Consider the following 72,089-nt stretch of genomic DNA (forward strand, 5'->3'; position numbering starts at 1 on the left):
CACAGCGCCGACTCCATACAATGGGTGATCCTTGAGGCAAGTCCTAATTGCCCAAAAAACGCTCTGTTCCGTAAAGAACAAAGGTGGGTACACCGCCTTTCGACAGACAGGCAAGGTCTGAACGAGGACATCTCCTGGCATTCACTGTGAACATGCGATGCCTTATCAAGGGATTTAACCCACATCTGTTTAAACACTGAGTACACCACTCCATCATGGCCGGTATTACCTTGGTTACCACGTGACCTACACATAGGGCGTTACCTGACGCCTACTCATGACGAGTCCACCTATAAATAACCCACACCCCGCTAGTCCATTACCTATTCGAGCTCGGCGGTGATGGGTAGGTGACTCAGCACGGACACGGATAACCTGAGGTAAGATCTGACAATCCCCGAGTTGCCAAGTAGGGTAGAATTTGATTCCCTGAACTTCCTTAACCTTAGTTCTCCTTCTCTAGCCTGATCTTGAGGCAATTTCTGTTGTTCCGACCCGCCGAGTACTCAGGTGGCTATTAATCCAAGACCTTTAGGTGAGTCTGATATATACCACGTCAGTAATTGCCTTCCATGACTAGAGTTCTCCTAGAGATAGCAGTTGTGTTTTTAACCACTAGTTTTAACCACTGTGTGATACACCACGGACATAGGCATGAGAGTGTTCACTACACTACACACTCTCTGTACACCACAGGCATGTTCGTATGTGTAAATTCACACACACCACTTCCACTTCACTGCACTGAGATGCTTAAATTGGCTGTTACCATTTATAATTGCTGACATTTGTAACGATACCTGCATTAATGTTTCTTTTATATTTCCATACTTCAGGCACAGGATTCCCCTGAGGTAACACACTAGGTTCATGACACTAGCATGCCCTTGTTCTAAACCCCCACTCACACTTTCACTAGGTCCTGAAGAATCGCGGGAAGAACCCAAGCGAGAAACATGTTGACCGACCATCACATTAGTCTAGTTTGAAACACGGCACGTAACTCTCCGTGACCTTGCAAACTAAACTTCACCTTTTTAACAATAGTAGGAGGACCTCCAGAATAAAGTTTTTTCCGGGACCCTCTACTATATTTTAAACCTTACCTTTTTTAGGATACTATTGCCCAAACCCACATACCCACACTTCATCAACAGGCAAGTGGACAAAAAGATCTCCGCTAAAGAGCCCCTCCTTGAGGTGAGCCCGCCGGGGATTGCACCGCCTCCCCGACGAGCAGCAACCGCCGATGATGAAGCATGACATCCTTCGGGGTGTGTGAGGCAAACATGTCCAACCTAATGGATGCCCAAGGGTGATATTATACCCCTAAGGTACAGCCCATTCTCTATTCCTCTTTCCTATTAGGAACAGTTCAGCAACCCCGCTTGTTGTTTGAGTATTCAACACAGGAATGTCACGCGATCTATTTAACCATAGATCACGTTCCAAATCATTGCAAAGGACAATATTGCTCAAATTCCATTTACGCCCATCATCTAATAGTACACAGTTGCCCATCACTTCCAACACTTTCTTGGGATGAGACCATTTGGAAGAACCGTCTTTTGATAACCCAAAACGTGAAGATCTTACCCAATCATCAACCTGAACATTATTCACACATTTCTTAATCTTATCATTGTGTCTATCAACATATTTTTGTTGGTATGAATTCATCCTACTGCTAAGATTTTCTTTGTAGTTGTGACTAGCAGAAATCTTAAGCATCCATGCAGGAGTTACTTTATTACCAGCTGAACGCCCCTTTAAAAGATGGAATGGAGACACCAAGGTAGCTGAATGTGGAGTATTTCTATAGCTCCAAACCATATTTTTGACAGCGACCTTGCAATCATCACCATCAATCACAGCTAATTTAATACATTCTTTCAAAACACGATTGAATCTCTCTACCATACCGTTCTCCCTAGGGCAATAAACAGCAGTGGTAATGTGTTTTATTCCACACAAACGCAAGTAACTTTGAAATTCTGAAGCAATAAACTGTGGGCCATTATCAGTAGTAATGCTTTCAGCGAAACCTTCTCTATGGAAAACCTCTTCACAAAAACTTATGACATTAGAAGCCTTAACCTCTTTGACAAACGCAACTTCTGGCCATTTACTGTAATAATCCATTAGGACAACGGCAAACTTACCAGCAATACCGCCAATGCTAAATGGACCACAGATATCCATAGCCAATTTCTGCCACGGTTTGTCTGGGAACGGAACAGGACTAATAGTAGTTTCTTGAGAAACATGAGATTTGTCACTACATGTGCATGCAGCACAATTCCTCACACACCTTTCAACATCCTTGTCCATGCCTGGCCACCAGAAATCACACCTACATCTTCTTTTCATGCCGGACATGCCTGAATGTCCCTCATGCATAAGGTCCAGTAATTTATTGCGCAAAGAAGACGGTACTACAAGTTTATCGGCTCTTCTAACTACACCAACAACAAGATCGTAAGAGAGTTCAGCCCAAACTGTTTTATACTCAGACAAATCAGAATCACTCCAAGAAAAATTGTTGCACGGTGATGTTAAACGTGCAATTACTTCCTTCAACACAACATCATCCTGAACAGCTTGTTTCCACACTTCTAAACTAAGAGCACCCTTACAAGCTTTGTCAACAGTAGCAATTGACCAGTCTTCATCATGATCCACCACATTGTCCTCATTGCCAATTGGAAGACGAGATAGACAATCTGCATTAACATTTTTGATACCAGGTACATATTCCATTGAAAAATCGTATTCTTGTAACTTATAAATCCATTTAGCAATTCTAGGAGTAGCCTTCCCTGCACCCTTAGTAGAAAAAATATCAACAAGAGATTTATGGTCGGTTCTCAACTCAAAATTGGTGCCCCAGACGTAATTCCTGAAATAATTCACACCCCAAAAACAAGCTAGAGCTTCTTTTTCTATTACAGAGTACGAAGGTTCTGCACCCATCAATGTACGCGAAGCAAATGCTACAACCCATTCGAACTTGCCTTTGACTTGCATTAAAACCGCACCTAACCCATATGCACTAGCATCTACTACAATGATCGACTTTTTGTTGGGATCAAAAGGTTTAAGTGCAACTGCATTTGCAATTTTTTTTTTTACATCATCAAAAACTGATTGACATTCAGTACTCCACAAGAATTTTGTACCCTTTTTCATCAACAATCTTAAACAAAAAACCTTCGATGCAAAGTTTGGCACAAATTTGTAATAGTACTCAGTGAGTCCTAAGAATGAACGAAGCTGATCTTTATCACATGGTGACGGGGCATTCTTGATAGCATCTAATAGATTTTTTTTTGGTTTTACACCTTCGGCAGATAAGGTATGTCCAAGATATTCAATTTCATTAGTAGCAAATTTACATTTCTCAGCAGCAACAGTTAACCCAGCCTTTTGAAGTTTGCATAACACATTATGCAAAATCATGTCATGTTCAATTTTATCCCCACCCCAAACAAGTACATCATCTTGAAACACTAACATGTTGGGTATACCCTCAAGAACTTTGCACATGACTCGCTGAAAAACAGCTGAAGCAGAAGGTAAACCAAAGGGCATTCTTAAAAACTGAAATGCCCCCTCAGGAGTGATAAAGGATGTCAGATGCCGAGACTCAGGATGTAATTTTATCTGATGGTAGGCATTAGACAAATCAATTGACGAGAAGTATTTGGCATCTTTAACAGAAGCAACCATTTCATTGATTTTGGGTAAAGGGTAGCGATCTATCCAAATATTTTTGTTCAAATCTCTCAAATCGACACACGTGCGCAATTTTCCATTAGGTTTTCGTGCCAAAACTACTGGACTAAGCCAATCAGATGCTTCAATTGGTTCAATAATATTTTGCTGACAAAGGCGATCAAGTTCTACCTTGAGTTGAGATCTTAACACCAAAGGAACGTTGCGTACCTTATGGACAATGGGTACACATTCGGGTTTAAGGATTATCCGATGTTCAAATTTTTTGAGACATCCTAATTTAGAATTAAATAGGTCTGGAAATTTTTTATGCCATTCTAGCGCTGCTTCATCATCTTGGGTTACTAAGACTTCATCAGAGTGTTTTTTATGCCAATTGGGAGATAATAAAACTTGATCTGGATGATTAGGATCAAGAGTCATCCCTAAATTCCATAGTTCTTTCCATCCTAGCAAGGCTCTGCCTTTTTCTACAACGTAGATAGTTCCAAGAGTGTTCCTATCTTTAAAGATAATTTCAGAAGTGAAACATCCGATTACAGGTAACTTAAAGCCTAAATAACCCAAAGGAGTTCTTTGTGAACAAACCAGAACTGGTTTACCACAAGTTTCCCACATGATCTTATCAATGATAGTATATAATGAACAAGAATCAGCCCAGAGAAATAACTTGTGGTTATTGATAGTGACTTCACATTTAGGAGGATGAATTTCCTCAGAAATATGGTTACATTCGTCATTCCAAATTGCCATAACTTCAATATCACTGTCACTATTGGAACAATTAGGTTCATCAATAAAATTGACAGAACTTTTCCAAGCATTAGGATTGCCCGATCTACACATTTTTGCAAAATGACCAGACTTATTGCATTTGAAGCAAGTAACATTTGAAGCAGGACACCATGAATTTTCAGTAGTATGCTTAGTATTACCACATCTAAAACAAAATTGTTTGTTAGAAGTAAATGTTTTGCTAGAAGATGGTTTGTTATATGACAAGGTGCTTTTGTTATTACTGGACGAAAAACGAGGTTTAAGCTTAATATCACGTTTGACATAATATTTACTATCAAAAGTTCTTGGCTTATTAGATACAGTACATAAATCACTGGAGTCTTTACTATCAAAAGATTTGCGATCAGAATTATGTATGCTGTTTATTTCCTTAACATAACGAGAATTATTCTCAACTCTCCTAGCAACTGAAATAGTTTTATGTAAAGATGGGTCTTTTAAATCTAATAACTTCTCTTGAATTTTTACATTGTTAGTTCTGTTAATGAATTGATCTCTTATGATTTCTTCGTGTAAGTCTTTAAATTTACAGGTAACCGCTAATCTTCTTAAAGCAGTAACATACTGTTCTACCGTCTCACCAGCCAATTGTGTTCTTGAAAAGAACTTATGTCTTTCCACTACAATACTGGTTTTCTTACCAAAATTCTCCTCCAAAGCATTCAGTGCATCAAAATATTCATCAGATGAACACAAATCAAGCTTTGAACAATCAAATACAACCTCTTCTTCACTGAGATCTTCATCTCCACCCACACATGCTTTGGAAGTAACACTAGGTACACTCGGAAGTGTTTATAATACTTTTCTACCTTCAACGCCAAGACTATGTTTAAGTAACGCTAACTTTCGTGAAGCAAGAAACACTTCTCCACCAATGGCTTCAAGGTAAGTTTCAAAAGACTCGCGCCAATCCTCCCAATTCATAGGAGGCACACCAGGATCTTGTAAGAATTTTGGTGGAGCTAAAATATTATTGGTTTCCATGCTTAATAGTTTATAATGACTAATGTATGAGAAACACACAGAAAAAAAATAATTAATGCAGTAATATAATGTGAAATAACCTAAAAAAAATAAACTAACAAATAAAAGGTAGTCACCGTTTTCTGCGTTGAATACAAGAAGAATACAGTTGTAAAAACTCAGTACTGTTTGTCTGTTGTGAGGAACTTAATAAAGCTCTTCTTTTTTTTTTAGAAACACACCCCAGAATGCTTTGCAAATTACCCAGAATGCATTGCGCGAATGGGGATAGAAAATAAACCAGGAATAAAGACTGGTGAGTCCGCTGTGTTAATTATGCGGATACATGAGTGCTGGGTTGATAAAATGCCAATCCGTTTTAATATGTGTTCATATGTCAAACCGTTTTAGCATGAGTTCATTTTAAAGTATAGTTTGTTGTTCCAGTGAACGCATTTTGTTCGATATCGTTTCCTTTTGTAACGTTTACTCAATGCGCAATATACCGCGTTGTTGGGCTGGTTGCTAAGTAACACGAAAAATAAATATAAATGGCCGCCACGTTGCGTAGCGTCGCTACATCATTTCCACTTGACGATGCTCTTCGTGTGTGACGTTGAAATTTCGATCGAAGACATGAAGAGTTCTAAAGGTAAGCTCGTGTTATTTCTCTCGTGCAAAATTCAAAAGGCGCTTGTTTCAAAAGATGCAGAGAAATGCTCGATGTTTTGTTTATATTTCTCTCTTTTGACTCAGATTGCGACACGATCATCAACAAGTGTAGACAAAATTAGCAATGTAACAAGAGGTCCGCTGATGGTCCGCTGAAGCATTTAAAAACAAGGGAAGAGTTCCCAAAGTATCGTTGTTTCCTCTATTTTTTAAGCAAAACGGTTAGAACTAAAATGTCAGAGTTTCTTGAATAATGCTGCTTTCTCTACTTTTAAGCAAAACGAAAGGAATTAAAATGTCAGTAATCAGTAATAAGGATCTCTTGAACTCACCGTGGTTTGAAAAAAAAAAATGTTGTTGGTTGTTGGTTGATGAATTCAGTTCTTTCTTTGTTGTATTATTCTTGCTTGAAATATCTTGCTTGAAGATTGAATTTGTTGCTTGAAATATCTTGCTTGAAGATTGAATTTGTTGTGATGAACGCAAAATCTTCTTTTATGGTTTCCTTTTTTTTAAAATTTACGTGAAGATATTCAAGGGTCGAGATGGGTTGTTTCCTCCCTCGTCTCCACTTTTGTAAAGAAGAAACTCAGGAAATTTGAGTAAATTTCTAGTTTATTTGTAGAGTAACAGACGCGGAATGGTTCTGGTATGACTCTGTGAGCCTGGTCGTTTCCAGTGGGGTTGAAAAGGGGTCTTTGAAATTAGGTACCTTAGAGGGTATCTCAAGAGCCTGAGCTTGTTGGACAAGTATCTGAAAACTGGGTTACTGGATTCCTTTGCATGCTAAGTCTTTGTGCACCATTGACTTGTTTTACAGAGCTAACCTGTCTGAATCTCATTATTTCTATTGGGATTGCAGAAGATTACTGCGAATGCAAAGATGTGATTGCCATTTGCTTGGACCATCTCTGTGACACTTGTATAGTTGTTTATGGTGAGTTTGCCATGTGTCCAAGAACTACCTGAGGCTTCTGAGAAGTCCATACTTCACCAATAAATGTTCATACGCAGAAATATGGCATCATGTTTTTTGATGCTTTTGGACATTACTTAACTATTTGTGTTGATGCCAAAATCTAAACTTAAATGTTTGTGTATGAAGAGGAAGTTAGAGTACCCTCTTTTGTTTAACAATGCCCTATATTGATAATCATAAATGTTTCTGGTCCAGGTGGGGGTTATGGATTGTTGTTCAGTTTTCTGTATTTTCTCTTTTTCCTGCAACAGTGAACTTTGCACTCAATGATTTAAATCTGCAACTGGATTAACACCAATAATTATTTTCAGGTGCACCTTTTTTCATTCTTACTTCCACATCCTTGTAGAAAAATGATAATAGAGGCTTAGACAAACCATCGTACACCTGAGTGACTCGAACCCAGTTGATGGTACTGTCTTTTGTCATTGTTCATGGAGAATTGATCAAAACCACCTTTAGCCTCTCGGTACTGGCTGTGGGTGTGACCTCTGCAGCCTGGCAAAAGTACCTCAAAGTACCCCCCAATGGTGATGAGGGGGAGTGTCACTGATAGTCTTGGACCTGGGCACTTCAATTTTAAGCCCTTAGGTACCCATAGGCAAGTGTCAATCAGTGACACTTCGTCATTGAGTTGGGTGAGGTCAGTAGCCTCACTGACCCCATCCCACTGTGTGGCAAGTGAGGGAATGTTGTCTTCTCTCATTGGCAGTCCTAAAGTCAGCCAAGGAGAGATGGCAGCAGTCTCAATCCTCCTATGACCTCTGAAGCTTCTCTCCTAGAGAACTGCAGTGAGGGTATTTTTTATGTTCTTTGATGAGTGAGTGTTGCAAATGGGTGTGTAGCATGTGTGTGAATGCTTTCATGTGTGAGTGCATTTGTGCCACCCAACTCCCTCTCTGCTACAATTACAGGCCACCAGTGATTAAAAAGTGTTGAATTCCTGCTGTTCTCAGGAATATGTGTATGACTCTGATAAGGGAATGGACAAACACCTGTGGTGTGGTAGATCATATCTTGCTGTTGTTTTGCATTCACTTGGATGCTTTACTAAACAAATTGTCCTTTGCTGCAAAGAGTATAGTATTTAGTTGTGTCAGGGACAGATTCATTTCCAACAGACCTCAAACCACCCTCCCGAAAAAGATATGGGAATGCTGATGAATTGTGCGATGCTGCAAAATTTGTGTCTGTGATGGTTTTGTTTGGACTGTTGGTTATTGTCAGCCGACCACAGATGTTGTATGATTAGCTTGCTGCTTCTGGTGGGTTGACTAATTAATGAAAAATGATGCCTGTGGTGTATTTGTCAGTATTTTCTGCAGGACAGATACTATTAATTATCTTTCCTTAAAGCAATTAATCTCAGAAGAACTAAATCAATCTTGTGTTATATTTTACACTCATTCGTCTAAGTGCAATCCAACAAATTCAATAAATCAAAGAAAACAGTCAAAGGTTGGTTTGCATATTTAGTTTAGTAAACCATATCTTTTTCAAAAAAACTAATTCTCTTTTCTTTTTCTCTTTTTTTAACACATATATACACACATTCAACATATATATCTACACATATCTACAATATACATACAAATTCACAAAGTACAAACAAATGAAAAAATAATAAATGAAAAAAATAATGAATGAAAGAAATCTTTTGAACCTTTTTTATGGTTCTTTTGCCCATGATTATTTCAAAAAGGATGTTAGTAATTAATTACAAAACTACATTCCTTATGACCAGGTCACCAAGAACAAATACGAAGGAGCAACAGAAGGTATAGTCCTTTACCCTTCCCTTATGTCAAGCTCCTCTCCATTAATTTCATACATTCAACATCAATTCTTATATGATGGGCCCTTTTGAAAAACAGTTGACACGTTTCAGCCTTTCATCAATTCAGGCATCTTCAGGACTTTGGGCAAACAAAGCTCTACATCCATCTAAAGTATGGAATGCCTTATCCTTCTCTGTCCGACAACAAGCCAAAGCCACAATCAGTAATGCGAGAGTCCTCACTCTTCACAATGTGGCCAAACCAACATTTCTTCGCATTAAACTCGGACTCACATATCCTCTATTGCATACTGGGCTGGTGGCCAAGGAGGATATGTGACTCCGAGTTTAATTCAAAGAACTGTTGGTTTGGCCACATTGTGAAGAGTGAGGACTCCTGCGTTACTGATTGTGGCTTTGGCTTGTTGTCCATACTTCAGACTGTTTTCTTTGATCTATTGAATTTGCTGGATTGCACTTAGACAAATGAGTGTAAAATATAACTCAAGATTGATTTAGTTCTTATGAGATTAATTGCTTTAAGGAAAAATAATTAATAGTATCTGTCCTGAAAAAATACTGACAAATACACCACAGGCATCATTTTTCATTATTTAGTGTTTTATACCCAGATGCCTCTAGGTTAAATGGGTCCCCCCTGTTATATTGATGCTTCTGGTGGGTTGAGTATCTTTGCAACTATTACTTTAATAAACAATATATTCTATGTATCTGCATAAGCTACTTTGTCATGAAACTCCATCATCCCTCCTCAACAAGCACAGCAAAGGAGGGCCAGGAGGACAAGGGCACCAGTTTTCAATGTGCATTGTTTGTTTATCATTCTTCTGATGTAGGTAAGAGCTTTATTCACCTCCTTATTTCTTAGTGTGTATATGAGAGGGTTGAGCATTGGAATCACAGCAGCAAAAAACAAGGAGAATATCTTCTCTTCCCCGTTGTTATAAAATGATTTTGGTGTAAGATAGTTACAGTAAGCAGTTCCATAATAGAGGAGCACAGCGGTGATGTGAGCTGAGCAGGTTGAGAAGGCCTGACGCCTCCCTGTACTTGAGCGGATTCTCAAGATAGTGACGATGATAAAAACATAAGAAGTGACAGTCATCAGAGAGGCAGGAATCCCTAAAAATGCCCCAATGGAAAGGCTGAGGATGATGATGCCACTGGCATCACTGCAGGTGAGCTTAGTAAGAACTGTGACATCACAGCAGAAGTGGTTCAGATTCTGGTGCCCACAGAAGGACATCTTGGATATCAGCAGTGGATAAGGTATGGCATCCATCATTCCAATGGTCCAGGAGGCAGTGGCCAGCTGAGCACACATCCTTTTACTCATGATGGTGGCATACCGTAGAGGATTGCAAATTGCTGAGTATCGGTCATATGCCATGGCGGTGAGGAAGAATAGCTCAGTTCCCACAAATAACAGAATAAAATAAAGCTGGGTAAGGCAAGCTGCAAAAGAAATTTTCTTTTTGTCACTCAAGTGGATGGCTATGGCTTTAGGAAGGGTGACAGAGGTTAATGAGATATCTATGACGGACATGTGGAGCAGGAAGAAGTACATTGGTTTGTGTAGATGAGGATCAGAACAAATTGCACAGAAAACCATGGAATTCGCCAACACAGAGATAAGATAAATGAGTAGAAGCAGAGCAGCCATGGGCTCCTGGAGTTTTGGATACTCAGAAAATCCAAGGATGATAAACTCAGTGAGTGCTGTGTAATTTCCCACTTCCATTTGTTTTCTACCCTGTGTGAAAACATACAGACTCTAATAAGAAATGGGAACTGACAGGATTAAGGGGCACATTCACACTTCAAGATACCTGCTTCAAAGGTAATGTCTACTCTCACGAAGATATCATTTTTGTAAACTTTTTCATACACGAATGGATTTTAAATATTTAACTTCACACACTTTCTCAATATTTTTGTTCTTGGTTGGGCTTGCTTACCCTGTTCACATGAATGCTCTCTATTACTGACATATTCTATGTCATCTTTATGATTATGTTGGACCATCTACATGTAAAACAAAAATCTCAAGAGCAATTTCACATATATGAAATAATTGCAATAATTCATGTTTTCTATAGAGACAAGATAAATCTACATAAGAGTTTATAAGGACAATCAGTTTATCTAGTTACTGTGGGTTTGACTAAAATGTAAGCAATTAATTGGTTTTGCTTTCTCCATTTCTCAAAACTGTTTGAAGTACATGAAAAATAAATCATCCATTTGTAGTCATAGCAGTTGTTGTCGCTTGACAATGTCACTCATGGCAATTGTGTGGTTTTACATTATACCTTAATCTTTTCTGAAGCAAAAGAAACCTTATCTAAAATAAAAGAAGCAAGAGCAACATCAACTGCGAAGAGAATATTGCATTTCAAGAGAATAATGGAGAATATTGCAACATAATTAATCCAATTTAGCTTTAAATCAAAGTGCAAGGGTTTTTTCCAAAAATGGAGGTCCCATATTATCTTTGTGAAAAACGTGTATGTGATCCTTGAGAAAAAAAAACACACTTAAGGACACTTTCTTGGAGAAACCCTCTCCATAAACCTGTTTTCCTGAATCTTCAAATGACTTGGATGTCCAGGATGGGATATCCTTCTCAACAAATGGCCTTCATGTTGAAAAGTATTTTTTTCTAAATTTGCCAGCATCCTTTAAAGGGGGGCGTCAATCTTTCTTCTCTCTAACTCATCCCTCTTTCTTTTAATCCCCTCTTTTCTCTCTTTAATATTAGCTATTGGTTAAATATTTTATCAGATATTCATACCTATTGCAATGTCAACCACTAGCTGAGCCAGGGTCTGTGAAGCAGCTTTTGTGGAATGCATCATTTTACCAGACCGCAATCAACCAGCTTGCAACTAATGAACTTATTCAAGTTTCTTTCTCAGTGAAAAAGTTGAAACAGACCAGGTTGCTGTCAGATCAGGATGACCTGCAAGTTATTCGCACAAAAGCGCGTACACATCTAATCATAGATTTCTATCAACCAGTAACATTGCCAGCACATTTATCACATCCATATTCTCACTGTCAGAATGCAATTACTTCAACTATGACTCGGTCTGCTTTCACTAAAAGCGTACAAGTATAGACATTTGACTGGTGAACAAGATCATTTATGCAGGGGCTGCCAAACCACAAAGGAGTCTCTTTCTCACATCATTTGCCTGTGTCCTTATCTTTCTTGTCTCTGGTGTTATTGGCATCCACCTATTTTTAGACAACTGAACATTAGATTTTGTGAAGCTGCTGTTGATGAATATCTGTAGAGGGAGTCATGCCAGTTACCAGCTAGATCTTTTTAAATGTATTAAGTTTGCATCCAGCATGATGAGTGCTGTGGCTTAGACTGTTATCGATCTGTCCATCTCTTTTTTTAAATCATTGTTTTAGCAGCACAATAATGGCTCAGTCCTGGTTAAGATGCCTTTTTTGTATCAGCTGCACATTTTTGTAGAAATGGACATGAATAGCACTTACTTTTTGTCCTAGCAGTGGGTTGTTTGCACCTTCTTTTATACATGCACAATTTTCTAATTGCCAACTTCTGTTATCATGGTGAGCTGCCATGTTTGCACAAATTATAACACAAAAACTACTCGGGTCTATACTAGCACGAAGGCAGTCTAAGAAATAAAGGACTGGTGTCTCACAAAATCTCCAAAGGGGAAAGATCCATTTTAGGACAAATACCCTCACCCACCATAGGTGGCATGCTTTATCATATGGGTTTCTCCTCCCAGTGGGAAAACCTAGTCACACTGAAGTCTACAACTACCTCACTGTGAGGCAGGCGCTCTGGGATGTGTTTTTGGATAATAATACACTGTTAAGGATGCTAAAATCCCATATGCAAGTTTCTGGTGTAGTGAGGACACAGCGGAAGTAGATAGAGAAGTGAATTAAAATAGTGAGATTAAAACTACCTAGTGGGGGCAAAAACAAAACTCTTTATTCACTTACTTGTACTTGTAGGATTAAAAAGCAGTGCAATAAGCAGTATGGTTTTGAAATGTTAGGTATCAAAAACGGTTGACATGTTTCAGCCTGAGCGATCTAAGCAAGTATCTAGGCTTCTTCAGGACCAGAAAGAAAATAAAGCTGCTGCTAGTGCAAAGTGAAAGAAAAGATGATACAAAACCAGTAATCCTATGTTTTGTTGTTGAGCATTACTGAAACTATCGATAAAAGTGAGACAAAAAAACAAGTGCAACAAGTTAAACAAACATCAATCGTCATTTACAATAAGATATGTGCTACTTTAAAAGGATTAATAATATATCCTTTCAAGCCCAACCGGGTGCTCAAAAGTAATTAAGTAAATACACATACCCAAGAATATTGGATAAGTAACCACACCTCAACCTGGCAACAGCTCAGATATTGTAGAATGTGGTTAATGTTATTCGAGCAATACCATGTGTGGTGCATGTACTTAACATTGCAGTGACAAACTAGATCAAAAAGCTCTTGTTTATGTCAGTATGTCATAGCTGACTCTTGCTGGCATGCTAGTAATGATCATGTAGTGCATGTCACAGCGGTGCAAGTGCCATCACGAGTGCTGCATGTGTGCATATAAAGTGCTAGCCAAGAGATCTCATCTTTACGTCCAGTGGTATCCCTTTTAGTTCTGTATACCCAGCTTTGTTCACGTCTGAACAGAAATTTGGATATATCAGTGATGCGTGCTGAAATCCAAGGTTGCTCTAGGACTGACCAGTGCAGATCTTCTTCAGTATGATTCATAGCCAAGAAATGATTTGTCATTTTAGTGGATCTTTTTTTACACCAAATGGTGCTTTTATGCTCAAGTATCCTTGTCTTAATCTTGCACGTAGTCATGCCCACGTAGCGAAGGCCACATGGACAAGTGATCTGGTAAAACAGTTTGTCAATGTTACAATTAGTATGTTTAGACAAAATCCAAGGATTATTTGTGCCTATGTCAATCTCAGTTGTGCATTTAGTTTTTGGACAGACAGCACAAGAGCTACATGGGAAATGTCCTTTAATGGGTGGCAAGCCCCACAGAGATTCTTGGTCAGAAGTTTTCTTAATTAAGGGCTGGGTATGTACAACTTGAATGTTTATGTTCATACTCTCCTCGCAGATCTCTAAACTATCTCCCTTGGACCCTCTCCTCTTGTTTTTTGTGTTACTATGTTTGCACAAATACCATCTGGTGACTTCTTTAGAAACTTCCTTCACCTGTTTTAGCTGTTATTGGCCATCTGCAAAGTTCTGTTAATTGCCAGCTAGACACTGCCTTTAGTTGTCTACCAGTTGCAAGTATAAGTTGAGTACAACCATTACAATTGCACTTTATTAATTGCGTTTGTCGTTGACCTGGGTCAGTTGTGTATTTTTATCTCTTGGGTATTTAAACTATGCTTATAAAGGCTTATGAATCACATGCATCAATGTTTTATTTTCACTTCAACTCCCAGATAGTATTGATTTCTTTGTCCCATAAGGTTTGTACTTTTTTTAGGCTTTGGTAAATTATTGTTATATTGTGTCAGAAATCTGGTTTGTATGGTACTGTACTTCCTTTCAAAATTATTGTTTTGCAATGAATTTGACTAATTGTGCAAATATATAAATATATTTGAAATATGATTGGAATTTTTTTTAATGGAACAAATTCGAAATGTAAATGTCTGATAGCATAGTGTTTTAGATAACAACATTTTAGAAACTACATTTTCTCCCACAAACTATTTATTTTAACATGCAAATGAATGTGGTAATATTAACAATCTCAGAATCTTACAGTTTATGTAACAAGCTTAAACAAAGAAAGGACAAGAGCAATATTGATCCTCTGTTAGAAGTAAAGAAAATAAACCTAATATAAAGAGGATGAAACACACCTATTCAAAGTATCACTTCAATATAAAACAATACAATTCCTAAAGTACTCTGGCTTATTTACAAGGCCCTTGAGCCACTTTTGCATCATTTTAGCTTATAAATTTACCCTACATGTTTATGATCCATTCACATAACATAACAATGAAAACTATTTTCTACTACGAATATGTCAACAATGGGCTTTCTAACCTGTACACAGTACAATGCTAGTCATGTAGATGTAGATAATCTCCCCTTTTAGACTAAATATTTCCAATTGACCACTAAATTGATGGCCCTGTATTCTGGCTCGCCTTGGGTTGGAAGTGAGCAATATCTCCTTTCTGCCAAATCTGGCTCCAGACTTTGACACTGTCAGCTGTTTCACATATGGAAGACATTGCTAAGAGTTGGAGCCACGTATTCTTATCAAATCAATGTATCTTTCAGTGTTGAAATCAATACCCAAGCCGATCAACTGGAGTATTTTGTAATAATCGCTTATTGGAAGTTTTGCTAGTCTCGTAAATCTTTGATCTAAAATTCTAACTTCCTGAATATGTGCAAAAAAGTAAAAAATTCTGCCTATAACTGGTGGTGCGTACATGATTGGCAAATTCAGAATTTCCTGTAGATATGTGAGCATCAACGTAGTTTGTACATATAACATCTAAAGAATCACCAGCAATACATACCATCGCACAATTTTTAATCATCCTGCCATCGTTGGGGACAATCTCAATTGTGTGATGCACCCAACCTTGGACAAATCTTAGAAAAGAGTGGGTGGCACACGTATTCTATAAGATTGCACAAAATCCCTTCTTAGTGGTGCTGCTATTGATGGATGGCATCACAGACACCTACTACTGGTAGACTACTCGCATTGTTTAACTGCACATCAAACTACACTAGAACTGACCAAATACTGATGGACCAGAGGTTGAACCTGATGTTCAGGAAGTGGAACAGCTTCCACAAAACTTCAGGTAAATACAGATCAGGACATAGAACTGCTTGAATCAGAATTGCCTTCCCACAAGAGAAGTGGAGTGGAGAAGTGTGGCTCACTTGTTAGAGGAGGCTTACCCTGAAGCAGAGGTCAGACCCGGGACCAGGGTTCAATTCCCGACGCGACAGGGTCTTGAGCCCAATTGTCCACGGACTCGATAATTCTCGCTTCGGTGCCCACTCTAAGCACGGGTTCACACTATGCAGCTCTGGGCATTAAGCTTGCTTAATCTCCACAACGCCCCCCTGCGGTGGGATGCCTGGCTTTCACCTTAGGGATGCCCAGTATGGGTTATCTCACAAGAAAAAGCCAGGCGGGGTTCCCAATGCAAGCGCCGAGATGCCCTAGGGTAAGTCGAGCGCTATATAAGAACACACATACACACATACATACATACAACACCATACATAATGCCACGGTGTAAACAAATCCCTCCTACAGGACTCAGTAGGTGTCCACGAATGATGGGAGACAATATTTGAGAATATTAAATTGTACAACACTGGAGAGCTGTAACCTTGGACAGTCTGAACTCCTTGAAATTATTCGCTAGATTGAAACATATACAGTCACCTGATATGCAGAGAGAAACTGAGTTACAAATTGGATGAGGAATGGAACAGAAACACAAATCAACTCAAATCCCTCTCATAAATTAGGTTGACAACTAGCGACGATACAAGGTCAGGTTTGTACGAGTATGATCAGGCAAGCCATATATTGTCATATATATGGGCCACACATGCACAGAGGGCAATTCTGGAAATAAAAGAGAACTTTGGGCTACTCCAAACTTCTGAGGACAATGGGAAACTACATGTGTTCCAGACTTACTACGAGCAATTCTACAAATCAGTATACATATGTACTCCAAATTATGTGATAGCTGATCTCCACTCTGTATCACTTCCCGCTGTGACAGGGGAAGTCGCTGGACAAACCATTATCTGAAGCAGAGATATTAAAAGTGATTGAACACTTAAAGGTGAGGAAATCCCTGGGCCCTTATAGTTTTAAAGTAATCTTCTTTAAAACATTTAAGCCACAGTTGTCTACTCTCTTAGCAGAACTCTATAATAACCTGTCTCCCAATAAGGGCCAGCCTCAATCAATAACTGAGATGCCTTTTGCTTTCATTTGGAAGCCCCAAAAGGACCCTACAAAAATGCTCAGCTTGCAACTGATCTCATTGTTGAATGTAGATATTAAAATCCTCACCAACATATTAGAAAACAGCATGGAAATTATACTATCTAATCTAATGCATGCAAAGTAGGCGGGATGTGCACACGTCATATCTACCTGGGATAAAACTAAAAGGGCCATTTATGTGATCAAATGGCATGGAAGCAATGTAAGGAGGAGGTATTGTTCTCCATCGACACAGAAAAAGCATTTGACACCGTGGACTGATGCGTGATGATGTAGTGTAGTTCCTATATTCCCAATAGGCTCTGCGCATTGGAATAACCTAAACAATAGTGTAGACGTAGGACTGAGGTCGACTAGGTCTCTATTGAATATGTTAGACTTAATTATGAAATGCCAGCTAGCTCAGAGGTCACTAGAAACTTTCCCGAGTAAACAAGGAGGTGTTAACTTTCCTGAATAGACAAGAAGGGATTAGTTTCTGACAACTGCATAAACATGACAACTTTGCTCCCCCAGAATAAGGAATATATCTCCAGAGTCGCGGAAACAATAGATAGCTATTTCACTCAGTTTATCGTGCATGCTTAGTTTCACCAGAAGTGCAGAGAAATAGAGAGATGGGCGTTTTCAATAAAAAGGGTATTTATTGAGCAGTCTACTTTCTCATGCAAGAGAAGTGAATTGCCACAATTGCAATACTTGTCATAAAGTAAAGTGCGTACAGTAAAATGAGTATTATGAAATAATACTGTAAAAGCATTTATATGGTTTCTAAGCCATGAGATAAAATACATACAACAATAAAATAATGACTAAACGCACTCAACTGGTGTTTCTAAGATACGCCTACACCGGTGTACCTAACCTAAGCCTAGTACAGGGAAGGAGTAGATGAGTTATCGTTTTTGCGAAGAATCTGAATCAAGAATTCTCTATGGGTCTAATCAGCTCCGTACCTTGGTTATAGAATGAAGGAGGTCTTATATCTCTTTCTCAGGACTCAATCTCCCAGCAACCCGCAAGGGTGACAGGGAAACACTGGAGCTGGATTTCTTGGCAGAGGAAAAGACAGCGTCTCTCTCAGTGCGTCAGCAGGGATACTCGGCTTCCTTCGGCACTCGCATCAGCAGGGCGTCGGCAAAGTAGATAGCCGATCTGCTCCAAACCACCTTGTGTTGCTTAAGGCAGATGCTGGTATATTTATACCTGGAAGGTGCCGAGTTTGACGTAAGGTTGGGCATAAGACGTCACTAAGAACTCGCAGTTCTTTCAGGACTCCAGGAGTTCTAGGACAAATCAATACAGAAGCAGGGGGAATTCCCAGGCTGCTGGAGGCTTGGTTTGTTTAAGAACGCGTTGTGCTTTCTAGGAGTCTATGGGAGTAGCCTTGCCATATTTGGACTGCATTGGCTATGTCTTAATATGGGTATGATTCTTATGCCTGTATAAGGGTATGATTTGATATAACCACATAAGGGCATGAAATCAGGAATATTGACTAGAATCATCTACAACAATGAAAAGGGTCTTCAACAAGGTGGGTGTTGCCTCTAGATTTAGAAGGTGGATCAATGCTGTCTATATGGAACCTTGGGCCACAGTTAGAGAGAATGGAATAATACATGGGTTTCTAATGTGTCCAATCCTCTTTGCTCTTTATATGGAGCCGCTAATGCAGAAAAATCAACCAAATATGGGAAATCAGAGCCTTACTTTTCACAGGAACACATACAAGGTCTTGGCATTTGTGGATTACATATTACTAGCATTCACTGCTTCCTGGTACTCCATTAAAGAATTGAAGAGTTAACGTAAGTACTGGAGCAATATCAGCGGCTAGTGTGCCTTATCTTCAACCTTACCAAGTTGATGGGTCTAATATTGTCAGAAGGCTGCAGGTTAGCAAAATCCTTACAAAGGAGAGCTACCTTTGAGAAGACCACGCACCTGTGATTTTATCTCACTCCAAATCTCTATGAGTGTGCCAAAAGTAACTTTAAACTCCTTCTTAAATCATCCAAGCACTCATGTTTTTTTCGGCTGAACAGGATTTATAACATGTAAAATATCTATCCTCCCAAAATACTTTATAATTTCTAAGTTCTTCTACTAGCACTTATAAAGGATGAAATCTATCAATTGTAAAAGGTTTGTGATAATTTTATCCGGGAAGGGAACCAATCTCAACTACATATACAAATTAGCAGAGTTCAACCTAAACAGGGGGTTCCACATCTACTTAGTTATGATGAGGCAGTGCAGATCTGATACATAATAGTATAGGTCAAGGGAGAGACATACATTGATGCATATTCGATCAAAGCCTTACACCACATCCCTTAGCTGACATTATATGGTTATCAAAGGGACAGAGATGTTGCGAGCTATGTGCCTCCCGTTCACTAGAGTTACCCTGCATACCTTGGAGCAATAGATCACTTACAAAACCTGCACCACACCAATGGTACCAGTGGTGGGGAACATGGACCTTTCCCCGGGATGTGATAGATAGTGCCTCCAGGATATGGTATCCAGGAAATGTCATATTCTTCATGATTTTTATCGTAATGGAGTAATCCGTTCATGCAAAGAAATTTTCACTTTCTATTAGATCCTGGAGAAGGAACGGTACCGTTACTTACAACTTCGACCCTGGATGCCTCAACCACAAAATGGAGAAGCAGCCATATTCAACTCATGAGAGTCACGACCTTCAGGTCATTTTTTAAAACTATTTGTATGAAAGTAGGATCTGCTTTTATGGTTACCCTCACTTGTTGCCTGGTGCTATGCTGTTTCTGACTAGTCCGAATGGGATCCTGCTAATCAAGACCCCAGTCTCTCTGCTTTCTCCCCTAAATTGTTATGGTAAGTACTTAGGTACAACCCAGATTGGACACTGGTGTACACTTATCAGTCCTTCGTATATTATACTAAGGTACCCAGGCCATAGGTACACCTGGGGTCCCCCATGGGCTGAAACATGGATTATGCCACCCATGAGAGACCACTCAATTTGTAACTACAGACCTGCCATTGCAGCCTGTGTAAGCTGGTGCTATCACCACTTACGAAAGATATAGGTTTCCTTATATCTAAGGTCACTGCACTTAAAACCTATAAGTCACCCCAAAGGCAGGCCTTTCAATCCTTAAGGCAGGATACTCGGTTCTAAGTTTGAGGTGCCCCTGCATGAGCAGGACACCCCTACAGCCTTCAGAATCCATTCTCCTGGGTTGTAAGTGAGACAGCCATATAATATATAGAGGGGCACCGCATCTTTACGTAATGACCATCTCAAAACTGGCTGCAACAAACCATGTTGTGTTTGGTATCAAACATGTTGGAATCATACCCCCATTCCATAAATGGTGCAAGAGGTATGATTTCAAGAACTTTAAAGGCCCTCCGTTAAGCCGTCAGTGCTCCCGGTATCAGTCTTCTAGACCCGGACAGCACAACATGGCTGCTGCTGACCAGAGACACAATTCTGCAATCCTGCTGCTGAGCTCGAGCGGGGAATGGTAGATCAATAGTTCTCCTGTCACAGGGAGGTGTGATCACCTCTCAGGCAGGATTTAGTGTATTGGGGCCGAGTGGGCGTGCTTGCCAGCGCCACTTAGTCTGCTTAAAGGGCACATTTGGTGCCCTCCTTGCACACTCCAGTTCAAACCAGCTCAGGAAGTTCTTGGCTTCTGCCCTGGTGCAAAACTGGACAAAGGACAAGTGAGTATACTCCCCATTGTCCAATCCCTCCCCTAGGTGGGAAGCTTGAATTGTCCCAACCCTTTCCTTAGGGTGCTTAAGGGCTTAAATGAGAGTCAGTCCCTAAATTCATCATGGGACGTGATTCAATTCAGACACCACTTTAACTTTGAGCATCTGGGCACCCTGGACTTCACTCTGTGTATGAAGGCTGCAACCGGGAAGAATCCTGCTGCTCCTGCTCTCTTTGCCCTGCTTGTCTGCTGCAATGTCCGTGCCTGTGCTCCATACAGGAATTCGTCCAAGACCTGTGGGCATCAAAGACACCGGAAATGATCTCCCATGAAGTGAAATAGTCACTTCCCTGCATCTGGAGGCACCGCTGATCTGTCTGTCGATCCTGGGCTCCCACAGACTTTAAAAGCCTGAGTGCCACAGGTGGTTATTCACACACCTACTTACCTATTTTTGAAGCGGAAGGCATCACTCACGCTGTAACTTATCAGCCCAGCAGCGCACCGGCCTCCCAGCCCACCTCTCGCCGCACCCGCTTCGCGGGTGCCGCTTCGCTGGTGGGTGCTGGTAGAGGCAGCATCTCCAAGGACCAACGCGAGGACGCCGGCAGCAAGGCGGTAAGGGGCGCGAGGAACCAGCGGGGCTGCGAGCGTGCGGGGACTTCATTTCCCAGAAGTCCCTGCAAGACCAAGGAAGAGCTTCCGGTCCGCTCTCCCTGCTGGCCCGCCCCCCGCCCATCAAAGCCACTTAAAAGCACTCCTCTTCCTCTACCCTGTGGGACACCTACTTACCTATTTTTGAAGCGGAAGGCATCACTCACGCTGTAACTTATCAGCCCAGCAGCGCACCGGCCTCCCAGCCCACCTCTCGCCGCACCCGCTTCGCGGGTGCCGCTTCGCTGGTGGGTGCTGGTAGAGGCAGCATCTCCAAGGACCAACGCGAGGACGCCGGCAGCAAGGCGGTAAGGGGCGCGAGGAACCAGCGGGGCTGCGAGCGTGCGGGGACTTCATTTCCCAGAAGTCCCTGCAAGACCAAGGAAGAGCTTCCGGTCCGCTCTCCCTGCTGGCCCGCCCCCTGCCCTTTACGCCCCCTACTTAATAACATCTCACTCCCGCAGCGCGGGACGCAGCACGGGCGAAGACTGGGCAAAGACAGGGCCGTTTGAGGCCGTTCGAGGACGGCAGAGGACGGCCCCGGCCCTGTCACCCTGTACTTTACTTCGTTCCCGCAGGCCCCCACGACTTCTGACGCACATCACTGGGAATCACGATGCGTCCCAAAACTAGAAGCACGTCTAAGAAAGCTACACTGGTGACACAAGTGACCGGCCCTATAGACCTTTTCATATCCAGGGTAAACGACACCATTGATAAGAGTATCATCCTACTGGAGAAAAGAGTCTCCTTGGACCTCATGCAGGCCAAACGATCCTCGCTCGGCTCACTTGCCACCGCAAATTCCCCTGCTCACCAGGTTGCTAATAATTGCTCTTTACCACTGCCACTAACCATCGTTCCTACGATGACTGTTCCAAATTCTGTAGATTTATCCGTAACCCAAACTGACTCTGATCAATCATATGTCGACCTTGAAGCAACCCCAGACTTAGAAGCCTGCCAATCACCGATTGAAAAATTAGACCAGAGTGCCATCAGTAATCCCTTACTACCTGATCCAGTAACGACCCTAGAACCAACAAAAACAAGGAAAAACACCTCCACCCTCCCTAAGGCTATGCCAATTATCAAGGAAAAACCTAAAACAAAAACAAAGAACCATAATCTGACCACGCCCACCTCAAACTCCTCGGCAGGTATCCCCTGTTGGGTGGAAAACATGGTTATGGACCTAAAATCAGACCTCGAAGCCAAAATTACAGCACAGATCAAACCCCTAATATCAAAGTTGGACAGACTTACGTCACTAATCAATACCAAATGCAGTTGTAAGGCAAGCGGGAATGGTCCCGCCCAAACGCAGGGGGCAAAGGAAATACTCCCAAAAAAACCATCTAGCACCTAACAAATAACAGGTATAACAAACAAGCCTCACACTTCACCAACCAGAAAAGCGGCAGTAACACAACCCCTAGCTAAAAAAGGGAGTAATCTAGATGCCTCCCAAGTCATTCTGGTGGCGGTAGATCTCCCCTCTGCCACACAAATAGGTCCAGCAGGTCAAACTAAAACAAACAACCGACAAACAAAAGGAAATTCCACCATTCCAGCAGAGACCCCCTCCCAAGAAAAACCACCAGAACTGAAGACCAAGCAGCCTCGGCCCAAAATAATCAATTTACCCCCGGAAGCTTCTCCCTTCGTGGTGGTGTTAACAGCTGTTCCCCCACTGAAGGAGGGCGTAAGAGAAACTTTCGCAGAGCTGAGGAACAAATGCGCCCAGTGGCTCCAACTCCATAAACCCTTACCCGCTCACATCAGGGGTGACATCTTCTCCGCACGTAGAGGAGACTGGGTTGGCAGAAGCACGAAGGCAATAGCGGGGGATGTCATCAGCATCAAATTCAGGGAGATAGGGGCATCAAATTATATCTGCAACTCACCCAACAGAGGACCAGCCACCCAAATAAATCCCCTTCCGCTGTCCTATTTCCTACCCCCACCCTCAAGGCAAAATCTCCCCTTTCCCGTACTCCCATTAAACACCGGGCCTATAAACTCCTCTGAATACAATATGTATCAACACCAGCAGCACCCACACATGCCACGATTCCCACAAAATTCACAACAACCAGTTTTTCAGTGGCAACCACCCGCCCAACTTCCTCAACCCATACACCTTGCTACCCAACCACCTGCTCATCCTCCTCAATACCCATACCATACCACCCAACAGTGGTGGCAACCCCAGCAATCCACGCAATACAACACTCACTTATGGCAGCAGCCGCGGCAAGGACGGTTTCCCCCATTCAACCCACTAGGCCTTAATCACCAAGGCAGAGACAGGGACGAATGGAGTGGACAGGAACACTGGAGAAAGTACAGTGACCCCACACGTTGGGATAGCTGGAATGGCCTTCAATTAGCAAACGGGTATAGCGCCTTGGAGTGCGTTGATTGACTACCACAATCACAAGAACACTCCCAAATCCACACAGACCTATTGGAACCCACGGTCTCCCTATTAGTCCCTCCAGACCCAGAGATTCCTCCAGCCCCAGAGATCCTTAACGAACCAAAAAGAGTAAAAAGCTCAAGGGACAGTTCAACAATCCTGAGTCTGATCTCGTGGAACATCGCTGGATTAAGGACAAAAATAGAGGATGGGACAATTATGCACCACACGCACAATCACCAAGTAATATGCATACAGGAGACATGGTCATTACAAGAACATCACCTGCAGGGGTACAAAACGTACTCCTCTCTCGCGCAGTCGGGACACTCAGGTAGACCAAAGGGAGGTCTGTGCATCTACGTAGCCAACACTATCCAAAACGCTAAAATAAAGGTTATAGAACTGGCATCTAATTTGCAGATCCTTGGTCTTTTCCTCCAGAAAAAAGAGTCAATGGTTATCATAAATTTTTATAACAACCTGGATGAACTGGACTTTGAGAGAGTCCTGGCCCACCTTCACGAAACATTAACTACTCTCAGGATGAAACAAGGAGAAAGAGGCCCGGCTGCAACAATATGGGCAGGCGACTTCAATCTTCACGCCTGTACCCAACCAAAAAGAAAATGTCCTGGCATGGTGACAGAAGATGGCCTCTCACTCACCCATTTCTCACATAACAAAATGGGTAGACAAATGAATGATCTCCTATCCGACCTGGATCTCCAGATAGTAAACACCTTGGACTATGGGGATAATTCACTTGCACCTACTTATATAGGAAGAGGTTACAAAACCACGGTAGACTTCATAATTATATCAACGTCCTTACAACTAAGAATAAAAAACTTCGAAGTCAAACCGAACCCCCAAAGTGACCATGCAATATTAACCCTGGAAGTCTCACTAAACTATCAACAATGTTCTCCAGTAATAATAGCTAATGCATTGACCCAGGAAAATATCAATATGGACAAAGTAAATGGGTACTCAATAAAATGGGGAAGGATAAACCCAGAGGAACTCACCAAAGAGTTAATAAGATCAGTCTATCCCCAAATTAAAATTTGTTTGGACATAGCAACTAAGGACGCGGAGCTTCTAAATAACTTTGCCCAAATTATGGACAAACTAAAGGTCTTACTCACAAAAAAACAAAAATTCGGTCCATCCCGGCACAAAGGCTGGTTTAACCAAGAGTGCACTAAGGCTCATACAAAATTGAAGCTAGCCTTAAACAAAAACGAAAGGGATTCCCGCACAATAGCCACCCTCAGAAATTAATATCATAAAACAAGGAAAAAGAGGAAAGAGGAACTGAAGCAAGCGCTGTGGCAAGAACTCCACACCAGTGCCCAAGAAAAAAACTCTCAAGCCTTCTGGAGAATTATAAGAACTCCTTTCTTGGCAGACGACACTTGCCCAAAAATCAAAGCTGCTATAGACGCTGCAACTTGGGTATCACACTTCACCAGCATCTTCCAAAAACCAACCTCTGACCAAGAGACGGAAGAACAGGAAAAAACATTCCTACCATACCCTATAGATATAAATTTTGAAATTCCCGAGATTCTTGTGGCATTGAACTCAACCAAAAAAGGAAAAGCTCCAGGGCCGGACGGAGTCCCGGCAGACTTTTTTAAATATCAAACAGAACTTTGGGCACCGATTTTAACAAGGGTCTGCACCGCTACGGCAAAATTAGGAATTTTGGAGTCATGGACAAGGTCCATTATGGTGCCGATATTTAAAAAAGGTAACCGTATGGACCCTGCCTGCTATCGCCCAATTTCCTTGCTGGACTCACTGGGAAAAATAGCAGGAAGAGTGATTTTAGAAAGACTTCAGGACTGGGCGGAAGAGAGAGGCATCTTATCCGACCTTCAATTTGGATTTAGAAAAGGACTAGGTACCGTGGAACAAGCCTTAAATTTATCAATAATCTTTGGAAAATACGTGCATGCAAAGAAAGCAAAACTTTATATGACCTACGTAGATTTGTCCGCGGCTTTCGACTGCGTCTCCCATACAAAATTGTGGTCTCTTTTAGCACAGATGGGGGTAGATCCATCACTCCTGAACTTTTTAAGGGAGCTCTATTCCAACCCATCCGCAAGAGTCCGCTACGGGACAAAGGGGGAACTGACGGCGTCTTTTAGAGTAGAGCGTGGGGTCAGACAAGGATGTGTCCTGGCACCCTTCCTTTTCTCCCTCTATACCAACAACTTGGAGGTTGAGCTCCTGAAGGGTGCCCGTGACCTTCCACTGGCCAAACATCGCCCGATCCCCGCCCTACTCTACGCGGATGACGCCGTCCTCCTTGCACAAACCCCCCGTGAACTCCAAAGGTCCCTTAACAGATATTTGCAGTTTATGAGAACCCTTGACCTTCATATAAACGTAAAAAAGACTTTCGTAATGAAGGCTGGGGTTGGGAGGAAACAGCAAAACTCCATCTACCTTGACAGCCAAAGAATAGATTCTACAAATGAATACTGCTATCTAGGAGTCATGATAGATAATAAACTCTCCTGGAAACCAGCAGTAGAAGCCAGAAAACATTGTTTTAAAAGAGCATTAGCCGCATTGGTGTCGTTTACACAAAAACTAGGAAAACGTCCGCCCAGGGAATTGATAACCATATATAAAGCCAAGTGTCAATCTACAGCTTTATATGGAGCAGGACTATGGGGCCATACGGATGTCACCTCTCTGCAAATTGCAGAAAACAAGTTTTTCAGATTCCTCTTATCCGCCCCCAAAAGTTCCTCGACTTACGCCTGCCACTTAGAATTGGGGGCACCATATATCGAAGATCTTGCCAAAATTCAACCACTCCTCCTCTGGCGACGTATCTGGGCGTCAGATAAAAACGACATCACAAAAACAATACTGGCAGATGCAATGTCTCTGGACTACGTTTTAAAAATTAAATGGCTGGCCTATATCCGGACCTTTCTTTTTGACCTCGGAATAGAAAAATTTTATTCAAACCCCGAAAAAATTGGAGAACTCTCAAAAAATAACTTAAAAAAACGAGCCTTGGACCATCTGGGCAATCTGAGACTACAAATAGAAGCTGGGAAACAGTCGGTGCAGCACGCAATAATGGTTCAATCTACCCTTTTAATGCAGCCCTATTTAAACCTTGACATTGGTACCTTCGAACGATTTCTCCTGATAAGATTCAGACTGAACATATTTCACAAACTGGTAGCTTTCCCAACGCCAAACGTTTGGGACCCAAATCCACTTCGATGTCCATGCGATGGGATATCAGGTCAAACCACCCTTCACACTGTTCTGTTCTGCAAATTTTATCAGGAACACCGCAAACTCTGGTTACTAACTCTTTTAAAATCTTGGGGTCTTAGACAATGCCGAGTAGCCATGTTGAGCTTGCAGCTTTTGGATACCGAAGCCACATGTTACCATGTCCTTAACTTTCTGAAATGTATATACGGACACAGGAAAAACCTTTAATTATAATAGTACTGTATACATTACCGAAACTCTTTTGCTGTTTTTAAGTAATCTGTAATTATATTTCACTGAAGAATTTTTACCTGTACTGCTTTCATGGATCTTTAAAATCCGAATAAAGTTTATTATTATTATTATTATTATTATTCACATTCCCTTGATGCCTGCCCTACCCTCTCACCAAGTTTGAGGCGAATATTCCTCGTCAGAGCTGCAGTAATGGAACCCCTGTGCAGTTTGTTGACTTGCCATTGCAAAGGCTTGTTGGCTTCCTTCCATGAAGAACTTCGCACTCCAAGTAGCCCCCACCTCAAGCATCTACAGTGACCAAGATAATTGTCCTGACCACATCACTTACACCATGGGCTTGCTTCGTTAGTGAGTTGTTCGACATCCTCTTGTGACTCCTGTGCCTCCATCCTGTGGGTTGAGGGTCACCATTGAATTTGCCCGGGTCTGCCCTGACTCCCCTACTTGTGGTGAGTCCACTGGACCTTTCTGGTCCAAACACTGCACCTGCTTTGCTTTCCACATTGTTTACAGTTGCCAAGGCTTGTTGGTGCTCCCAACGGACATCTACCCCTCAACTCTCAACATCCCACATGGGACAGCTCGTGAGCACCTCCTGGTCTTCCACAGCATTGCCTGGTCCTCACAGCTGTAGCTCCAAGGTCACTGACACCTTTCCTGCAACACCCGACAACAGTGGGCACTCATCTTCCATGCCCCCTAGTCACACTTGAGGGATCTAGATTCTGTCCCTTCTGCTTCCACCTTTGGGTTCCGCCAGACATGCTCATGTTCCCCAGCAGCTGCATCTTCCTTAAGTCTCTCTTTGAGTTCAATGACGGTTTCCGACGCCACTTCAACAATGAGAAGCCAATTTCATTTAAACTCAGAACTATGTACATTCACTTTGCAAAAATGCAGGATCCAGTTTTGATATCAGTGGTCTGACATGACCGAACAGCTTATGGGCCATTAGACTCTCATACACAGGTCACCGCTATTGGACCTCAGATTAAATTTATCAGACATTATGCGATTGATGTGTCTATTCACGATAATGTGTGGTATGGGAGTTATCCCTTGGTGAAAAATGATGGAGGGATAAGGGGTTGTTTGTTCTTTCCATTGTGCCAGATAGGAATGCCTGCCTAAATATTCTTCATTGCCTAAAAAAAAGAATAAAAATGACTGTAACCGGATGAATTGCCAGTTACATCCAAGTCCAAACTCAGCATGCTCAGTGAACCACAGAAAAAGGAACTCTAACAACTGCTAAGGATCTGTTCATAACCTCCTAACCCATTTCTTCTCATATAACACTCTATAGATCCTTCTCAATCCATTTTCAAAACGAACCACATCATTTTTATACTACTATGTGCCAGCATGCCCACATACAGCATTTTTTGACTAATCCACAACATAATCCTACATTTGCCCTTCTTCCACTACGTCAGATTTTTTAACTAAGCCCCTTCACCAATATTTACAAATCACTTCTTTGGCTAATAATATGTCTTATTGTCTTTTACTTAATGAACTTGTGCTCCTGCATGGGACAGTTCAGACTCAATCTAGTCTCTACCCACCATTAGCAAACCCTTTGTCAATAAAGTAACAGGCGTTTTTTCACATACTATCTTAAACATTGAGAACTATTACTTGTATTATGTTTTTAATGTATGCATAATATGGGGCTAAACCTGTTGCGTCCAGGCTAGTGGGTTTTGAAAAGTAATATAAAGCACAAATATGGGAAGACACCCATCCATCATGAATTGGGAAGAGTATCCATAGGTTCAAGAAACACAGATTAGTCATGGCCTTGGAAAGGTTATTTATACAGAGTTTTCATTAATTGCACAGACATAAGACATTGGATCACAGTTCTAATATTCATTTACAGATAATCAAACCACAAGTAACACATCAAACAAGTGCCCATGCTCCTTCGCCATGGAGAACAAATACTGTATGTGTGCAGACTAGTGAAAACATATTTATTGTGAAAAGTAGTCATTTGTATTAAGGGAAATGTATTGAAGAGATTCATGTTGAAAGAGGAGTGCCACATATTTTTGTATTTTATTTAGAGATTAAAAATCAAGGGAATCATTCTTTGGGGGGATATATGGTAGATGATAAAGACTATCCAATCAGGAGATCATATGAGACAAAGATATTCTGTGAGATAGGTATGACAATCAACAGGGTCTATTTCTCATGGGCAGGACTATAATTTGTGCACTAAATACAAAAACTATTTGTGGCCAACACCCCCAAAGACACAGAAGCAAGTGAACAGTGGATGAAGTTATAGGTTAGTCAATACAACAGGTATGGTTTTGTGAGCTAATGTTCAGTCTGCTTCATTGGGTGAAATTAAGAATTTTTTTATTTTCAATCATATCATGAATATTTTTTGAAGGCCTGGGTGCCATAGGGAGTAAACCAGGGTTTGGCTAGTCATTCTTCCATTCTTTCCTGTATGATATAGATATTCAACTGATTAATGCCACCACTGATATCATAATCCTGATGAGTCCATTTATTGACCCTCAGGTTCTAAGTGTAATTTGATAAGACATACTTGATCCTGTAGCTTTATGATGATAACTCATGGTATATTGCCTTTTGGGCTCTCCATGTCCACCTGACACAATTCAGACAGCTGTTACCACGTATTTGCTTCATTCATTGAAACTCGGACATACATATTCTTACTTGCAGGATCCAAATTCCAGCAATGGCCCCTTTATCAGAAGCTTCAACACTGACAGGGTAATGTCAAATCTAAAACGTTCATGTCTTCTGAGTCCTTACTGCAAATGCTTTATCAGCATCTCTGCATCAACTGGCCCTTTCCACTATCCATTACCAATGCATTTCAAATGGCTCCTGAAAGCATAAACACCTGTGAGTTTTAAAATATAAATCTTCCGCAATTAAACAATTTTATGACTTAAATGTTGGCAGCAAAACTTTAATGGACATGTACTGAGGTGTTTGCTCTCTTTTCTAACCACTTCTAGCTGGTGAGGGCTAGAGTCTACTCCTCAGGTACTGGTGTGACCACCTGCAACATTTTACGGGGCCCCATTCTAGAGCTGTAGGAAAGTAGGATCTGCTTCTTATGGTTACCCCCACTTTTTTATTCATTTAATACTGTTTTTGAATAGTCTGACAGGGATCCTGCTAACCAGGACCCCAGTCTATCTGCTGTTTCCCTAACCTGTTATGTCATGTACTTACGTACACTCCAGAATGGATACTGGGGTACCGTTGTCAGTCCCTAGTATATGGTACCTATGTACCCAGGGCATAGGTATCCCATAGGCCTCCAATGGATTGAAGCATGCATTATGCCACCCACGAGAGGCCATGGAAAATGGAACCTACAGACCTGCCATTGCAGCCTGTGTAAGTTGGTGTATGCACCACTTACTTAAGAAGTAGGCTTACTGTATCTAAGGGTCGCTACACTTAAAACCTATAAGTCACCCTTATAGCAGGCCTTGACAATCCTGAAGGCAGGGTGCTTAGTTGTAAGTGAGAGTGTGCCACTGCATGAGAAGGACACCCCTGCAGCCTACGGAGACCATTCTCCTGGGTTGTTAGTGCTGCAGCCATTTACGAAATATAGAGTGGCATTATGCGACCATGTGATGACCAACTTTAAAACGTCTGAAAGTAACCCTATTTGGTTTGGTGTCAAACATTGTGGAATCACACCCCACACCAGTAACCGGTGTGGGAGGTATCATTCCACCCCTCAGAAATGAGCTTTGTGAGGTCCCTGGTGTTCCTGGTACTAGCCTTCCAGTCCCTGGCAGCCCAAAATGGTTGCTGCCGACTAGAGATACATTTCTACCCTCCTGCTACAGAGCCAAGCTTGAAAAGGGGAAGGCAGAACAATAGGCATCCTGTCACAGAGAGGTGTGATCAGCTCACAGTCAGGATTTAGTGTATTAGGCCTGGGTGGGTGCACTTGGTAGCAACCAAAAGTCTGCAAATGGGGCACATTTGGTGTCCCATTGCATAGTGCAGTTCAAATCAGTCCTGGGAGTTCTTGGCTCCTGCTATGCTATGAAACTGGACAAAGGACATGGGAGTAAACTCCTCACTGTGCAGACCCTCCTCTGGGATGGTCCCCTGAATCTGTTAACCCTCTCCTGTGGATACAAAAGGGCTTACCTGGCTGCGGGACACTAGATTCGATGTAGACAAGATTCTGATGAAGAAACCACTGACCTTCGACTGTCTGGACACTCTGGACTTCGTTTGTGTCTGACTTCATCTCCCACTCTGTACAAAACATCATCTGCCCTGCTTCTAGGGTAGGTTTTCAATATTAGCTTTTCATTCGGACTTGGTCTTTCAACAACTACCACCATCTTGTTTACAAATGTTTTCAGAGTCCTTGTCCTGGATCCTCTATCTTGTGGCTCTCGACAGTCCCCCATGACTGATTCATACCGGATCCTGCATCTTGTGGCTCTAGACAGTCCCCCATGACTGATTCATACCGTGGGTCAGTAACCTGTGCAGCAGAAGTGACCTTTGGCCTATGTTGACCCCCTCCGAGTCTGCTTCACTCTTCTCTTCTTGTTTGGCCCTTTGTAGTCCCTTTCCGCTCCCTCCTTTTTTCCCCTTCCTTTTCTAATTTGCTACCCACCTCAGTGAAACAGTCCGGCACTGGCAGGTGTTTATCCCTGGACCCTCTCCGGTTTGTTCAACTCAATTATCTGACTTTTTGGGGACCCCCTGAAGTTCTCTTCTCCATGTCCTATCTCCCTGACTTGATCCTTTATTTTATTCCTAGTACTATTTCCCCCTAACATCTTTGGCCCTGATGACGTTTTTTATATTTTATATTTTGCTCTATAAATGGCTGTATTTTTGTGTTCCCAGATTTTTCTCAATTCTATGTTTTTCTCTAGTAACTCATGTAACTTTGTAACCTTGTACTTTTGTATTGATATTCCTCATGTAAAGCGATCTGATACCTCCGAGTCTAGCCAAAAAGGGAATAGTTACGAGCACAGCTCCTCAAACCAAAAGAGAGCTTAAAGATCTTAGAACAAAAATGGACATCATGTCGGAAGGCATTCGAATTTCTCTGCTTAAGATAGGAAAACTATATGAAAATACTGAAAACACCCACAAAAAAATAGAGCACATCATAGAACTAATTCTTTACTCCCAAAGAAAAGGTAAGGAGATGGCGATGCCTCTATGAAATAGACATAATAGACCAGACAGAACACCTAAGGACCTAACGGAAGAAGAAACTTTATCCTTACTAACAGATTATGAGATGCCGGAGAGAAGAGGTAATCAAAACAGTACAGATCAACGTCAACAGAAAGCCTAAACCGAATGGCAGGCAACCAAACCTCAATAACTTACTACAAGTTCAGGTTTTTCCTGAACCACAAATGCCGTCCGTAAACGACATAGATAAATCACTGAAATGCCTCTTGATCAACTGCAGATCCGCAGCTAAACATGCTTCAGACATAGCCGACCTCATCATTAGTCAAGAAATAGATGTGACAATCCTCACTGAAACATGACTATCTGAATCATCATCGCCAGTTCTGGACCTCCTAGTGCCCCCCCACTACAACATTGTGAGGCTGGATAGACAACAGAAGAAAGGGGGTGGCATAGCCTGCATACATCGCTCGGAGATAGAAATAGGCCAAATACAATCAGAACCGCTCAAACAATGTGAATACCTAGGGCTAAAGATAAGGTCGGACAGCAACAAATCATGCACCCTGCACGCACTATATCACCCACCTGGTAATAATATGCTGTTCATAGATCAATTAATGGAGATAATCACAGCAAATCATAACTCCGACGTAAACAATATATTTTTAGGGGACCTTAATCTACACTGATACAACAACAATGACAAACAAATAAACACCTTTACAGATTTCCTAGCTGAACTCAACCTTTCACAATTTTGTACACAGCCAACTCATTCGAAAGGAGCTACGTTGGACTGGATAATTTCAAAAAACAAGAACATATCAGGTGTATCAATAGAGCCTTGTGACTGGTCAGACCATCATGTCATAACATTCACGATTCCTACATGGAAAAAGAACAATCACACTCAACCGAACCGAACTAAAAAGTGGGTGAGGGACACGAAAGACTCGAACATCAAGCTTTTACTAGAAGGCTGTGAAAAAGACCTACAACCGCCAAAGAACATACAAAACGTAATTGATCTAACCGACTACTACTATACGTCTATAACGGATATAGTCAACTCCACAATCCCTCTTAAAATGAAAAGAATCACAGAGAAGAGTAAAAATCCATGGTTCAATGGAACACTTAATGAGGAAAGACTGAAACTGAGAATGGCGGAAAGAAAATGGAGACAACACCCCACCTCTCCAGTTCTGAAATCTCTAAGAAAAACCAGAAAAGAGTATAACAAAAAGATCCTCAACTCCAAAAAAGAATATATCAGAACGGATTTAGACACCGTCAAAAATAGACCGCATAAATTATTCGAAATATTGAAACAACAGTCCAACTAGGCAGCCAAAACGAACCAAGAATTCACAAAAACACAACTAAACTGTGAAAGCTTTTCTACCTTCTTCACAGACAAATCCAACACCTTGGAAAAGGAGCTCAAAAGTGCAGCGGATTACCTAGAAAACCAAACTCAAACAAACATTTCCAATACATTAATCACGGTTAATGAAGCTAAAAACAAAGCCCAATGGGACTCTTTCAAGCTATTGGACCAAAACTACATGGCCAAAACTCTACGGGAAATTAAACCCAATAACCACTACAGTGATCCACTCCCTTCGAAATACTTAAAAGAAATCGACCAGACCGTGATTCCCATATGGACAAAAATTGTCAACGCCTCTTTATCTCAAGTGATTCTTCCTGGATGCCTAAAAACAGGTCAAGTAGTCCCCATTATCAAAAAAACGACTGCGGACCCAGATGATCCGAACAACTTCCGCCCGGTAACTAACATTCCGGTACTTGCCAAGCTAATAGAGAAATGTGTGCAGAGTCAACTAAACCAACACATAGAAATTTTTTGTCTTTTGGATGAATACCAGTCGGGTTTCAGAGCAGGACATGAACTGAAACAGCGATCTTACAGATAGTTGATGATGTGTTACAAGCCCTAGACCAAAATAGATCATGTCTACTCATCCTTCTAGACCTATCAGCGGCATTTGACACGGTGAACCACGTGAAACTACTAAACAGGCTACAGGATAGGATGGGAATATCCGGTACGGTGCTGAAATGGTTTGAATCTTTCCTTCAGGACAGAACACAAAGATTCTCAGTCAATCAATCACTTTCAACATCGCGTCCTAACATGATTGGAGTACGACAAGGATCCACTCTATCTCCTACGCTGTTCATCTTATATATCGAACCGCTCACAGTAATTTTGCGTAACTCCAAAATCTCCTATCACATGTGCGCAGACGACACGCAGATATACCTCAAGATCTCGTCACTGGAAGACATCAGGTTAATGAATGAGGTTTTAGAAGTGACGTTAAAATGGCTAACAATCAATCACCTAAAACTAAATGCTCAAAAAACATAATTTCTTCTAATTTCTCCATCTAAGAAACACACAGAAGTTAAGGACTGGGCCAAAATGATCACTGCGCTAAACTGTACCCCGACATTTGTCGACTCAGCTAAATCCCTAGGAATATCATTAGATGAGAATCTGGATATGAAAGTTCATATCAAGGCCATGGCAAGAAGCGCTGGCTTCCAACTGAACTACTTAAGAAAGGTGAAACCCTTCATTTCAGAAGCAGATCTCAAGCTAGCTGTACAATCACTGGTCATATCTAGGATTAAATATGGATGCTCTACACTAGCAGGCTTGCCACAAATCTCCACTGCTCTGCTAAAAGCATGCCTCAATGCAGCAGCAAGACTTATAACCGGCTCAAGGAAGTTCAACCATATCTCTCCACACCTCAAAGCTTTAAACTGGCTACCCTATGAAGCCAGAATTCAGTTAAAAATAGCATGTATCACCCACAAAGCTCTTCACTACAACACTCCAAGGTATATTGCCCACAAGATAGTTCTATCGGGAGGTAATAGACCTGCTAGGAATGCTAAGGAGTTGATACTGAGATCACCCATATTCAAAAAGAAAAAAACCTATGATAGAACATTCTCCGGAGCTGCCCCTAGAATATGGAACTCTCTTCCACCAAACATCAGAAAGATAACAAACACAGCAACATTCAAGAAGGAAACGAAAATATTTCTAATGAGAAAATTGCTGCCTTAAACTCTAGCTGGCTACTCTATAACTTAAAAGCAGAGTTATACTACAAGGGCGGAAAGATGGAAACTACAAGCCCAGATACAGGAATAATTGAACTTAATTGTCCAAAATCAGAGTACCTCAGGCCACGGAAAGAATTATGTAAATATTGTAATTTATTGTCCTGTATTGTCATATATACTGTTACTTTTAATCTGTATAAGTTATATCTCCTTACTACCTCATAATATGTAAAGCGCTCTGATACCCACGGGTCCTGTTCGCGCTATATAGAACTCTTTAAATTATTAAATAAATAAATAGCCAGCACTATATAAGACTCTTCAAATAAATAAATAAAGAAATAAGTGTGTACCCGTGGCCCATACTGACTCCGTGCAGGACCTGTGGAGAATTAAGGACAACCGATGACATCTCCCTTGGAGTGAAGGAGTCGCTCCCCTGCAACCGCAAGTACCACATCTAGACTAACTGGTCTGCTGCTCTTGTGCTCTTACAGACTCCAAAGACTACAGCGAGACAGGAGGTGGGTTTTCAAATCCCTTGAGGTTCGAGCTGCCCCCTTACTTAGTGTTAGGCCAGAATTCCTCATGGGGGCGGCAAAACATGTACCCCTGTGCACTGTGTTCATTTGCAAGTGCATATGTTTGTTGGCATTTCCTGAACAAGTGCACTGGGCTCCAAGTAGTCCCAACCTCTGGCAACATGTCCTAGAAAGAACTCCGTCCTCTTTAAACTGAGTGCTCTGTGGGCTTCTGCTTTGTATAACTGCTTGAGGTCCCCTTGCGACTCCTATTCCTCCGGCCTGTGGGTCCCCTTGAGGGTCAACACTGCCTTTCTTTGACTCCCTGGTTTCTCCAGGATTGCACTGACTCCCCTATGTCTGGTGAGTCTCCTGGACCTTCCTGGCCTGAACCGTAACCTTTCTCATGGGCTGGGGTTGCCGAGGCTTGTTGGTGCTCTCGCCGGACAACGACCACTCAGCACTCGACCTCCTTCGTGGTACAGCTAACATCCAGCTCCTGTTTGTCAGTGGATAGGTAACTCTGGTACTACGGTATCTATGGGTGGGGTGGCTCTCCCACCTCCCAGTGATTCTACATCCTTTCGAGAATATCTTGTATAGAGTTGTGGTTCTTATACCACTATTTTAGTATATGGTCTGATCTCCTCCTGGAGCCCACTGTATATTAGTGTTATTTACTATTGGTTTTATGCTACATTATTGTGTGCATTGTGATTATCTGAGTGTAGCAGATACTGTGTCATACTAGAGAGTGTTATATTAATAAATACATATTTTTATAACTACTGTGTGGTTCTCCTTTCATTTAACCATGACTATAAGGTTGCATTCTGGTGAAACAAGATGCTTAACATTCCTTCAAGACTAAGCCTGAAGGCTGCTCTTCACAGCTACCACTTGGATAGCTTTCTACGGTCATCATTGACCTCTTAAATCACCATAAAGGTTGTTTCAAACTGATACAGGGTGCCCACTTTAATTAGTGGATAGCATATACCAGGCCAACTTCTCACAAGAGCCCAATTTGTTCAATTTGCATTTTGTGCACATCTACCAAATGTCATCTACAGGGTCTACACAGATGAATAGCACATTCAAATTGGCACCATCTCTTATCGCCTCCTCAGGTTAACCACAATTAAATCTACAGTGTGCCCACATGCACATGTATTCCCCATCTATCCACGCCTATGCCAAGGAAACACACACCTGGGGCCCTCATTATTAAGTTATTGGCCAACAGTGAGTGATAGCAACACCACTTTTTTCTGGTCACCAGCATTTAGAACAGGTTCAAAAGAAACATCATTACATTCAAATGGAGGACGGTGCATAGACAAGTACAGAATGAGGTTCCTTTTAAAAAAAACAGTTTCAGTTCGGATCCAGGTGGACCCCACAGATGACAAAGTATCTACAAATATTGCCTGCTTGCACTCTACACATAGTGCACTGACACCGTACCACTGTCTTGGGTGTTTATTTATTACTCACACTAGAAGCCTTCCTGAGAGTGCCTTGTTGTACTCATATTCCAAATGATTGCCTAGTGGCAGGTTGCTTATGAAAAATAGATATATATTAGATTATTTGGGTAAACTCCACAAGCAATCTTTATTAATGTCATTTGTAGATGTTAATAAAAGCCTGGTGTTATAGGTAAAATATTTAAACCTAGATTGTCAATGGAAGTGAACAAGGGTCAGATTTAAATTGTATGAACTGTGTCACAGAACATGTGTAGGAAAGGGACGCAGGGTCTTGTGGCTTGTGCGATGAATGCTTTCACTGTAGAGATCAGTGTCTGGCTTTGGTCCCACACTTTCGTCCAGAATATTCACTCAGTCTATCACTCTCCCTAGACCAATATAATGTGTACCACTAAATAAGGCGACAGTAAGCACCAGTTATATGGCACCCAAAGCCCTGAGGCGAGTGTGTGATTTCGAAATACCCATGCTTTGTTATGATTTGCCTGCAAAATGACATGTCTAAAGTGTATTCATATTTATTGTAAATATATATATTGTAAATGTGATGACCTTGCAGAATCACAGCCTCTCAAGAAAGTACTAACCAAGTGGAAAGATTGCCAGTGGTGGACAATAATTCCATTCACAGACATGCAGTGTGTTCTATGGTTGTAGCCCGAAATATTTACCAACTATACTGTGCCCCACACTTACGTTGTTTCCCAAGCAGGCTGAGGCAAAAAATGTTTATATCCCATAAATGTTTTTGTAGGTTACACCAGACTGTATAGTGATGAAGTGCAACACTGTGTTACAATAAAACCGTCTAGTGTCTCAGAATGAAATGGTGTGATGTCATGAGTGCATTACGAATCTTTGGCTATTATCTTGACAACCCAAATATAAAAAGCACAATCGCGCTTAAACCCATCAACGTGGCATCTGCTGTTATCAGCTGTTACCACAATATCCAAAAACTAGAAAAACAATGCTTAAACAGTGAGTGAGAGTGCTGATATTGCATGTCCATGATGAGTTAATTAACTTTCTAGGCTTCACATTTTAGACTTTGATGCTAGAGGAAATAGCATAGTAAGGAGATGGTAAGAGCCTGAAGCAGAGGAAGATTTCCATGACCAATGTGTACATTTTATTTTTTTAAAGTATGTTTTATTGACCAAAGGGCATATGTGACAGAAGGTACACTAAGGGGCACACTAAGGGTTTGATGGGTTACTCACTCACAAACGTGACTGATCTCCTGCCTGCCTTTTTACTAGTGCATTGTGATGGAGAACCCATCTTCCAAATTCTTAATCAGACCCTAAAACATTTGCTTCCTGCTGACCACTCAAATTATCCTACTGTGCATGTGCCTTCTGACACTGTTCCTCACTACAAGTCTTGCTGTTACTTAAGGCCCTCTTCAAAGGATGGGTGGTAAAATAGACAGGAGTTGTGGTGAGAAAGGCAAGAGGTATAGTTAGTTCAAATTCAATACCTTTTATTCGATTACAATTTGTATAATCATAAAAAGTACATAGTTAAAAAAGCAAAGCCAAACATTTCATCATATACATAAGTTTAAGAAAAGAACTTTTGAAGAGTGCATGAGAAAGAACTTGTTGATTAAGTGCTTCTGTTCAGTTTGTAGGTTTTTGACAAATTGTAATGGAGGCCTTTAAAAACGTTGCTACAAATTTAGCTACATGCGGTGAGTGCAGACATTGCAAAAACAGGAATGCAGAGTGGCACTGTCTGAGACCAGCAGATCGAAGAAGTGGAAGTATCCAAGATTTACGAGGGATTTTGTAATATTTACAGAAAAAAATAATATGAATTGTTGTTTGTGGAGACATTCCATCACATGGGCAGTTCATGAGCGAACGGGACCAGTTGTGAGTTTCAGGAAAAGAGACCAAACGAAAAAAGGTATTGAAGCGAAATCTTGTTAATAAAATGTTTTCCTGATTTGACAGAAAAAACGACAAGTAGGGTTGCATACCTTTAAGGGGTTGTGTTGCGCAGATCTGGGTGTTAGAAGGTTTTATAATCTTCGTCTGATTTCGCAACTCTCTCAGGTGCGCCAAACACATCAATTTTAGCTGTTTCCTGGAGATGTCTTCAATAGTAGGGGGGTCGTCGAAGTAGGACTTGTGGCCAAGGTCATAAAAAAAGTTCCTTAAGTAGACCAACCATGAGATCTTTTGCCAGTTTGTTAGGGCTAAGTTGGTATTAATTCCTACTTTGTTAATTATCAACATTGGGATGTTTTTAGTGTGTGGGTCATAGTGATACGGATAACATTAGCTTGTGTTACATCTTGGATATCTGATGTAGAAACACCCCAAGTTCTATTTTTAAACTTGCAGTTGTCTCAGGATGGTACTTAATTGGCTCACATCATCCTTGCATTGGTTAAGGAGGAGTAATAGAAAACTGCTTTCTGCTGTGGCCTGCTACCTACTTCAGAGGGACAGCGTTGCTGCACAAAGAAACGTTGCTCTACTGCCTGAAGCTTGCTCTGAGCCCCAGAGGTCTGCCCTGCTGCTTGAGTTTTGCTCTTCTGCTAGAACCCAGGACATCAAGAAGTGACTTCAAGAGCCAGTTTGCTTGTCTCCTGATCAAAGCCTCAAGGAAAGAAAAGGCTTCAAACATATTAAATTCAACAGCTGGACCCTGCCTGAGTAAGACCAGATCATCCAAGTGCTGCCTCACCAGTCCTATACCCTTGAAAGTGGTACAGCAGGTTGCAACGGCTACCAGAGGGTTAAGCACAGATTTACCTAATGACTTTTGTGGTTCACACTGACAAGGATTGTGTTTATTATTTGAGTGGGACTTCCATGCTTATCAAATGATAAACCCATGTCTTAAAGCATGGCTTCACAATAGCTGGCATTTCTATTTTCTTCTTTGAACACTGACTCTTGTGAATGAAGTGTCTGATAATATTGCCTAAAGAGGTCTAACGTTGAGTCCTGTTCAGTGACCATTATGAAGTTATCGTCCACAATCTGCCTAAATATCAGTCCTGGTGTGCTGTTCGTTAGTCTGGTACACCAGGATATAGCCATAAAATAGAGGACATTTTTATCAATAAATATACACCCTCAAAAAATCCAATCAGCACAATTTGAGTTATTTGTTTTTAAAGATGTAGGTAAAAACAGCACCAAAAAACACAACGTGCCACTCGTGGTTATCTACTCACACTGGCCTGGGAAAAAATCTCAAGGTCAAGTCAGGGGTCGCTGCTGGTGTGAGGAGCAGGTCAGGTGTTGAGGAAGGTCGCTGTTGTAGCACGAATAGCTCATCATCACCAGAGATTCGCCTTGGCTGTCAATGTGGCGTCACAGTGTTTGTGCGAAGAGCAGGTCTCCTGGGAGCTTCACATTGGCAATCATCACATATGCTGATTGACGACACAAAGACCTGGTCCCGCAAGAACTTTGTGTTGGCAGCCATCCCAGACATTCACATCTAGGTACAAAGAGGGCACTTCTAGGTCACAATGAGACCACAAGTTTTGTTTCTTCACAATTACTTCAGGAGAAGTATACTCTGAGGCCAGCCAAGGTACCAGGACCTTTTGGGGCACTTAGAAGGTTCCAGGACCTTTTGGGGCACTTAGCAGCGTGCAGGACTCACTCCAACAGAGGCAGCATCAGGGCTCATGCAAATCAAGGCATGGTTAGTGCTGGTCAGCTAGACATTTGTAGGGATGCCTCTGGAAGCTTGTTGTGTCCCTTTATCTCAAACAGGCGGTCAGCTAAATGATCCTTGGATTCACGTCTGGAGAGCCTAGATAATTGGAGGCAGGTCCAACCTTTTTCAGACAACAGAGCTGTCCCTCTTCTGAATCTTCCAAAGGCCCAGGAATGCTCTGACAAGTGGCACTTTTTCCCCAGTGCCAGCCTGTGGGTGAGGGATTATCCCTTTTGTCTAAATGCCCTCCTTTTCTGGGCTTGGTTACAATTAGTCTAGGATAACTAAAGGCACACCAGCCTAGGTATGAGCTGCATTTTTCAATGGCAGAGCAGGCAGGCCTTAGACTTCAGGAAGGCTGTGGGTAAGACCTGCCGCCACAAAAGGTAGCCCATTTGAAGCTCAAGAAATCTGAGTAAAACTCGTAGGAAATCCTGTTCAGGAGAACTACATCCTGGCCCTCAACTATGACTCTTTTGTGTCCATGTCTGGAAACAATACACAAAACAGAGCAGGAGAGCTATTCACAGCCATGTGACCCTGGACACTTGCAGAAAGGCACATTTGATTCAGACAGAAAAATGCTAACTTTCTAAAAGAGTCATTTTCAAATAGTAACTTAAAACCTGAATTTTTACCATTAAAAGAATTTACAATTACAAGTCATTTGAGTATACACAGCATTTTTCATTTAATTCCAAAACTTAAGTAATCACGTATTACGATAGCCCATTGATAGTCCATGAGAGAGATGGCCATACAACAGTGAAAAAAACTTTCAGGTTTTCCAATGCCAGGATATGTAAAACATAAACACAAGTCCTACTTTTTGATTACCATGCACCCTGCCCTCCTCACCTTAAGAACCTATTCTAGGGGTGATTTATTTAGAATTATTAAGAAGGAAGGTTTAGCCCTAGCACATTTTTTTGCCAGATCAATATTGGTAGCACACAGGCTGCAGTGTGAGGCCTGAGACTTGTTCTCCAAAAGTACTTTAGTGAGTCGCACGGTGGGTGCCTCAGCACACTAGTAGAATTTAATTTACAGGCCCTTGGTACATATAGTACCATTTACTACGGACTTACAAACAAATAATAAATTAAATGCACCAGCAAGGTATATGCCAATATACCAAGTTTTAGGGAGAGAGCACAAACCGTTTAGCACTGACAAAGAGCACAGAGTCTTGGGGACTGATTACGATGCAGTCAGAAATGGCTTCGACTGATGCAGTCGGAGCCTTTCCCACTGCATCGTAAAATGCTGGTCAGATTCCTTTCCGACCGCCTACTTATGATGGAGGCAGTCGGAAAGAAATCCAAACGGTCATTCCGACTGGCTTCCAATGGGTTCAGAGAGTTCATCAGCCAGTCGAAATGCAGTCAATAATCCCTGGGGTGGATCTTTCTGCCCTAGGGATTACGATGTCTGGTTTTGGCAGCCTTTCTATGATGATGTTTCCGACACAGGAAGGCTGTCGGAACTCAACTTTGGGGGCCCGCCAGAGGGGCACTTGGGTGCACAGCCCCTCCCACCCTACGTCCTTGTGGCAGGCACAAAAGGTGCCTGCCACGGGGTGCAGGGATGAACTGCACCTCCTATTTTACAATGGTAGCATGCATTCCGGCCGGAATACCTGCTCCTATTGTAAAGTATAGGAATGTAATCCAACAGTGTTCTGTCGCATCCTAATTAGTCAGTCAGGACCGCCGACCGGGTATCGGTCAGTCCAATGAGGGAGGCGATGTTGGGCAGAAGAAACTCTGTCCGACATTGTACTAGGACTCTTAATGCAAATACAAATGCGTTCAGCAGAAGAGGACTGAAATCTAGGGTGGGAAGACCCTGCAAAAAGTGCAACACCAAATTTCTGAAAAACTTAGTTCTGCTATGGGCAACCAGCAGCATTGACTTTCAAGCCATCTCCACATCCTGTGATATGCTGCCATAAAAATACATACTTGTAATATTGAGGTGCTAACATTAAGGGCTTGCTATCATAGTTGTGTGACCCTAACTACTAAAAATCTCAATTTTCCTATCTGCCATGTTGTAATAGTCAGTATTCTCAAATAGGGGTTTGCCCAGATGATCCCACACTACCTGGTAAGGAACAATCTAGAGAAACAAAATTGGTATCTTATGGGAATGAACTATTACAAATGTGATTTCCACAGTCAAAATTAAAATAAATCACTGGTGAGTTATTTGATAATAGAAAACATTATTATTGCTGGCTTTTTTGACAAGCATAGTAATCTTCACTCCAGGTACCGGTACCTGAGGTGTGCATAGAAGAAGAACCTTGACAAACAATTATATATACATCACAACAGATAATGAAGAAAAGGAACAAAGACAAATAGTAACCAATACTGTTGTAGAAGTTATGAGATTCCAATTTGCGTGGTAACTAGAAACTAGGACGTTGTAATAGTCCCCTAGCTGAGAAATGGGGCACACCATTGAATCTATCAGTAACAAATGAGAGAATACTGGATAGCTATTGCCTATAGGAGAATATATAAAGGCAGTTAACCCACTGATGCTAGCATACAATGCAATAAATGCATTGGCTATATTCTACACCAAGTAGATTATATTCATGGAGCAGCAAATGACAGTAGAAACGAAAGTCAAGATGGCTGCCATGTTTCAAAAAGCACAGCTAACAGTCCGCTATTGACCATTACACAAAGAGAACTGTAGAGAGTTAGGATATATAGCAAGAGAGAGTGTGAAGACGGAAGAAGAAGGCACATTTTAAAGGCACTGATTTATATTCCGGTTGTTTTGCAAGTTCTTTCGATTTGTATGTCTTTTAAAGAATGAAAGAGAACTTTTGAATGTAACTCCTAGGGGCCTATTTTGTCCGCCCGCCACACTAGCAGTGCTGGGACTGGCCGCCAGTAGTGCAGTGGTCCCGCACCGGCAATTAGGATGCCACTTCCACCGGCGGTGGCATGCACCATCTACAACATTGTGACAGGCGGTGCTCACAGCACCGTCCGCCACAATGCCATGGATGCTCCCTGTGCATTTTCATACACAACGTGGCAGGCACAGCGAAGTGCCTGCCATGTTGTGCATGCAAATGCAGGAGGGTACCATATTTACCTCCCATGTGCACCCCCCAACCCCCAACACCCTGGGGGCCCGCAACGGGCCCCCACAGCCATGCACTGCATGCCTTTCCATGGGGCAATGTCTCCATGGAAAGGCACTAATCCGCCTGTATGCTAATATGGATGGCAGTGTCTTCCAGATAACGCCACAATATTCAGCCCCTTTTCTGCCCCGTCGTCTGGTCGACCAGTGGAAAACCAGCGGACGGTCTTTCCATCCACCGGGGTCCCCCCCTGTCATAGTAATATGGCAGGGGGGAAATGGGTGGCAGGCGGTGGATAATGTCGGACGGATCGCCACCGCCATACGGGCGGTGGTTAACTGCCCAACATTATAATAGACCACCTAGTGTGGTTTCAATTTTCTCAATACAATTTATGTTGATTTGACCAAAATATAACCTGGGGAAAGCAAGTTGGAAAACCTAATATGCCAAAAATCAGATTTGGCAAAAATGAAATTACTAACATGTTAACGGAAAGGCAAGGTGTGGAATGGACCTGGTAATGAATCCCATGTGATGTCCAGAAGATGAAAAAATATTCAAAACTTTGCACAAATTTTTTTTTTGAAAAAAAAAATATATATATAAGAATTTGAGTATGGCAGGAATTCCCTCCCCCAAATCAAGGGTAGAATTTGACTAAAAAAATGTTTTTATCCATAAAGGGCTTATGTACGAATGTTATTAATGTTATTCAATGGAGGTTTTCTACATTAAATGGGAATACCTTGTATTTTGGTGCTTACTGCACAGAAATCTGCACATCCTTGTGCTGAAATGTATCAACAAGATTCCATTTTTATCGCAATATAATGATGTGCAGTAGCCGGAGTTACCTCAATATTCTGAATAACAGCCAATTTGTAAAGAGGGCCAGTGACTTCTGCTGTACACTAAGGCGTTAGTTTTTCTCCATAAAAATAAAACCCAATTGAAGCAAGGGATAGCACCTTTCCTTTCTGCCGTTTTTTCTAAGCCCCCTTGGACCTTAGTTTTTCTCTCTCTTTCTCTCGGTCTCCATTTCTGAGTCTCTCTGCCTTGTTCTCCTCCTGTCCCTCTCTTTTCTCCCTCTCCTTTCAGACTCTGACTCATACTGCTTGTCTCCTTTCCAATGTTCCTATTTCTTCTCACTCCCTTCCTCTCGCCATCTTTACCTGCCATCTGTTTATTTGTCTTCTTGCACCTACATCTTCATGTGATCTTGCCTCTATATCGTTTTTTTTCCTCTTGGTCCTCTCATCTTGTGTGTCCATCTCAGCTTCTCTAAAAAGGCCATTTAGACCAGCATCTAAACATCCGGGCACAAAGTGCGTGTTTTTGTGCCCGGTTTACTGTTTGGTGCTAATAATGGGAAATAAAGCAAAAAAACGCTGTTGTGCCTGTTCTGAACTGAAAAGCTGTGGAAGTGACAAACCCCTCAGCTGCTGCTGCTGCTCTCATTAGTTGGTGATGTGACAAAGGTGAACAAGATCACTAGGGTCTACCTGACCCCACCAGGACCCCTGTCCTTTAACCAAATGTGCACAGATAGATTCCAATGACACTAATGCCAGGATCAGGGGTTCCTCCTGCCAATCCCAGACATGTTTACATGTGTACAAAGAGCGAGCCTAACGTGGCACTCATTCATATTTGAACCCATTGTATTTATATATTTTAATGGTGTCTACACTGAATATCGAACACACAATATTGGTGAGACAGAATATCAAAGACAAAATATTCCAAAAAAATATTGACACGTCAGTCAAGATTATCTATACATCACTCCTCGTATTTATACCTATGCGGTGTATGTAAATATCTTCAAGGTGCGTAGATGTGGAGTTAGCAATAGTAAATCTATACTTCCCAATGTGCTCTTACTTTATGGTATTGCTGTACCACACTGATATTGGTGTTGATGTTCAATAACACACTTCTTTTTTATAGCTTTGACATTTTATTATATTAAACAGACTGAACAGAGCCCATATAAACATCAAATATGAACATCAAATAGGAGTTATTGTCAATATAGAGGAATGGGTTTCTGGGTTTCTGTGAATAGACCTAATTAAGATGAATGGTCGTGAGGTCATGCACTGGAAAAACAGTCTGAATCTTAAATATCTGCGCACAGTCTTTTATTGCGCGTCCTTTTTGTGGACTTCAGAAACAGTTCATCTTGAATTAGTAGAAGATAATATCATAAATTGGTTCACAATTCTTCATCAAACAGTAGTAAAAGATGGATAGTCTGTTCAGAGTGGAAACATACCTCTGAGAAGAAGAAGATCTATTCTGAAGACCATACTGTAAATTAGAGGGAGCAAAGAGGGAAAACAGAGGGGGGCTCGTCCAACCCCCACTCAAACTGTACACAAATTGAATGCACTCACCATACTTGCCCACCAAACGTTTTTAGCACCTATTTGGTGTCATTATTCCATTGGTTATATAGTAAGTTTAATAGTGCTCCAGAGGTCCAGGGATGCGAGCCTGTGGTCATACTAACATCAAGGTATTGCCTAGTTCATGAACCTACGATGACCATCACCCATGCCGGCATCTGTAGATGAGCGACTGCAATGCCTCGTGCATGATTCATACTGAGATGAAAGGAGAGTCTCCAGGGAGGGAAATCTTTGGTCCTGAGGAAGCCTCACGGAAGGGTAGTGGAAACATGTTGACCAGCTTTTAGGAGAAAGTTAGTATTGTAAAACCCCTAAGAACTTCACACTTCTTTCCCATTTTTAATCATTGAGACTGGAGCATCCAATAAAATCCTCAGGAGCTACCTGTAATTCTAATATCCCCTCCTAATCCTGCTGGGTGAGGGTTCTACATATAAAAATAAGCATTTTTGTTTTTTTGGGTGGAGGAGCGTACGCAGTCTTTTTGCAACGGATATATGGATATCAGAGCAGGGCTCTCTAATTTGTGTACATATCCTGAAAATTGTACTGCACCTTACCATTCCTATATACAAGATAAAATATATGAATAAATCCTTTTCTAGCAGGGGGATATTGGCCCTCACACCTATGCAAGAACCTAAAATGACACTCAATATCTTCAATTTCTTGATATTGAGAGGGCAAGTTGATATCAAAGAGACAATCCCTAAACTTTAAAGTGTTGTTTTGGTTACATTATGGCTTATATGAAGAAGAGAATGCAGAAACCTACATTGATGAAGGCTTCAGACTTTGGGAACAGGTCTATCCTAATGAATTTGGGTAGGTTAAATAATCCAAAATCTGGAAAGCTCCTGGAAGTCCATTATTCAATCATGGACCTCCAAAGATATTCTGATGCTCCACTCACTGGTGACCGAGATCCTGGGTCTTGAGGTTTAGATTACAAGTATTTTTTTTGGAAGGATCTGTGTAATAAAAAGAATATAAAAGCTTTTTTCTGATTCTGTTCAACTTTGTCTACAAGAAGGAGACGCCAGTTCGTTCAAATGCGTTGACTTTTTGTTCATATAAAAATAAGATTTAGAAAATGCAATGAAGTATGTCATTCGGTGCTTGAATTAATATGAAATTAAGGTGAGTGTGTAAGGTGTCTATTGTATTGTATTGTGCAGTTATATTTTAATTTGCAATCAATGGTTTTCTACATTGGAAAGTGAGACAATGGGAGAGCGAATAACGTGAATTTCATTTTATGGATGGTATTTTCTGTACAGTGGGACCCACAATGGCTTTTTTAAATTTGGTTATTTTTACGTACATTTATTGTATTATTATATGTTTTACTATTGTATTTTCTTTTTAAATATGGAATGTATAAATGCGATAACAATTGTTACAAAATATATACAGAACATTGAAATGAAAGGATCCACAAATATCTGGTGCCCTCAGGCCTCTTCTCAGTCAGAGAGGGATGGAGGTAAGATATTTTTTTTACCTTAAATCGAAGAACTCCACTTTCTTCCAGTCTTACAAAGATTGGGGTCAGAGTACATCTGTAAGTGACCTACATTATAGGTTAATCAATATCCATGCCGCTGCCTCAGTTACAACATCAGGTAATTGTGCTACTCTTTATATAGCGCTTCATACATGTGTTTAATATTTCTAAGCACTCGCAGTTGTTGTGGGACTGAGGCACAGGGAGACGAAGTCATTTTTCCAGAATAAAAGATGGCATCACATGAAAAAGAGGCGAGATGGAGAGCACAGCACAGAATGAAGCCCCCCCCCCTTCTTCCTGAGGTGCTGAGGATCACACAGCTGCCATCCTGGCAGAGCACAGGCTGCGAGCGGAGAGGAGAATATTCGTGACTTTTAAGGATGTTCTTGGTCCTTGGAGTTCTTCTGAAGTCAGACTCAAGAGACCGCCAAGAATCACGAAGCACTAATGAGATCACTGTTGTCTCTGCTTTTTTCTTTTAACAAGCTCTGTTTATCAATTCGCTTTTTTTTTATCCATCCTCTCTTTCCCACCAGAGCACCCCTATCTCTGGGCATCTGCCCCTTACATTTTGTCTGGATGATGCAACAAGGCACTCATGCATTTGACTCTCCTAATTACATTCAAATGTGTGCTGGTTGCAGCAGGCAGAGATGACATGTTCCATAGAGTTGTATATCAAGTCTTGTTTCTAGACTGACCCCTTGTAAACCAGCGGGTGTCCAGTGTAGGCCACGAAGGGCAGCATCCAGAGCAGATTTTCAGGATTCAATGGCTTCCATCTAGACTCATTGAATGTGTATTTAGTTTAAGTGACTCTCCTGAAAGTCTGCTCTGAATCTGGCCCTCCCAGACCTACAACCGACACCTCTTATGGGAAATCTCTGTACAGGCCCCTTGTAACTGAGCATTAGTTTGCGACTACTTAGGCCCAGATTCGCAAAAGATTTAGCGTCAGGTTAGGGTTACTTTTGCAATGCTAACCGAGCGCTTAACCTATACGAGGATCAACCAATCAACACTAATTGGTATTAGCATTTGTTCGAAAGGAAAAGTAACGCAAAGCAGCACGAAACGCGGCTATGCATTACTTTACGCCAAGGGGGCATTATATCGCTGGTACATGGGGATACCCATGAAACCGCCCATGCTTTTTGATGCAAAATTCTATCTACTAACAGAAGTAGACATGGTTTAACACCAAAAAATAATTCTGCAGAATAGCAGATGATAAACTGAGAAATGTTTTCGTTTCTCCGTGCTTTTCCGACTTTGCATGCGTGCTGCACTGTCCTTCTGCAAAGTTTGAATGGTTGGTCTCATTTTCCCCCAGTAAACTAGACAACCATGCAGCCCACAGAGGTTTCTCCCAGTTAAATGTGCTGGGATCCCAGAGCTCTGCTCTGAGGGCCAGGGTGGCCTTAAAGTTTACAGAGTGTTCATATTTTGTTGCCAAGTGTGTGCTTCTTGTGCCCAAGATGCAATACTGGGCCAGTTGCAAATGATTCAGTAGTAACACACCAATCGGAACTGGGGCCGGGCTGTCTATCACTGAATCTCACAGAAACAAGTAAAAACCTTATTTAATATGTTTCAAACTTTTATCATGCCCCGTTTATTAATCATTATGCAAATGTATTTCTTGCCCCGTCTGGTCTATTATTTATTGCAATTCTGACTCTGCAGTTTATTCTACCAAAGACACTTTGTAAAATACCCTTTAAGAGATGAACGTCGAGAATTTGTAGAAAAAGAGAGCACACACAGGACATGAACGCCTGTCACTGTTTATTTCACCTCAACTACCAACAGCAATCAGTGACTGCCACTCATGGAAACTTCCTTGGAGAGTGAAGACCAGCTGAAAGTAAAGGAAGACAGTAGAGTCAAAACACCACACATCCACCTCTATACAGAAGAAGCAAAAGTCCTCAAAGAGAATCCCTGACAACAAATTCCACCTCAAACAAAACACTTAACCATACACCCAAAAACCAAGATTAAAATCCCAAAAGAGCATAAGGCCTGATTTATACGCTGACGTTGAGGGGACTACATTGCTCCCCGCCAGCATAGTTGTCTGCCCGTTCAATTTTCATTTGAGTGGACCACAGTTTGACAACGGTGGAGACTCCTCCATTTCCACCATGGGGAATCATGTCTGATTGCCTGACGGAGTAATGGGTCACCTGAGCTTTGGCTGTGTATACGTCCAGCTAGTCTAGAAGGTCGGACATAATGCCATTTTTCAATATCTGTAATTGCCAGAAAAAACCTGATGGTAAGGGCCATGGATTGGTGCTCAATGACGCCCTCACCTTGGGTAGAAACTCCCATGGCAAGAAGGCATTGTTTTATTTTCATAAAGAAAATCCACCTTTAGGATTTTCTTTTTCAAACTATATATACATTTGATGTATGGAGGGTGGTGTGAAGTTTTCAGGGTTTTCATTATGTAGTACACACAGAACACAGTGGTGAAGATGAACATGTTTTCTATCATGCCAGTCGCTAAGAAGATCACATGAAAGGTAAACTGGACTGGTTCCATATTAGGTTTATGTTGACCCCTTTACCAAGATGCAATTTACTTAGTAGGTAAAGACCTCATGGTGTGTGCCCAGCAGTTCCCTGGTCTGTATTTCTGCTTTTGTTGACCTTTTTGGAGTCAGTCGGTTCAAGCAAATATTAGTGTCTGTTGCTTTTGCTCAGCAAGCATGGTTCAAGTTTCTCATCCTTCTATCACATGACTGCACCATTCCTTGTGGAAATTAATACTTGAAAATCCAGCTAAGTCCAGATGAGAGTACCCTAGACATCAGATTGTAATTGTACCATATGTGATACTAAAGTGAGAAACATCAGAGCCTGGACACTCCTGGGAAGAGGAATCCAGAAACCCTCTTCACCTGAGTAGTGCAGAACTAGGAGTGGTGATGACACATGTTATGGGGTGTCTGGGAATATTTTCTGCTCTGACCTAGCTTGAAGCAGGTATGTAAAGATGGTAAACATTTGTAGTGGGTCTTGACCCCTAAGTAGGTCTCAAATAAGTAGTTTTTCTAGTAATATGGAGTTTAGAATCTGTGTGGCAGCATTAGCTAAGAGAATGAGATGCCAAACTAGAAACCAAGGGTCTGATTACGATCTTGATGGATGGGTTACTACGTCTCAACCGTGACAGATATCCTAACCACCAAAATATAAATTCCATAGGATATAATAGGATTTCTATTTCAGAAGACTGGCAATCCATCACTGTTGTGACAGAGTAAACCATGTGCCTGAATCTAAATCAGGCCCAAAGTTCCAACTTGTCCTGAGACTATGACCAAGATGGCTTCCAGATGACAAGCCAAAGGTAATATTTTTACGTATTGTAGAAAGTTCCTGGAGTGGTCAGCAAGTGCCTGTGTCCTCCTAATTTCATTATTCTCTTCAACCTCGTATGACTTTTTATAGGATACCCAGTTGATGACTTCGGGTGCACTACTTGTTTTAGTACAATGCTCCTCATCAGATTTCTAGTCTCTGAGCGTTGTCATGGTCTACACAAAGTGCTGTTTCTTCGATGGGTGATTACCAGCTGGTTAAGCCTTGAAGAGGACCATGACAAGGCCATACAAGCCTCATTAGTGGTGGGTAAGGCATGTGTTTACAATATTTAACTTGACAAATTAAAATATATCATAATGTGAACAGTATCTAAGGGGAACAACTGAGAAAGACACTGCACCAAAAATATAAAGAAATCATTCACTTTGTTATAAATGTGGGAGGGATGGTGAATAGAGTACTGACAAATACAATTAATATTGTAATAATTATAAATACGAATGCACCAATCATAATATAATTACATATCAGCACGACGTATATAGGTAATATCCACTTACATAAATACAACTTGACTATTATTACGCCTCTAATGAGGGTTTGGTAAATTTTTCTTGAGTGACTAACAAGTGTTTGTTGACAGAAGGACGATCTGAGATGTAATTTCTCACCTGAGAGGCAGAAAATATTTGCTTTAAAAAGTACTTGCACTTAGAAACCAGGAATTCTATCTGATCTAGGATTGAAACTGGATCCTTCCTCAATAAAACATGTGCTATTTCAAAAACAGTTATCTGGTGTCAATCACCTAAAATTAACACATTGACTACTCTGTGCAATGGAATATGACATAGAGACAACTCTACATCACATCAGGGCATAAACAAGCATGTATTTTACAGGCCAAAAACGATGCAAAAAGTGCAGGTAATCGAACAACATGCGATTAATGTCCAACCTGAGAGGAACAGGTACAGCATTTGAAAAAAATCAAGCTAATACTTTAATGATGGGAATATGCAGTCCAAAATAATGAATATGAACTAGTCCTAGTGATATGGAAAATTGTTGTCCAATAAGGACTGAGCAGATTATGTTGATTTAATTTTCCAATAACAATTCACTCACATATAATTTGCTTAATAGAGAGACAATAAATTAAACTTTCGTGGGATGCAGAGAATCAAAATATTAAAATTAAGATCAGATGATCCTGAGCTAAGGATAGATTCCTTAGAGCACCTGTGAGTTTCTCAGGTAGATAAGTGTACAATACATTTCCATAAATAAGTTAGTAAACCCATGCTGAACTCTTCTCATGCTTTGATTTTCCAAACATTACTTAATTAATTATTTTATATATTTATTGCAGAGACAGAATAACAAACTAGAAATTTCGAGTGACATGGATATCAAGTCAAGAATATTGTGGAAGAAGAATATCGAGGTAAGTAATTTCATTGTTACAAATATCGAAATTTGTGCATATATGAAATATTGAATTTGAAAATATCAATGTTAAAAATATAGATGTTAATAATATAGATTTTTTGTAATTTGATTTTTAAGGATGATATATAGCTCTATTTTGTTAATGTTAATGTTATTTGTAAGCATGGGCTGAAAGTTCGTTCCACTTGTGGAATTTGCGAAATCAGCGGGGACGAATTTTCAGCCAAGCACTTACAGGGTTACACCAGCAGGTGCAAAAGTTGAAGCTAATTTTTTGTAACCTTTTACAAAAGGGTTACAAAGAAATTAACTTCAACTTGGGCACCTGCTGCTGTAAATCTGTAAGTGCTTCCTGGCGCCTCGATTCCTACTTGCAACTATTCTCTGACCCTGCTCTGACCCTTGAAGCAGGGTCAAGGAATAGTTACAAGTAGGCAATGTGGCGCCTGTATCGAAAATTAAACCTCAACAGGAAGCACTGACAGATATAAAAACAAGTATTTGCAATGACAATTTTTTTATTTATGTGTTGCTTTTGAAAATAGCTAAATTAATAGCTTTGTCATTTACAATACCAATAGTTATAACTTTTGCAAATGTGACATCTATAGCATTTGTAATGCAACATGTTTTGTAGTTACAGGACTTAACGGTATTGATATTACAAATTACAATGGCTTTTAATTTTTTAAAACAATTAATACTTAAATAAAAGAGATTTTAATTCATAATGGCAATAGCTTAAACTTTTGTAAATAACTTTTGTGAAGATTATGTTCAGTGTATTTTATTGTGACGAAAATCCAAGAACAGAAGTGAAATATTAACATCTTTTGTGACATTTGTAATAAAGTTTGAAACATTGAGAGAACATATTTGAACCAGTTTTTGTTGAATAGTTGTGCAGATTGATGATGGAGTGGCGCTGAGTGGTGCTGTGGTGGTGCTGAGTGGTGCTGTGGTGATGCTGAGTGGTGCTGTGGTGGTGATGAGTGATACTGGGATGGTGCTGAGTAAATGTAAATGTAAATGTGGGTGTACTTGTAAAGCGCACTGTGACTCCAAGGAGTGTCCTGGCGCTGAAGACCGCTGGGGAACCCGTCCTGGTTTTCCCTGTGAGATGGTCCCTTTCTGGGTATCTCCAAGGTGAAACCAGGCATCCCCGGCATCTGTGGGGGGCCGTTGTAGAGATGAGGCAAGCTTAATGCCCATAGTTGCCGAGTTTGTTCCCTGGTTTGAGTAAGCACCGAGGCGAGAATTATCGAGTCCGTTTGACCCTGGTCCACAACCCTGCAGCGTCGGGGATTGAACCCTGCTCCCGGGCCGTTCTCTGCTTACGGGTCTGCTGCCTCTAACCAGTGAGCCACACCACTCCACAAGAGTGATGCTGGGGTGGTGCTGAGTGGTGCTGTGGTGGTGCTGAGTGATGCTGTGGAAGTGCTGAGTGATGCTGTGGTGGTGATGAGTGGTGCTGTGGTGGTGCTGAGTGATAATGTGGTGGTGCTGAGTGATGCTGTGGTGGTGCTGAGTGATGCTGTGGTGGCGCTGAGTGGTGCTGTGGTGGTGCTGATTGGTGCTGTAGTGGTGCTGAGTGATGCTGTGGTGGTGCTGAGTGATGCTGTGGTAGTGCTGAGTGGTGCTGTGGTGGTGCTGAGTGATAATGTGGTGGCACTGAGTGATGCTGTGGTGGCGCTGAGTGGTGCTGTGGTGGTGCTGAGTGATAATGTGGTGGTGCTGAGTGATAATGTGGTGGTGCTGAGTGATGCTGGGGTAGCGCTGAGTGATGATGTGGTGATGCAGAGGGCAGAAAGGCACAACAAGCAGTCTAACAAAGGGCAAAAGGGCAGAAAAACAAGGGAAAACCGAGTCTAACAGAGGGCAGAAGGGCACAAAACACAAGTCTAACAGAGGACCGAAGGGCAGAAAAACAAGGGAAAAACGAGTCTAACAGAGGGCAGAAGGGCACAAAAAACTAGTCTAACGGGGCAGAAAGGCAATAAAAACGAGTCTAACAGAGGGCAGAAAGGCACAAAAAATGAGTATAACAAAGGGCAGAAAAACAAGGGAAAAATGAGTCTAACAGAGGGCAGAAGGGAACAAAAAACGAGTCTAACAGGGGGCAGAAGGGCAGAAAAACAAGGGAAAAACGAGTCTAACAGAGGGCAGAAGGGCAGTAAAAACAAGTGAAAAACGAGTCTAACAGAGGGCAGAAGGGCACAAAAAACGAGTCTAACAGGGGGCAGAATGAATCCCACCCTGCGTGTTTGTCCACGAAGATGCAACCTTTTTGTGCAATACCTCTACTCAACTGGAGTACTTTCAACTGTCTAATCAGTAAATGCCCCCTCGTTGGCTAAATGTATAGGGGCAGATTTACAATAACTGGGAATCCCCAGGGATGCGCCAGTTATTGTGCGCCGCAGCTCCGCCACCCATGGTGCGCTGCATTTACAATGCGGCGCACCATGTGGCAAAAACGGCACAGATGCGTCACGCATCTGTGCCGCAAAAGCAGCGCATTGCTGGAGCTGCGTCGAGCTTGCAACGCAGCTCCAGCAATGCTCTGGGGGACACTATCTCCCCAATGCGGCATCAAGCATTGCGCCTGCTTCAAGCAGGCGCAGGGTTTTGACGCAGCATTGGCCTAAAAGTGACTGAGTGAATTCTTGTAGATTTCACTCAGCCACTTTTAGGAGGTGTTCCTGCGCAGGAACACCCTCCCCTGCGCCGGAACGCCTCCTGATGGCGCAGGGCTTTACAACGTGATGCATCTCTCAGATGCGTCACGTTGTTAATACCCAGCACCGTGGCGCACCTTTTGTGCTGCCGCTGCGTCACAAAAGGTCTCAGTAGAGGGTGGGAGTGGTGAACCAGAGGGTGGCAGTGATGAACCAGAGGGTGACAGTGATGAACCAGAGGGTGGCAAGGGTGAACCAGAGGGTGACAGTGCTGAACCAGAGGGTGGCAGTGCTGAACCAGAGGGTGGCAGGGGTGAGCAAGAGGGTGGCAGTGGTGAACCAGAGGGTGGCAGTGATGAACCAGATGGTGGCAGGGGTGAACCAGAGGGTGGCAGTGGTGAACCAGAGGGTGGCATGGGTGAACCAGAGGGTGGCAGTGGTGAACCAGAGAGACACAGTGGTGAACCAGAGGGTGGCAGTGGTGAACCAGAGAGACGCAGTGGTGAACCAGAGGGTGGCAGTGCTGAACCAGAGGTGCTGTGATGAACCAGAGGGTGGCAGTCATGAACCAGAGGGTGGCAGTGGTGAACCAGAGGGTGACAGTGCTGTACCAGAGGGTGGCAGGGGTGAACCAGAGGGTGCTGTGATGAACCAGAGGGTGGCAGTGGTGACCAAAGGGTGGCAGTGGTGAACCAGAGGGTGGAAGGTGTGAACCAGATGGTGGCAGTGGTGAACCAGAGGGTGGCAGTGGTTAACCAGAGGGTGGCAGTGGTGAACCAGAGGGTGACAGTGCTGAACCAGAAGGTGGCAGGGGTGAACCAGACAGTGGCAGTGCTGAACCAGAGGGTGGCAGTGGTGAACCAGAGGGTGGCAGGGGTGAACCAGACAGTGGCAGTGCTGAACCAGAGGGTCGCAGTGGTGAACCAGAGGGTGGCAGGGGTGAACCAGAGGGTGGCAGTGGGTAACTTCGCCATGCAGGCGGCCTGCGAACACGCCAAAAGCCCCGCGAACACGCAAAAAAAACCCCGAACACGCAAAAAACCCAAAATCTGCAAATTCGCACAAATTCGCAGATTTTGCGGATTGCGAATTCAATTTCGCGCGAATTCGCGGAATGCGAATTTGCAAATTTCGCCCATACTTAGTTATTTGTAGCATTTTTATGTAAGTTTGTTATTTTTTTTAGGAAATCATTTTAATTTCTTTTATTATTGGTATATATTTTTAGGAGCATGATGTTGGGTTTATAGGGAATAAGGGTGGGAATTAATTTAAAATATAATTGTTTTAATTTAAGAAATGTATAACATTTACATTTTTACAGTTTGATTTTGAGGTGTTGATAATAGCAATTATTTTGGCGGGAATTATGTTATATATTTATAAATTAAAAATTAATTTTGATATTCTTTGAAACAAAAATAATTGTTGTTTTAAATTATGCTTTTTATTTATTGGAGTTTTTAATACGACTAATATATGTAACTTTTGTTTTGTAGTTGTAATTTGTGTTTTTAATATTTTTTAAACAATTAATAATTTGAATTTTCAAAATAAATATTATTAATATTTAGAAAATATTTCAGAAATGTTTAAAAAATGTGAATGCAATTTCAAATTGCAACACTTTTATTGTAATGTATTTTTTTAATTGCAATTTGTTTTTTAAATGTTACAATTTTGGTATTGAAATATAAATAATTAAATATTGTGTAAAGTAAAATTGTATCTGCATTTTTATTAGTATGTTTGTTTGCAAATATGAGTTTATATGTTTATTTTTGTTTTATATTTATTAAATATTTTATAAAAAGAACATATTTGGTCGGTATATGATTTTCTTTTAAGATAGCAGTAGTAATAGTAAATTTATAAATTCATTATTTATGTTTTTAATGTTTATTTAGTTAATTTGGATTAGAAATATTAATCCTTTTGCTACTAGGCCTCCCCACCCCCCGTGCTAAGTCTGTTTTTGGCTATTTGGGGTAGTTTGTGCTAAAGCCCCTGTAACATTTTGACCACATAAGGTATCCACACCAAATGTGCGTCCTTTTCTTTCAACATCATGGGGATTTTAATGGTGCCCAGGGTTTGTTGATTCCCCTGGAGGAGACCCAGAAATAGCCAAAATACTGCTACATTTTTTTTGAGCTGGGGGAATGAAAAATTGCTGCAGAAGAAAGGGTCTTTTTTCCCCCTGCAAATGGTATCAGGTATCAACAAGCGGTTAGTGGTGCTGAAATTACCATCTTCCCAGCTTTCAGGGACTGACAGACTTTTGTCAGAAACACAGTTTGGGCTTTTTACTGGGACATATCCTATTTTTGTGCTTTCAATCTCCTTCCAGTTAATGGTAGCAGTGAGTATGAAAGCAATAATGGAGCCAGGAAAGATATACATTTCAACAAGGGGTCATTTGTGTAGATCTTTCAAGGTTTTTTGTAGCAACTAACAGCTGAAAATAGGAAAAAATAAAAATGGCTTGAAAAACGCAGCCATTTGTGGCAACGTTTTCACCTGGTAATTCTGACAGAGTTTTAAAAGCAAAATACCATTACATCCGCTGGATCCTTCTGGTTGTGGGGATATATAGGACTTGTAGGTTCACCAAGAACCCGAGGAACCCAGATCCATTAACTTAGCAGCATTTTGCAATGTTTTTTTTGTGCACAGGGTATATCGCAATTCATTTGGGAAAATAAAAACAGTGAAAAATCGGTATGAAAGAGACCTATGTATTTTCAAAATGTTAACAAAATATAGAGTTTAGAAAGAGTAGCTATTTGTACATCTCCAAATGTGTGGGTACCCATTCTAGCATGTGAATTATAGGACATTTTTCAAAGAAACCTATTTTTGTATTTTTTTACTTATTTTTTCATTGTCTTACATTTGGAAGGCAGAAATGCATCGAAAGTCAATAGGTAATAAAAGTTGCTCTACAATTTTGTGTTCCCTAAGTCTCCCAATAAAAATGGTACCTCACTTGTGGGGATAGGCCTAGTGCCTGTGACAGGAAATGGCCCAAAACGCAATGTGGGCACTCCACATTTTTACAATGAAAACAAACCCGTTTTTTGCAAAGTGCCAAGCTGTGGCTTTTGAACCTTAGCTCAGCCGGTACCTGGGGGAATGTGGTGAAGTGTTGCAGTCAGAAGACTGTCAGAACTCTCTTATGTCATTTAGAGTGTTAGCAGACTTCATGTTCTGAATGTTCCGTTATCACAAAAATTGTTTAATCAAAAGGGAGGAGGTGTGGTGATGTGTTGCAGTCAGAAGAATGTCAGAACTCTATTATGTCATTTAGAGTGTTAGCAGACTTCATGTTCTGAATGTTCTGGTACTGGCAGTTACTATCTGTACCTTGACTGTACCAGGGACGTTCTCTGTACTTCCCAATAAATCTACAGCAAAGACTCCACATTGTGTCTCTCTACATCTTTTCAGGGAACCTAGCATACCTATACACTTTTGAAACCTAGACACCCAGAGGAATCTATGCTGGGGTTACTTGGGTGGCTCTCACCAGGTGCTGTTACCCTGAATTCCTTTCAAACCTTAAACTTTGTAAAAGAAAACCACATTTTCTTCACATTTCTGTGATGGAAAGTTCTGGAATCTGCGTGGATCCACTTAATTCCATACACGTAGTATTGACCAATGTCTTCTCCAAAAAAATGTAGCTCACTTGTGTGGCTAGGTCTAGTGCGCGGGACTGGAAACTGCCCAAAACGCACATTTTTACAGTGAAAACTGACCCTTTTTTTAAAGTGCCTAGCTGTGGATTTTGAACCCCAGCTCTGCCGGCACCTATGGAAACATAGCAAACCTATACATTTTTTAAAACTCAACACCCAGGGGAATCCAGGATGGGGTGATATGTGTGGTTCCCAATAGGTTCTGTTACCCAAAATCCCTTGCAAGCTTCAAACTTTGTAAAAAAAACACATTTTACTCAAATTTCTGTGATGAAAAGTTCTGGAATCTACTTGAATCCACAAATTTCTACCCACCCTGCATTTCCCAAAGTCTTCTGATAAAAATGGTACTCACTTGTGTGGGTAGGTCTAGTGCCCATGACAGTAAAAGGCCCAAAACGCAACGTGGGCACACCACATTTTTATAGTGAAAACTAACCCTTTTTTTGAGTGTTATTTATAAAAATGTAGTACATTAATATTTGTAAGCATGTAATTTTGTTTATAGGGTTTATATTATTTTTCTATTTTTTGATGCATATTTATATTTAATTATTTTTATTTGTTGTGGATGTTTTCTATAATGTTATATTCTAGCTATTTTAAGGAGCTTGTTGATAAAGTAAATGTAAAAAATAAGACACATACAATATTGTATTAAAATATTTTTTAACAAAATATAGTATTTGAACAAAAAGCTGTGACCATTTAATTTTTGAGGCTTTTGTTTTCCATTTATTGTAAATAACAAAAATTAGGAGCCGATTACAATGACGGTGAGACTGCCACAGACAGCCCATCATTTCCATGTTTTACGCCCGTCATATTATAATGGCAGGTGGAAGGATGGCGGTCAGAAGCTCGACGGTCACACATCCAATGGGCCCCTTGAGCTCGCCGGTGCAGTGGAGGGCCTTGCATTCCCTACAATGGTGGTGGTGCATCATTGACAATGTTAAAGTTTTTTAAACAGTTATTTTTGGCATTATTAAGTATATTAAATACTGATTTCTTGTCGCATTATTTTTTAATATGTTTAATATTTTACACATTTGTAGCAAAGCAACAGTTTTATAGTAAACAACATTCTTTTTCATGTTAATATTAATTTGGTATTTTAGTGTTTTCTAAATTGTATATATAACAGATTTTGTAAAAATATATATAACATTGTTATTGTAATATTGTAATAGTTAATATATATTTTACAGTATTTTATTGTTAAATATATATATATATATTTTTAATTCGCCATTTTGGTCTATGGGGAAATAGTCCTTTTTCGAGTTTCATTACCTGGCCATTTTTTGTGAACTTTCTTGCTTTCGTCTTTAGGTCATTTTGGGAGATGGAACCTTGCGGTTAGGAGCTGTGTTTTGTTGCTTAAGGTATGTTGGTTTTATATTACTTTTAAGGAAATTTTAGAGTAGGGAGGACTTTGTAGGAGTGTAGTTAGAGTAGGACAACTGTAAATTTAGTTTTGTATTGTGGTATGGTGTAGTTTGCGTAGTTTATTGTTTCTTTTTTTGTCATAGTTTGTAGGAGTAGGATAGTGTAATAGAGTCTTTGGGCCTGATTATGAGTTTGGTGCAGCTCAACCGGTGTAACAACGCCTCCACTGCACCAAACCTGTGCAAAACTGCCCAAGTTCTGCCAACCGTATTATGAATTGGAAATGCACAACTTGTAATATGGACAGCAGTTCTTTGCTATTCCAATGGCGGTACCTAGAAAACAGGCATCGCAATGGGAGCAGCAAAAAACTTCCAATATGGCAGGGACAACCATACCGTGCTGGAACTTTGTGGAGGTACAGACAGGAAGACATATGTTGTGCCCCCCTGAATGTATCCCCATAGCGGGGGGCCATGTAAGCCCTCAATCAATCAGTCAGTCATTTATTAAGCGCACTACAAACCCACGAGGGTCTCAAGGCACTGGGGGGGGGGGGGCTGTTACTGATCGAACAGCCAGGTCTTCTGTATCCTCCTGAAGGTCAGCAGGTCTTGAGTCTGTCGTAGGCTCAGTGGGAGGGTGTTCCATGTCTTGGCGGCAAGGAGGGAGAAGGATCTCCCACCGGTGATTGTTCTTCAGATGCGCGGGATGGTGGCGAGTGAGAGGTCGGCGTAGAGTAGCTGGGGGTGTAGATGGAGAGCCGTCGGTTGAGGTAGGCTGGGCCCGTCTTGTGGATTGCCTTTTGTGTGTGGATGAGGAGCGTGAAGGATATCCTCTTGTTGACGGGGAGCTAGTGCAGGTTTCTCAGGTGGGAGGTGATGTGGCTGTGTCGTGGTACATTGAGGATCAGTCGTGCCGAGGCGATTTGGATGCTTTGTAGTCAATTGATGAGCTTGGTTGGAGTTCCCGCGTAGAGGGCGTTTCCGTAGTCGAGTCTGCTGCTGACGAGGGCCTGGGTGACTGTCTTTCTTGTATCTGTTGGAATCCATCTGTAGATCTTGCGGATCTTGCGTAGGGTGTTGAAGCAGTAGGAGAAGACGGCGTTGACTTGCTTGGTCATTGAGAGCGTTGAGCCGAGTATGATTCTCAGGTTGCGTGAGTGGTCGGTGGGGGTCGGGGCTGCCCCCAGTGCCGTTGGACACCAGGAGTAGTCCCAGGCTGACCGGTTGGAGCCGACGATGAGGACCTCCGTCTTGTCCGAGTTCAGCTTCAGACAGCTGATCTTCATCCAGTCAGCGACGGCCTTCATTCTTTCGTGGAGGTTGGCTTTGGCGGTGATGGGGTCCTTGGTGAGGAAGAGGACTAGTTGAGTGTCGTCGGCGTAAGAGATTATGTTGAGGTTGTGCTGTCGGGCAAAGTCTTCCAGAAAGCCCTGTAAATGTTGAACAGTGTCGGGCTGAGGGAGGCTCCCTGGGGTACGCCGTAGATGATCTTGGAGGCTTCGGAACAGAACGGGGAGGCAGACGCTCTGGGTTCTGCCAGAGAGGAAGGAGGTGGACCATTCCAGAGCCTTGTCTTAGATCCCTGCGGCGTGAAGGCGTGCGCGTAGTGTGCGGTGGTAAACAGTGCTGAAGGAGGCGGAGAGGTCTAGGAGGAGTGCTGCAGTCTCCCCGTTGTCTAGCAGGGTCCTGATGTTGTCGGTGGCGGCGATGAGGGCAGACTTGGTGCTGTGGTTGCTGCGGAACCCTGACTGGGAAGGGTCCAGGATTCTGTTCTCTTCGAGGTATCAGGTTAGCTGTCTGTTAACGATTTTCTTGATGACCTTGGCCGGGAACGGGAGCAGAGAGATGGGTCAGTGGTTCTTGAGGTCTCTTGGGTCTGCCTTGGTTTTTTTGAGTAGGGCGTTGATCTCGGCGTGTTTCCAGCTCTCTAGGAAGGTCACATTCCCAAGGGAGAGATTGATGATGTTGCGCAGGTGGGGTGCAATGGAGCTGCTTGCTTTGTTAAAGAAGTGGTGCTGGAATGGGTCTGACGGAGAGCCGGAGTGGATTGTGCTCATGGTCTTGATGGTGTCAACGACGCTCACGCTGGTCCAGGCTAGCAAGGGGACGTGGTAGATGGTGTGCGGAGGGTGTGTTGTGTTCCTGTCTGTTGGGGCTTTCTTAGATGTTGAAGCTGTCGTGGATGTCTGCTCTCTTGCAGTGGAGGAAGGTGGCAAGGGAGTCGCATAGGGCTTGCAACGGCGGGATGTCGTTGGTGTTGGAGCTGGGGTTGGAGAGTTCCTTCACAATGTTGAAGAGCTCCTAGCTGTCATGTGCATTGTTGTTGAGGCGGTCTTTGAAGGAGGTCTTCTTGGCAGCCCTGATGAGGTGGTGGTGGTTACAGACGGCGTCCTTGTGTGCTGCGTGGATGTCCGGAGTTTGTTCACTGTGCCATTTCTTCTCTAGTTTCCAGCAGGCTTGCTTGGAGGCTAGGAGTTCTGGGGTGAACCAGCTGGCCCTCCTGCTGGTGTCTCTGTGGGGGTGTCGTAATTTGACAGTGATCAGGTTAGCGTTCAGCTTTGCTACACGGATTTCCCCTTATCTTGACCATAATGTTCGGGGACCATTTTTAAGACACTGGCGTCCATTTTACATGAACGCGCTGCCTCGTGGTCAGCATGCCCTTTTGTCCTTTCTCTGTACCACTGACCACCTAACTTGCCGAGCAACAGGCTATTTTTAGTACTGGTCAAGCTTGCACATGCGTAGTCAAACCCTCTATACTAGTGGACAGTCATTACTTAGGAATGTTCCCCAAAACTGACCAGTAGTGTTATAACTCCTCCCATGAGCTGGCTGTGTTCCAAAAATGTCCTTATATGTACCTAAACTGAACAAATGTGTTCCGCCTACTCTTTTTATTACTGTAAAACTGTATAAAAGAGGTCTCACACCGATGTTCGGTGTAATACTTCTTGCATTGCCGAAGGGTGCTGTAGGAATGTACCACCACCCCATGGGGTCCTAATAAACTTTTTTTTTGCATTTCTAGTTTCCGTGCCAACTTCTGTTTTACGGTGATAAGCAGTTTTGCAGAATATGTAGGTCTGGAGAAACCGATACCACAAATTGGCGACCACGAAGGGACTCATCTGCGACTCGGATGCCCGACGGAGAGGTCGTGACGAAGGATTGGAAACTCGCCATGGACGCGTACGCTGCCACTGAGTGACCCGAGTCTTGGCACCCATGGGTGTTTTCTTCCTTTCCTTCTGATCTGACCTGCCAGGTGGCGCCGGTCCTCGACTGAGATCCTGATCGTTCGAGTTGTCGTACAGTGCCTGTTTGGCTGATTCGATTAAGGAACTTGGCAGTTGGAACCTGGATATTTGAGAATTTGGTAAGCTTGTGATTGGTAAGATAGTCTACGGACGCTTACTGTGGTTTTTGGATTTGTTTTGAGTTAGCTAACATTTGGTTCTATGATTTGAGTTATATGTGCAATGCACTTCACATAGGCAGGCAATGTAGAGATATTTCTCTAATTTTGTATTTGTTTGAACGGCACACCTTGTGTGAAGTACATTAAGTGCCATTTTTGTAATATCGCATTTCCGTGATATTTTGACATGCCTGTTTTAAGCACACTTCGAGGAATGTGCTGTCTTGGAAAAGGTACCAATTATCGATTAAATGAATCTCAGCCGGCTCCCCCAGAGGGGACACCTAATTGCGAAATGTACGTTAAATTTGGCCTTCCCCCTATTATGTACAGTACATTGTGGCACAAATATACCAAATCCGATCACGAATTGCAATGGCCACTACATGGGTCGTTTGATTTACGAAAGGTTCAGTATGTGGAGCAATGTTTGTTTCAGCGCAGGTCTAGACAAGATATATTTGATTGCATACCTATGTGGGAGAAAGCGGTGCGTGAGCGAATGAAGCGTGAACAAGCCTTGGCGGACAAAGAGCAGCGAAAGGCTGCTCGTGATAAAGCTTTACAGCTGGAGGAAAAAGAGTTGCAGGAAAAGAAAGAGAGGGAGGCACAGGAACGTAATTTGCAAATGAATGGTCAATTCCCTATTCGACGTCCTCTTTATCCTGTCCTTACTAATGAATCTGATGATTTTTCATTATTAGACCGTTGCCCGCCTCTGTACGTTCCACCTACGGCCCCGACTGAGGATTCAGACGAAGACGAACAAGGGGATAGTCGTACTAGGCTAAGTGTTGACCGAGCTGCGGAATTGCGTAGTTTTGCTCCAAAACTTAATATTAAGTCGATAACTATTTCAGAGATTGATGACCATATGCGTAAGTGGTCTGAGCGAGAACGGTTGTATTTCTTGAGCCATTTTGGAGATGAAGTTGTAGAACGATTTAGAAAGTATTCAACTGATTTGGAGCCTAAGGATGTATCAGTTGGTCGTGAGAATATGCGTAAAGGTCTTTTTGTTCTTTCAGATGCGGATCCGTTTTTCCAACGGTTGGTCCTGCTACGGGATGAGGCGTTACGGGAGGTGAAAAAGGCATCAGATACGCCAGCGCCGGGATCGACGGAGAAATCCAAAGAGTGTCCTATCTTTGGAGCAGATAAGAGTTCGACAGTTCATGTTATGCCTATGCGTGAAGGGGTACCTTTATATGTCCCTCCTAAAGGGCAAGGTACAGATGATGATAATACGTCTGTGAATGCAAAGGGTTATTTTAAATATAATTGGGTTTACACACCGTGGAACAGAACAGATGTTATGGCACTTAAAGCTGCTCTGCCTGACCCCCGTAAGAATCCGGCAGCCTTCTATGAAGGGGTGGAAGGGGCTATTTCTTCGTGTGTTATGACATTAGTTGATATTGACCTTTTCTTTGGGTTAATATTGCCTCCTGATATGTGGAGGGCGATTCGTAAGTTCGATGATCAAGCGATCCTGGGGGCGGATTGGAAAACTTTAGCCCAAGCTGATTTGGATAGGGAGCCCGCGTGTAAGCCATGCCAATTAATTTTAGATCTCCTGGCGGCTTTTTTGAATAAGTTAAAAACGCTTGTTCCTCCTAAAAAGATTGATTTGACCATGTTAGCCTCTTGTAAGCAGAAAGCGGATGAGTCGGTTACTGACTTATTCTCACGTTTTGAGGAAGCATTCCATGATTACAGTGGGCAATCATTAACAGAGGACACGGGTAGGCATTTATTCGTTGACAAGTATGTAGCAAACCTCCTACCTGAGATTGCAAAACGTTTAAAGACTAGTGAAAGTTCCTGGACCACGGCGACCCCTGCTTCTTTATTGACTATGGCTCAGTATTATGAGCGACAGGAATTGGAGGCTAAAAAAAGTACTGATAAGAAAGCGAAGGAATTAAAGACAAAAGTGATGTTGGCTCAGGTTTATGCTACACAGCCGAGATAGAATGATAGAGGTAGGGATTGATCGTACGGTACGTCTTTTGTTCGTACCGACATTTCTGAGGATCAGTGTGCATACTGTAAGCAGTTTGGACATTGGGCCTCAGACTGTCCAGTGCTTCGAGAACAACGTAATCAGCGTGGTCGAGGAGGTGGAAGGACACGGAATAGTTATTCAGGAGTGAGGGGTGGAGCGAGTGATCGTGGCAGGTTTGAAGCGAGGGGTCGTGGTCAGGCTGATCATAATACTTTTGATCGACGGAATCAGTATCAGATAGCGGAGGGTGAGATTGCAGAGTCTCAGGATTATGTACATGCATAGGATTGCGTAGGATGGGATGTGGAATCGGTTGAAGTACCAGTAGATCAAAGAGGTCCATATGTATCAGCTGGCGTTTTTAGTTCTAGTGATCAGTTCCTGGTTGATACAGGAGCTACTCGTAGTGCTCTGTCTAAACACTTGGTTCCAAGGGCTCCCCTGTCTGCCGAAATGATTTCATCAATAGGGTTCGATGGAACACCCTCTCTTAGCCCATTGTCGCAACCCCTTACATTTCACATTGACAAATTTCTTGCCCCGTGCCCGTTTTTGTTGTCACCAAACACTCCAGACAATATTATGGGAATAGATATGCTTAAATATTTTCGAGCAACCATACGCTGCGCTCCTGAAGGGGTGCGGGTTATTTTGAATGACAATTACCCAGATGTAGAGAGATTGTGCCCCATGCAAGAGATCGAGGCGTTAGCCTCTCTCCCAAAAACGTTATGGGCTATTTCGGACACGGATGTGGGACAGATGATTATCCCTCCCATTCGCATCACTGTAAAGGAGGGAGTGTCTCTGCCTCGTGTACCACAGTATAAAATTTCCAGGGAAGGTGAAGTTGCTTTGACGCATATTGTACATGATTTGATTATTGCAGGCGTGGTAGAGGAAGTTCCCTATAATGTCTGTAACAGCCCTATTCTTCCGATTTTAAAGAAAGATACTGATGACAAAATCTATCGGTTTATTATTGATTTGAGAGAAATTAACAAGATAGTAGTGCCCCAATACTCGGTGGTGTCTGATATTACCACCCTACTTACTTTGATTTCGCCCACAGCCACTACCTTCACCGTCATAGACCTGAAAAATGCTTTCTTTTCCATTCCCATCCATCCTGATAGCCGATATCTGTTTGGCTTCACATTAAATAATAAATCGTGTAGATTTTGTCGAGTTCCTCAAGGTTATACTGAAAGTCCTAGCATTTATAGCCAGGCTCTAAAAAGACAGCTTGATTCTTTTGATTTACAGTCTGGAGTGGCTCTCATTCAATATGTTGATGATATTTTACTTGCAGCAGATACGCAGGAGAAATGTGAGGAGAGTAGTCTTGCTTTGCTTTCTTTTCTTGCCCACAATAATCGCAAGGTTTCGAGGAAAAAGCTCCAATATTGTAGACCAAAGGTGACCTACCTCGGTCATCTTTTGTCTAAGGAGGGACGTGCATTGACATCTGATCGAATCCAAGCGATTTTAGATACACCAGTCCCTCGCACTCAGAGAGATGTTCGTGCTTTCATAGGTTTAACGTCTTTTTGTAGGCAGTGGATAATGGGGTTTTCAAACATTATAAAACCTTTGTTAGCATTATTGTCCAAAACTACACCGATTCCCCTTGAATGGACAGATGAATGTCAGAATGCTTTTGAACAATTGAGACAAGCCCTTTGTTCTGCACCAGTACTAGGTACACCAGATTATACGAAGATTGTTACATTATATGTACACGAGAAGGATGGGTGTGCATTGTCAGTCCTAGTGCAGACACACGGGGATAAACAGAGACTGTGTGCATATTTCTCTGCAGTACTTGACCCCGTAGCATGAGGATTACCTGGGTGTTTTCGAGCAGTCGCAGCAACAGCAGTGGCTATACGACAGAGTGAGGGAATAGTTTTGTCACATAAATTGTTGGTGTTAGTTCCCCATGTGGTAGATGCTCTGTTAAATCAAACAAAGACCCAGTACTTAACAAGTGCACGTTTAACTGGATATGAACTAACACTGTTGGCGCCACATATCACACTGAAGAGATGTGCTACTCTGAACCCTGCTACTTTATTGCCGTATCCAGTTGCTGAGGGCCAGGAGGAAGAACAACATGATTGTGTTTTCCTGACTGAAGAACAAACAAAGGGTCGTATTGACTTACAGGATACGCCACTTCCAGATGTAGATGGAGAACTGTGGGTTGATGGATCGTGTTTAAGGTTGCCAGATGGTACAACTTCTGCAGCATATGCGATCACGACACTTAAGACAGTGGTAGAAGCAGCACGAATACCACATAAATCGGCCCAAGCAGCGGAATTGATAGCCTTAACAAGAGCATGTGAATTAAGTACTGGTTTATGTGTGAATATCTACACTGATAGCCGGTACGCCTTCGGAGTTGCGCATGATTTTGGCCTACTCTGGAGAGAGCAAGGGTTCTTGACTTCACATGGAGTGCACATTATGCATGGAGAACTAGTGCGTGATCTCCTGAATGCGCTACTATGTCCAAAGAAAGTGGCGATAATTAAATGCAGTGCACATAAGAAAGTGACAGACAAAGTAGGACAAGGAAACGCTTTTGCAGATTGCATAGCGAGGGAAACTGCTATGTTACAAAATGCCTCGCCGATGTATGTGGTGAAATCGCAGGCTGAGCGATGGCATGATGCTAGAGAGGAGATACTAGACATTCAGAAATCAGCGTCTGAAGCAGAACTTGCAACCTGGGCAACGGAGGGAGTGTTGGACGATGAGGGTTGTTGGAGAAGTAAAGATATGGGGAGATGGAAATTGCCTGCAGCTTACTTGCAAGCAATGGTTCAAATGACACATGGATTGGCACATGTTGGAGCTCTTGCAATCACTAAATTGCTTACGCGAGTCTGGGAGCATCCTGAGATTGCCAATACGGCCAAAAGAGTAGTGCAGACCTGTCTGATATGCTTACAGTACAATCCTGCTAAAGGGACGTATACTCCAAAAGGAGGGTTTGTTCCACCTACTGCACCATTTGAAGTACTGCAAATGGATTACATCCAGCTTGAGCGTCGCAATAACCTTAAGTATGTCTTAGTGGTGGTGTGTGCTTTCAGTAAGTGGATTGAGGCCTTCCCCACAAAGGATACTACAGCGTTGACAACAGTTAAGGTGCTGCTCAAAGAGTACTTCCCACGCTATGGTGTTTGTAAATTTCTGTGGAGTGATAATGGTCCTCATTTTGTTGGGAAAATTGTGGAATACGTCATGAAGGGAATGGGAATTCAGCAAAAGTTTCATGCTGTATTCCATCCGCAGTCAGCAGGTCTGGTGGAAAGGTATAATGCTACTCTGAAACTGAAGCTAGCAAAGATCGTGGCATCTACGTCTTTGAAATGGCCGGACGCTCTGCCTCTAGCATTGCTATCTATTAGATCAGTGGCCCATTCTCGAACTGGCCTCACACCTTATGAAGTGGTGTTTGGGAGGCCTATGAATATATGGGGAGCTCCTAAGCCTCGGTTGTTACATGATGTGCCTTGTATAATGATGAACGAGTATTTGGCATGATTAACAGATGATTTACTTTCTATTCATCAACAGGTTCGATAAGCGCTCCCCGACAATTCCATTGGGGAGGCTCACAACCTTCGTCCTGGCGACCACGTTATGATCCGGTCCTTGAGAGAATTAGCAGCTTGGAGCCGAGGTGGCGTGGCCCTGAGCAGGTGTTGCTGGCGACTGGAACGGCTGTGCGAGACACGAACAAGAAGCAATGGGTGCATTCTACTCATTGTCGTCGTGTTTCTCCGGATCTGGTGAACCACACTGTGCTGTCTGATTATCGAGACATCTTGGACGAAGAGAAGAGCCCAGCTGTTACGTCTACTGAATCGGAGGGAGCCTTCCCGGACCACACTGTCTCTGGTGGAGAGAGATATAATCTACGGCCAAGAAAAGCAGTTGTTTTGTGCGAGACTGGTTGAGTTACCGCTCCAGGTTTATGAAACGGAAGCCGGGAATATCAAGGGGGGGGGGGATCAGTTCTGCCAAGTGTAGCGACACCCGTCTTGAATCTCGGAGAAGAAAACAACGGCTACCTCGGAGCTCAGCACTCATATTTCTATTTTTTTAGTTCCTTTCTTTTTGAGACATTGTACTTTGAACTATGGCACCTTCTACGATGCGGAATAAGAGAATTCTTGGTGCAGTACTTTTCGTTATGACCATAGTGGTGATACGGGTAATAGCTTGGGTGGTAGAACGATTGGTTCCGGCAAGAGATAATTTATTGCCTACTACCCCAATTCCATCTGAACATTTTCATTTCACTTTGCCCTATCATGAAGGAAGGAACTAAATTTGTATTGGAAGAATATCGACCAGAAAATGTATCTTAGCCTCGAGTTTATACGAATCAGAGGAATGTAAACATGTCTAGTCTGCACGTGATTACAGTTATTGATACTAAAGCTGATTTATGTGTCCGAAATAAAGGTACAATCCCAGTAGGAAGAAGTGAATGTAATACTACTCTCACCTTTGACACTCCAAATGGTATCACCTTTGTGGCTTCACGAAACACTTACTTTATTTGTGGAAATAAAGGTTATCACTGTCTCCCTATAGGATGGCTAGGAACATGTTATATATCTTTTGTATTACCTCCCGTGTTTATTGCCCCGCCTATGTATAATAACGATTTTGTGTTATACCATAATTTTATACTAAATAGAGTGAAGAGAACATTAGCAATTGACGAAATTGATCAGACAGATACCTCCCTGCAGCAATAAGTTGATTTCAATTTAGGCCTCTTTTCATTTGTTGGTGCTGCTCTAAATAGCAGAAAGATCAGACGGCTGACACGTGTTGTGGAAGCCGTTGCTAATGAGACAGTGTTTGCTTTAGGGAATTTGACTGAGGAACTTCAAATTACCAGAATTGTAACGCTCCAGAACAGAATGGTTCTAGATGTAGTGTTAGCTGATCGTGGGGGTGCATGTCGCATTATCGGAAGTAGTTGCTGCGTGTATGTGCCTGATAATTCACCTTCTGTATATGATGCTATTTCTAAATTGCACAAAATAGCTGCTGAAATGCATCCTGATAATGGTACCTGGACATTTTTGGGTTGGTTTTGGACTTTGCTCAGTACTTGGGGTTGGAAACTGTTGACAATTTTATGTATAACAATACTCTTCTTTCTATGCCTATGTATTCAGTGTGGCCCTATGTTATGTTCTATGTGCATTTCTGCTTGTATTCCATCCAAACGAACTATTGTCAAGAATGAGCAAATGTTCAATAGAGAAATAACGAATATTATGTCAATCAATATTGATGATGAATACCCTGTTTACGTCCATTATGAGGTAGCTTCACCTAAACGCTAAAAGGGTCGTCTGTCGTAATTTGACAGTGATCAGGTTAGCGTTCAGCTTTGCTACACGGATTTCCCCTTATCTTGACCATGATGTTCGGGGGCCATTTTTAAGACAATGGCGTCCATTTTACATGAACTTGCCCAGCAACAGGCTATTTTTAGTACTCGTCAAGCTTGCACATCCGTAGTCAAACCCTCTATACTAGTGGACAATCATTACTTAGGAATGTTCCCCAAAACTGACCAGTAGTGTTATAACTCCTCCCATGAGCTGGCTGTGTTCCAAAAATGTCCTTATATGTACCTAAACTGAGCAAATGTGTTCCGCCTACTCTTTTGATTACTGTAAAACTGTATAAAGAG

The sequence above is a fragment of the Lissotriton vulgaris genome, chromosome 7 (assembly GCF_964263255.1).
Source record: "Lissotriton vulgaris chromosome 7, aLisVul1.2, whole genome shotgun sequence".
In the NCBI taxonomy this organism is placed as follows: Eukaryota; Metazoa; Chordata; class Amphibia; order Caudata; family Salamandridae; genus Lissotriton; species Lissotriton vulgaris.